The following is a 72,089-nucleotide window of genomic DNA, read 5'->3' on the forward strand; positions in this document are numbered from 1 at the left end:
AAACGATCACATCATCATTGTTAATGTCTTTTATTTCATATTTGAGTTCAAATTATACTAATTATACATGGATAAAAGACCTAAACCCAGAAACTTATGAACGTATATGTAAATTTCAGATCTAATACAATTAATCAATTTATAATGCAATTAAGTGTTATCATCACACTCGTAACTTTAAGCACAATGTTATCTGATCATTATACAAACCAAACACTGGATTATTCTTATAAATTCAACTTATGCGTGAAACTGTCACTGTTCATTTTCAGATCTGGAAGCAACTTCTCACCTTAATGATCTAGAATGGTGTGCGAATCACTAAAACATATATCAACAAAGTAATTTTATGAATTGCGAGAAAGATTCAAGAAGAGAGAATTTGAACAAACAAACGTATAAGAGTAAACATATGCAACGTATAACCTCATATATATACCCTTGACATATGCGGTGTATAAGTGTGAGACTTATACGGCGCATAACTTATGCGGAGTATGTCTCAATACTTATACATTGCATAAATATGTCCTTGAAACAATCTGACGTTTTGTCTAATTCACACCAATGTAATGTCACAAGTGCAACTTAATGTCCTTGCACATTAGAAGAATAACTTAAATAAGCTTAGTTGGAAAAATCTCTCTTTTACCAAGTCCAAATTAATGACCTTGAATAAAACGGATAAACGTTTTGCTTTGATAAAAACTTGGCAAGATCTATTGTCCAATGAAAAATCCTAGAGAAATAGTTCACCCGTACATCAAGAGTTGAAAACTAAATTAGAAAGAAAATCTTTTTAGTTTTTCAATAGAGACAAATATCAAAATGATTCTTACCAAAGAAAAACTAGAAATCAATACTAAATACACATGTTTTTGTGAGTTTGAGCAGAGAATCATATTGACCAAATTCCCCTTCCACCATAGTTTTATTTTCAGTGTTTATTATGACTGGTGCTAAGTCAGTCGTTAGTATTGTTGTCCACCTAAACCTTTTAAACAAATGATTTAGGAATTTCTGTGATATGTTTAATTGGTTCAATTAGTCTCAAAATATCAGGAACTATCAGTTCTAATTTTGATTCTGGCGTAATTTGATTTTTACTTAGTCACCCCAACTTGATTTAAACCTTAGAATAAGAAGATAAAAACACTTTCATTTTAAGCATATCAGCAAATAACCCCCACTACAAGATATACCCCCGTTATCAAGCAATGCACTAATGTCCTTTACCATGGATGAGTATGCACGATTTCATCTGTCGGCTTGCACACGTTGTGTCCCTTGTGGTCCGTTTCTTAATGGTAATAAGACACGAGCAAGGGGACAACATGTGTCTAACAGCGGATTTTGATCAAGTTAGTAATGAGTTTAGTACAAAAGTACTTGTGCGATCAAGTTTAATGACTTATAAAGCAGCTTAGTCTGTGGGTTTGCTTTTTAAAGCTTGTTATAAATATTCGCCGACTTGAATACCCAGATGATAAACCGCATAAGGACCCGATGGATCCAGGAACCTTAAAGCATCCCATCAATACAAGATTTAAGGCCATAAAACCATACATCGTTGAAGCGTTAACCACTTACTGAAAGCTATATTTTAACAAATTTAAACAATCATTCTGATTAAATGGCTTGAGTATGACCAGCTATTACATTTCTGCCATCGTTATCAAGACTTTTGTTTATAAACTAACACCCCGTCAATTTGGCAATTTTAAGTTTTTATCACTTACTTTCCCTTACTTGTTTGTGTTACAGGCCTACCAATGCACCAATATAGTTAAGCACACAGCCTTTTATACCTACTTTTTACTGGATTTTGGAACCAAATGATCAATGTACTATCATCTTCCATTTTTGCTTCAAAAACTCATTTTCCGAGGAGCAACAATTTTTAATGTTTTTGACATTTTTGAATTTTATAATCTTTCTGGATTTTTCAAAATTTTCAAACTTTTTGGATTTTCTTAAAATTTCTCACCCTAAAATCAAAAACTGTATGAAAAGCTATTTACAAAAGAAAATTTTGACTCTGAAGTTCAGGATCACAAGGTATCCAACACACCTGTAATCTCGGTAACCCCCTTTTCAACACCGCCTAAAACTTTTAAACCATTAAGTTTTAATAAGTATTGGAATCGTGACTTATCAAAAACTTTGGTGAAAAGATCTGCTTTTTGTTTATCGGTGTGAATTTTGTCTACGGTAATCAACTTCTTTTCGTAGCAATCACGAATGAAGTGATACTGTATCTCAATATGTTTAGTTTTAGAGTGGTTTACCGGATTCTTTGTTATTGATATAGCTGCATTATTATCTACGAAGATGGGGGTAGTAAGAAAATTCAAACCGTAGTCCTGCATATGTTGATGTATCCAAAGAACCTGAGAGCAGCAACCGGAAGCAGCTACATACTCAGCTTCACAAGTAGACAAGGAAACCGTGGTTTGTTTCTTGCATTGCCAGGTGACAAGTCGCTTGCTAAAGAACTAACACCCTGCCATTGTAGATTTGGCATTCAGCTTACAGCTTCCATAATCTGAATCAGAATAAGCCCTTAACATAAACTCATCGTCTTTTGGATACCAGAGACCGACCCTCGGACATCCCTTGAGATAGCGTAGAATTCTTTCGACGATCATGAGATGTGAAACCTTCGGATTTGACAGATATCGGGCACACAAACAGGTAACATACATGATGTCTGGCCGAGAAGCAGTCATGTAAGGCCCCGAACCCCGGGAACCTTATAGTTGGTATTCATACAAAACACTTGTAAAAATATTTAAACTTGAAAATAGTTCATTCCAATAAAACAACTAATTCAGAGTAAAATTCAGCGGAAAACGTAAATAATAAAATAAATTCCCAAAACCTGGGAATTTTGCCCAAAACCAACTTAATTATCTTTAATAAAAATTTTTAAAAGGAAATGTTTAATAATAAAGTTTTCAAATCCCGTATGCCCTTCACCGTCCAAGTAGCTTCGTGCACGTCCAAGCGATAAGGCATCCTCTTCCTAACCTGAAACTCACACTAACATGCACACAAAGTCAGCTTGAGCTGAGTGAGTTCAAGTTTTAAATAAATATTATCAGTAATGGAAATTATGATAATCATACCAAAAGTCTTTAAAGTAAAAATAAGAGAGTACATCCATTAAGTCATCATTTACCGAAGACTAGACTTTCTCATACATATGTAAACATCCTTTAAATATATTCATATATGTATAACAACATATATATATATACAACATTCACGTATAACATTCAGGGTCGAGCAAACGTACAACCCAAACACGTAACATTCAGCGCATGCAAACACAAAGTAGGTATGCACAACATTCAGTAGTCGAAACGACTACAACATTCGCCAAATAGAGGCCAAACAATAATTTATATATATGTATATATGTTAACATTCCAAGGCCTACCATATTTTAGCAAGCCTATATAAAATCGTTTAAAATATTTCATCCAGTAGGAAAACACTTAGGTGTGCATGCTAGCCCAAAAGTTAAAATAGTAAAAAGGGCGTCATGAACTCACTTGAAATCAATCGAACACCTGCAACGAGCTAGGAATCCCTAAGTGCACAATCACAAGCAAGGGCCTGTAAATTATACACAACACGTTACTAAACTAGACCGTAAGAACACTCTTTCCTAATGGGCCGTTCAAGCCCAACACTTTGGCCCAAGGCCCAACAACTTGGCCCAAGGTCCAAGGGTAATCAAATCGGGTCGAATGCGCGTGTAATAAACCTTAAAACCATTTGTTAAACGAATCAACCCCAGATGGACCAAATTCCATTTTAAATCTTTTTATTCATCAAGATTATGTCACCCGAGTTGATAGGGTTGACGGTTCCTTTTTACAACTCTTACTTTAACATTTAAACGAAAATTCGCGCACCGCCGACTCGATTGACGAAGCACTAACCACAACAGCCCCGAGCATCAAAAAAAATAATTTTTCCACAGCCCTTAAATCCCCCTAGGGCTGTACAAACTGATTTGGTCGGTCACCCGATCAATTAACGCATCAAACTCAACAATTTGCAAATCTACACCCGATAAACCCTAGTTTTCGAACTAAAATCGATTTACCGACCTAAACACCTCCAATGACCACGAAATTTTACTATGATGTAAATGCCATACCTGGGGATCTTTCTACACCGGAAACTCTAATTTTTGTCCATGGGAAGTGGGTCAATTACACTTGGCCGAAAATCTGTCCAACGAAAAGTTTCGGCAAAATTGAGCATCAAAACGATTAGGGGTGAACAAAAAGAGTGTTGGGGATTGTAGTACATACCTTTAAATACTTCTAGGAGCTTGGAATCGATCAAAAAGTCAAAGCAAGGAAGGGAGGGGTGGCTGGAACCTGCCGATCGCTACTGCTGGAAGACTAGGGTTTAGGTTTTTTTTTTTTGTTATATCTTAAAACTTTTTCATTCTAGCCCCCGGAAAATAATAATAATGCAACTTGGGAGAAATGTTAAGCGATGAGACGTACCGGGATGACGTAAAGGATTCTGAGGAACGTCGGATAAATCCCGAGAATTATACATACTATACAATCCTTAATTCCTGAAACCGGAATTAACGGGCGTTACAAGTCAAATACATTAATGAGCCTATCATGGATCGGTATAAAGTTTGGTCAACCTTTTCCCCGTTGGGATCAAGACCGATACCATGATTCAATGGTAGAGGAGTACTGATTGCTAATGCATACGCCATGTTGAACTTTGTCAATACGTCATTGACATATTTTGCCTGATGTATGAAGATACCATCTGACATTTGTTCTACTTGAAGTCCAAGAAAGAATTTCATCTCCCCCATTGCACTCATCTCAAACTTATTTTTCATTACTTCTTCAAACTGCCTGCACAGAACCTCGTTTGTCGATCCAAATATTATATCATCGACATATATCTGCACGATCAGTAGATGTCCATCAACAGATTTGGTGAAAAGTGTACAATCGACTATTCCTCTTATAAACCCGTTGTCCAAAAGATGCTGGGACAACGTCTCATACCAAGCTCTTGGGGCTTGATGGAGACCGTAAAGGGCTTTATCAAGGAGAAACACTTTTGTCTTTTTGGATCGGATCGACAAACCCCGGTGGCTGTCCCACGTAGACTTCTTCACTAATCTTCCCGTTAAGGAATGCTGACTTCACATCCAACTGATAAACTTTAAAACCTTTCCAAGAAGCAAATGATAGAAATTTCCGAATAGCCTCTAACCTTGCAACTGGTGCATAAACCTCGTTGTAGTCGATACCTTCCCTCTGATTAAATCCCAGCACAACAAGTCTTGCCTTGTTTCTAACAATGATTCCATTATCATCCCATTTGCATTTGAATACCCACTTGGTGTTAATCTGTTCCTTGTCTTCAGGTAAGTCAACCAATTTCCAGACCCCGAGATTCTCAAACTGCATAATTTCCTCTTGCATGGCATTGACCCAGCTTTCTTCAGTTATGGCCTATTTATACGTTTTCGGTTCAACCTAAGAAATAAAACATTTAAATGAGAATTGGTTTTGTAAAGGAGAAACATTAGAGTAGAAACACTGGAAATTCCGATCGATTTGAAGTCTTGTTTGCACCCCAGCATTCAAATCTTCTATTATATTATCCTTGGGATGGTAGGATAACGTTCTTGGCACCAACTCGGTAGGTATTGACACTTTAGGTAGGAGACTATTCTCACACACTTCAGTAGCAACAGCGGATGGAGAAACAGCTTCAATAATCTCCTCAACAGATTCACCATCATCATCAAAAACAGGATTAGATTCTAGAACATTGTCAGGTATGTCTTGAGGAACAGACGCAGGTTCTTCAGGCATAGTCGCTTGATTTTCTGACAATTGTTGATTGTAAATCATCATCAAAGTTTCTTCGGAAAAATCTTCCTCAGGAAGTTTGAAACTCTCCTAAAGACTATCATAATCAAATAGCCTAGAATCCCCTGGTCGTTGAACGGTAGGAGTGCATTTTTGACAATCAACATTTTGAACTTGAACAATCTTGTGGTGACTAGGAATGTAGACTCGTCTGAGTGGACTAGCATACCCTACGAAGAAACCTTCAAGAGATTTGGGACCAAATTTCCCACTTGGATCAAGAACAGTACACGTTGATCCAAACCGTTCAAGCCACTTCAGATTAGGTTTTCGTTGATTAAGTAGCTCAAAACACGTCTTGCCGAATTTCTTGATTGTAAGCACCCGGTTCAATGTGTAACAAGCTGCAGCTACTGCTTCCGACCAAAACTTTACTGGTAACTTTGAATCAGAAAGCAAAGTTTGAGCCGTTTCAATCAAGGTTAGATTCTTTCATTCGGCAACCCCATTTTGTTGTGGTGTGTACGGTGCACCGAATTCATGAAGAATCCCCCGGTCATTACAGTACTCAAGAATTTTTGTTGTTCTTGAATTCCGTCCCATTATCACTTCTTATTCGACCGATCGGTAAAGTATACAAATCTTCCAGTTTCTTGGATAAGATCATTAGGGAATCATATGTCTCATCCTTTGATTCCAAAAACATCACCCCACGAAAATCTCGAGTAATCATCAATAACCAGAAGACAATAAAGCTCTCCTGTAATACTTTTGACATTCACTGGACCAAATAGATCCATATGAAGACGTTCGAAGGGTAAGTTGATGGAGTTGACAATTTTCCTTGGATGAGGTTTCTTTGTCTGTTTTCCCTTTTTACAGTCCAAACACTCTTTGCTTAATTGAAAATTTCTTAAATTTACTCCCTCTACCAAGTTTTTGTGAACCAGATGGTTCATCTTCCTCAAACTTATATGTCCCATCCTTTCGATGCCATAAGACAGATTCCTGTTTAGATGCTCTTGATATGAGACATTGAACAGACCCTGAAGATGTTTATGCGGTGCTCATATTCATGACATAAAGGTTATTCTCTCATGGAGCACGCATAAAAATCCACTCTTCTGGAATTTTGGATCCCGGTTTCAAAATCAAACACTCTCGATCAGTGAAATGAGTAGAGAAGTGTTTATCACAAATCTATGATATGCTGAGCAAATTATTCTCCAATTATGAAATGTAGTTGACGTTCTCGAAAGTTACTTTCCCATTTGTTAATGTGCCCTCACCGACTATCTGTCCTCCTTGGTTTCCAGTAAAACCGACATACCCTCCTCTTATTGATTTGACATCATTCAGCAAGTAGAGAGTACCTGTCATGTGCCTAGAGGCTCCACTATCCACTATCCAACGAGAGTCGTGGGATCTTGGAAGCCCCTTCACATACAATTAATAGTTCAGTGAAACAATGAAACCCAAGCCTTCTTGGTCTTAGGTTGTTTGAAGTTTTTGTATAACAACCTAACATCATCATAATCTAAATCACCAGTTATTGAATCTTTACTAGTCACTTGTGACTCACATTCAGTTGTTACTTTCTCAACAACCACTGGTGGTTTAACAATAGTTTTTACCACCCAGTTTTGACCTGCGGCTTGTCTTTTGTTATAAAAAGATGTTTGAATTGATTTTGAAAATTTGAATTGGAACATCAGTTGTAACCATTTCAACATCAATTTTAACTGACTCATTTCTTTTAATATTTTAACATTTTTAGGAACACTCATTAGTTTCTTCTCACACAAATAACCTAGGCCAGGTTTCTTGCTAACAGTCTGTTGAGGTGGTAATAATGATAAGATGAGGATTTAGGGTTTTAAGTTATTTATATAGGCTAGGCCCAAGCTTAGGCCCATAATCCCTCTTAAGCCCGATAACCACCCTAATCTTATCCTTTCCTCATATTATTATTTAATTAGATTAAATATGTTACACGACACACGATTAAAATAAACTTATATTACTTTATTTAAATAAAATCCAAAACGAGGACGTTACAATTTCTGAGATTGAGGGGTATTGACTGATCAATTTGACTTAAACCCGTTCAAGGGCATATTGGTCAACAAGTTTGACTAATCAATTTCTCATGCTTATGGTCGGAACCGCCTTTCGGTCCAGAAGACTTTTATTTTTATCTCGAGATTTTAAGGCTACTGACAATTTGACTTTTATTTTACTGTTTTCATAAGTTTTGGGGATATATGCGTACTAGTACTAATATCTAATTCATATTTTTATACTACATACTTACACAAAACTAGCAAACGAATGATTGTGTGTATTTCGATCAAATGATATTTGTTACTTGATTATGTGCTTACATTCTATCATATTCGGAGTGGTCCATTAGAAGTCTAGCATGTCATTATGATCATACGCAGACATAGTAGCCATAGCCCGTGTTCGTGAGGCATGGTTAATTGACACATTTTTTGTTTATGGTTTGATTTTTCATTACCGCATTTATTTCGTTTTGCTTATACTATTGTAACTTGAAAACTAGTGATAATCTCACTCAACCTCGTGTTGACAAATTCTATTCTATTTTCTACGCATATGCGGGTTACCATTTGACTTGAAGTTTAAGGTGAAGCATGCTTAGAAGGACCTTAGGAAATCAATGAAGACTATTTATAATCCTTTCATGTTTGGAATATTTTAATTGTTTTGGATTATTTGTTTATGTTTTGAATGTTTGTGCACTCGAGTTTGAAATAATTAATTTAATAAATATTGTCATATTTTATTTTATGATAGTAATTTTGAGCTGTGAACAATCAGCTCACGCCCCAGAATTTTCGCCTTAGGTTGGGGTGTGACACTTATTGCCTTACCATTTTAATTTTCAGCCATCCGATATTGATTCAGTTATAGTTAGATCATCTGTTTCTTAATTATAATCAAGCAGTTCTCTTTCCATTAAGGTACATTTGTTATCTTAATAAAGTGATCGTCGGCATTTTTACTCTTTGTGTTCTTATTTTAATAACAGGTTTCTAATATTGGTGATAATGAAACTCCAAGTGCTAATGTGGATGTTGAGGATGAAAGCAAGAATAACAAAGAATCTACTACGTCATCTGATGATAAATTGAAGAGGAAAATTTTGATAGTTTTGAGGTTGATGTGTTGGCAGTGAGTGTTTAAGACAAGAAAAATGTGTCAAGGTTATAATAATGACAATGTTGATTTTAATGAACAACAAATGTATTTAGATGTCAAAGTTTGACTTATGAATTATGTTGTATGTATTTAGATTTCAAAGTTTGACTTTGACCCATGTTGACTTTAATGAACAACAAATGTATTTAGATTTCAAAGTTTGACTTATGACTTATGTTGTATGTATTTAGATTTCAAAGTTTGACTTTGACCCATGTTGACTTTAATGAACAACAAATGTATTTAGATTTCAAAGTTTGACTTATGTTGACTTTAATTAAGAACAAGCCAAGATATGTTGAAACATAAAAGCCAACAATTTAATGATTAGAGGGCATTTTAAAGTCTTCTTAACCTCAGATTTAGATTATAACCCTAAAAGTATTGCATCAAATCACAATCTTTTTAGGTAAAAATAAAGGAAAAAAAATGGAAGAATATTGAAAACATAACGTTGTGTATGTGTATTTTGAAATTACCATTATCCTGTTTATAAATCGATGAAGTAGTTGTGGTGGAATTACAGAATATAAAATCTCGACAAGAAGTGTTTCCCGTACCAAACTTACCTGTTTTCATTGTTATATTTATGCATAAAATCTCCTGAGTATATTATTTAAATGTTTTTTCATCATTAATAAAATATTATCAATTGATAATCATCAATATCATATATATCAAATTAATGATGTATAAAAGAAGTTAAATATTTAGACAAACGTTAAAACAAAACTCTGTTACAAAATAAAACTCCTTTAAAGGCAAAAGTTAAAAATATAATGCATGTTATAAACTAATACATACGTATATTAAATCAAAACAAAACTCTGAAATAAAATACCAAAACGATTATATATTTCCTAAACTTCACTTGTTTAATTGACTTGACTATATATGTATTAAACTGATCATTTACAATCTAAATATTCAATGCCAATTTATATGTTTTCTAAAGAAATATAACAACAAACTCATCAATAATAATATTTTTTTTATTTAAATAATTATCTATATTTTATAAGTAGTGAGCAATCATAATATGAAGAATGTATAATTGTGTTTAAAAAAATCATCCATAATTATAAAGGCCCGTTATCACTTATTAAATAACTAACTTATTTATTAACGACTCTTCATTATTATTAATTTGTTCTTCAAAATTATTTTCTCCAACCTTCAAAACTCATTTCTGTTATCTCCAAGATTGAGAATGTAAGTAAACATCCAGATTATTGTTTTGTTTATGCTTCATGAAATAGTTACTGTGTCCATTATTGTTCCTTAATAACCCTAATGATAAGTTATTGATGGCTGTTTTTAAGTAAAATCGATAATGTATAATCATAAGTTTAAGTTATTGATGGCCGATTTTAACTAAAATAAATAATATAGTAGTTGATGGTTTATAGTATCTTAAATCAAGGTTTTTAATCTAAAATGCTATTATTTTTTATTATTCCTATTTATTAACCATGAGAACTCTGGTTTTAGGATGTCTATTATAGTTTAATAAGCTGTTAATATGTTATTGGTTTGGTATAGATTATGAAAATAGTATTATTAAATTTCCATGTATTTATTTATTTTATAATTTATTCTGATTTTTTTAGTTTATGATTCAACCTAATTTTCTTATCAAAATAGTTCTAAATATTACCCAATAACAGATGGATTTACCAGCCGTTTGCATTTTCTATGAGTCTGCTAAACCACAATCGGTATGTATAAAATCATTTTATTTGAAATAAATATATATTATTGTGAGGCATTTCTATCAGAATCCTTTTAATTGTATTGTTGTTTTCATTTTAGGTACTTCCAAACCATTTTTGTCAGCAAATCTTTGAAACAGGTGCAGTTATGCACCCAGTTGTGTTTACCACTCAAACAGGGACTTGTATGTGCAAATTCAGTTTGTTAACCAAAAATACGTTTTTGGAAATGGGTGGCTACAATTTTTAGAAGACAATGGCTGTGTATTTGGTGATATTTTGGTTTTCTCTCTCACTAATGTACATGAGTGGACATTTATTTACATTAGAGATCAACCAATCTATGATGACATGGTTCTTGATGAGATTGTTTATTATCCGACTCTAAAATATCTTGTAAGAAGTTGTAATTGTATTTACATTAGTATTTCTTGAATGCATTTTTTAAACAATTTGTATATTTTTTATTAATGTCTAATATTTTCAATGTATGTTAGCCACTGAGGGATGATCATATTGCGTCCATCTGTGGGCCAACGCTTGGAAACAATGAAAATATTTTTGGTTGAGGCTGTTGACAGGATTACATGGATGCTTTATATGTGGATGGTTAAACATACTTCTCCTAAATTTGGTTTGGTTGGGCCGTGGGAAGAGGTAGCCAAGCATGTAAACCTATCGGTCAATGACTATGTCGTCTTTCAACGTGTTCATGGCTCGACATTCAGAGTGTATGTTTTTGATAAACGTGGTATTGAACGTATATCTTTTCATGATGATTTGATATATGCCAGTCCTACAAACAATCCTGAAGTTGGTTATGTTCTAATACTTATAGAATTAGATGGTGATGAAGGATCTGAAGGTTTGCATTTTTTTTCTTTATCTTTTTTCTAACTCAGTTGGTTATAATTTATATATTTGAAGGCTTTAATAATTTAATTTTATTTATAGAAGATGATGAGATTCTACAAGTTTCAGATGTGCCTGTTTTAGAAATTGGTGAAGAACATTTTGAGCAGGGCAATATTCTTCAAGTTGTTATTCACAATAGGTTGGTAAGTATCATTTAGTAACACAAATTTTAATATAATAGTATTAATATTTTTTTTGTATCATTTTATACACTTAACAAACAAATTAAGTTTAACAAATTTATTTTTTCTAGCGTTTGCCTGTTGAATTCTCACGCAAGAATGGATTGGACAAGAACACAGATTTAGTGTTACTAAATCCAAATGGTATTGACGTATCCACTGAAATACGTATTGAATTAAATGGTCTTCATGAGAGATATAGGGTTCATCATTGTCAGATTTTGTTCGTGCGAATGGGCTTCAGCTTGGATCTCAGTGTATTTTCGAGTATGACTCCAACTCACATGCTTTATACTTGCAGATGTGATTGATTAGTTTTGAACTATGATATATTTGACAATGATAATATATTTTGAAATCACTATGATATTATAATAAGGTTTTCTTAGCAATGTTTATGGTTTTGTAAGTATACATAATTTTGTTAATCGGTTTTCCACCTCATTAATATATAACTTCTTTTTTGTTATAGTTTTTCATACTAGAAATTAATGAGATTTTATTATTTATGTTAATATTGTCAAGAATTTATAGTTAAAAAAATATATAATATAAAGATTATATTATGCCATGATTCTTGTAATATTTAGTAAGATTTAGGATATTTGACCATAACAAAATTCGGTTAACATTTTCTATACATAGATTTGTAACTTAAATAACCAATACATAAATTCCAATGTAATTTATTCTCTTTATATATACTCATCATAATTTTAGGTTTTGTTTATACACACACACATCAGCCTCATTCATAACTCATTATAATTTGTATTGATGGTAATTAACAATTGTTTAACTCATAGTATTGGCTACATTTTTATTTAAAATGTTTTTATCTTAAATTTGTGTCCATTACATTATGTTCTTAAAACATATTTCCATGAGATTGTTAAGGCAATCTTAAACCTTTTTTACTAAGGATATTGGATTCACAGAAAAAATTAAAATTATTTCGTGATTGTTGCGACAATCTTGTATATGTGTTTTTGAAAATATGCATGTAATACAAATTGTTGTGTATGGATTTATAGAGATGTGATACAATCTTAAATCCTATACCATGATACAAGATGAATCATTTATGATTCAATCGTTCGATTTAAGACGATTTTTCAATCGTTATTTTTTCTAACTTGCGTGTTAGACCGGGTTTATTGGTGTAAACCTATGTTCTTTGTGAACGTTAAATTCTCGAGCGTGCATGTTAGAACGGATGTTTTGTATAAACAATACATTTTGTAAATGTTTCATTTCCTAGCATGCGTGCTAGAGATTCTTACAAGTTATAAATATTATGGTTTAGAACGTTTGTCCAAATGTCTCGTTTCTTAAATCGAGTGTGAGAAGTAGTTTATTTTATATAAACTAATATGCCTCATAATGATTTTTGTAATCATTTAATTCTTAATAAACGTGCTAGATTTGGTTTATTTTATATAAACCCATAAGTTTTACAACGGTTTATATAATCGTTTACTTCTAACGAGTGTGTTAGAAAATAGTGTACGGAGACATCCATTGAGTGCATTTTAGTGAAATGCAAACATAGACTTTCATGTTTGGGTTATAGTGTACATATGAGACTTTCATGTGTGTCTATTAAGATTCCTCTCATTAGTCACCAATAATCATAGCTTTAATTAAGTGTTAATGGAAGCCTTAACTAAGTCTTAATGAAAGTTTTAACTATTGTTAATGAAGTGACTCTTGGGCTAATAAGGTTTTATAAACTAAATGTTTTACACTATTATATGGAAAAAACAAATAGTTTAAACAGGTTTTGTCTCAATATTTAATTTTTTTTCTAATAAGTGTATTAGAAAGAGTTATTTTATAATTTTAAACAATACTTGTCTAAATATTTTAATAGTCTAGTGTGCGTGTTAGATACGATTTATTATGTGAAACCAACGGTTTTAAACCTTTTCAAAAGAAACAAATTGTTTTATAGAATAAACGATAAAATAAAAACTTGGTGTTCTTATGAACATAAGTTATGTTAAAATTTACAACGTGCTTTTAGTTAACACCTTGTTGTTGTTTTGGACAAATTTTGATTGTTTAAGTATACAGTTTAATGATGAAATGAGGATCGTATCCTTATGAGTTCATAGAGAACTATTGAGGGAGTACCTCAAGTCATGGCATAAAAGGATATCATTGCGATAACTTCGATCGAACAATGAAGGTGTTGAAGATTATAACACTTTGAGATTTATTATCTAAATGCCGTCTTTTTATCCGTTTGTATTATTTTCAAAAAGTGTTTTACACTTTATTTTGTATGTTCGGTTGTATTGTTATTTTGTGTTCAATATCTTCGGATAACACATGCAATTATACAACGAAATAAATCAGCATTTTAAAATAAAATGGATTATTTTAAACGGATAGTGCAAGAAGAAACAACTTGTGAGTTATTGCATTGACTAAAGTCTAAGATGACACATCAAATGTATAACTACATTATGAGAGGGTCATGGAAGAACATGGTGAGTGTATTAAAATGAAATACACAAGAATATTATATTTAAATCATTGAAATTCACTAAGTGTGAATTATAACATATATATGAACTAATTTATGTTAATGAGAAATTAAACTTCATGGAAATTCACTAAGTGTGAATTGTAATATATAAACTAATATATGTTCATAAGAAATTAAACTTCTTGGAAGTTAAATAAGTATGAATTATAATATATGAATTAATATATCCTGATGAGATATTTAAATTCTTAAAGATTCATGAAAGATTATATCTTTGGAAATTCACAGAGTGTGAATCATAAACGCGTTGATCATATATAAAGAAATTATATGTTACTATTGTAAATGAATATAAAAAAAATCTTAAGAGATCCATTATAATATACTTACAATATAAATGGATATGTATATTTTTCTACCACCATCCATGCTGTTTAACTATGTGAGAGTGTTGTCTTTTTTATTGGGAGAGTATCTCAAAAATGGTTTTAAGAAGAAATTGTGAATTCCAAGAGTTTAAGTGTCAATCCAATTGACTTTATCTCAACATTATAGTGATTGTAGACAAGTAGCATTCATCTTGTTGGTGATTAATGTATTCACCAGAATTATTTGGATTAACACTTGTGTTTAACGTTCATATAAGTCCATGGTGAAGTCTTGAAGATCAAAGGCAAAAGAGTTATTTTCCTTAAATGAATGATGAAGTTATTTATGTATACACTAACTTTCGAGAATTTCCAAAATACTAACGTTTTGGGATTGTGAACAACTCTCATAACTTTGTCTAAGTTACGGAGTGAATGTTTCAAAGTGATATTGTAATAATATTATGGCTGTGAAGAATCAGAATGATGCATCTTTTATTCACATGCTAAAGTATTGTAGTCTAAAGCATGCTAGACTAGTACTTGTTAATTATGGTGCTTTGCAAAGATTAGTTAACATGAAACATTCAAAAGATACACAAACATGTGAATGAATTTCTGTATAGACAAATTTGAAGTGGGTTTTCATTCAATATAAGGAAATTATGTAACTTTTGAGGATCTTAAAAAGACCTTAACTTTCTAGTTTGCCTTAGAGGGTGATTTAGAATCTTTCTAAGCTGGTGATGTTTGAAAATAAACTTATGAAAAGTGTTACTTTATTAGTAAGCATTAATTAACTCATTGATACAAAGACATAGTCTTATTCAAATCACGAGTTTCGAGTTGTCTTCATGAGTAAAGTTAAGCAAACTATATCAAAATGCAAGAAATGTGGGGGGGGACGCCATTTTAGAAACTACTCTTTAGAAGTATACAGAAATGGTAATTGATATGATTTATCAAACTTATGTAAAAAGGAAGAACCTTTCTTTACCTCATTCAAAAGTTGGATGATGTTATCCAATAGCACTTAAATGTGGAGTTTTCTTGCATTTAAACTTGGAAGGTTTAGCAATGAGGATTATGAAGATGTGTTTGCGTTAATGATAAGTGTATTTACAAAGACACATATTATAACCAGATTCAGGTGGCCACTGAGGTTATACTCTTAGATTGTTGACATTAGGCAAAATTAACTTATAAGTTAAGAACACATCATGACAACTGATCTCAACTACACAAGTTATCTGCAGTGACTAGACAAAGTCAAAGATAATGTTATGGATCCAACAACCTAAGGGTTTAGTAGAGAACAAGTTGTGGAATGATACTAAAGCCCATGAAAAATGGTATGTAAAGGAAAACCTAACTTAGTTGACTGGAGATCCCAATATCTAAGTTCAATAGGACAACCTAATTATATATCTAAGGGTGGTCACTGTGGGGGCATAACTTATGTATAATTTGACACATAAGCTAATATCTATATCCTCCTAAAGTAAAAAGGGAGTCTAATTACTTCCTAGTCCATTCCTATAACAATAGTGACATGTTGTGAGGCTAAGCATAATATATGGTTAATGATTGGTGTAAATCATTATAACCTTAATGCCTTCAATGATTTATGGATAATCACCTATGTGAAAGAGAAGTGGGGTCACTTTGAATGAAATTGTGGGGTGCGCAATTCCTAGAGCTTTCACAGAACCAGGCTAGTGTTCCAGGACCATAATGGACACACCAATGAGGGGATGTGCCCGGCTAGGGAGAGTATTGTGTGAAGTTTATTGTCGTCTAAACAAAAGGGAGTTTGTTCAAGGACATCGTGTCTACTAACCGCTAGGAGACTAAGTATACTTCACAAAGGAAGGTTCAAACTAACACCTACCTATCCTGTAATACTCAACTGTCGAGGTTATATTGGATATTTTGTGTGTTTTGATTAATCTCCATTCATGTGGGGGATTGTTGGAAATTAGTACATAATGAATGGAAATTAATTTTATGAAATTATTATTATTAAACTTTTCATATGGTGAAACTCTTAAGTAGAGTTACTTAATGAACTTAATTAATTTTATTAGAGTTTATGACTCTAATTAATTTCTAATTAAGAGAGATTTTTCATCATCCATGACTCTTGCATATATGATAGGCTATGAGCCTCATTTGATGGAGTTAGAAAAATTACAAGGTAGAAAATTCAAGAAAAAATGCATGCATGCATGCATGAAGAGTTATGGGTGAAAAGCTTTGAAGACTATATGTTGGGAACCCATAGAGATGAGTTTATCTACTTGATTCCTCTACCTTTTTTATTCTATTTTTTCCAAAAGTTCTAACACTACAATTACCCTATGTAACCTCAGGCGCGTGGACATCTCTGGCAGTACCAACAGCTTCGGCTGTTGTATCCTAGGAGACAGACGCGTTGTCTTATTCAGAGGCGCGAAATCAGTTTTAAGGGAGACATGTTGAACAAGTGCCTCAGCCTCAAATGTCAAATTTAGTTTTTTTATTTTTGCAGTCAAGAGACTACTAGAAGACCTTGTTGTGGCTAAAGTTGAGCAATCTATCTTTTTGTAAGTTCTTGTCAAGGAGATTACAAGAAGATGTTGCTGAAGAATAAGCTGAAGACTTTATCATTTGAAGAGCTTGGTTAGAATCATTTAACATAATTGTTATATTCTTTCATTATTCATTTTAGTTTATATTGTTGTATGTTTACTACTTACTTTTTCATGTCAATAACGAGCGTATCGTTATTATTTGTATTAACTTTAATATAAAATGTGTCCCATATTCCTACAATATTTGCATATACTAATAAAGTTTATCATTTTTCTGCAAATTTTATTTCAACACAAATTCAATATTTGCTTAATATTAATTTTTTTTATGTTTCTTTCTTAAATCACAAGAAAAAACGAAACACTGGTTTCTTTATCAAACATATAATAGGCTTCTTTGTTAAACCCTAGAAACTATATCATACAACAAACTAAACACATATTAGAAACAAATGCAAATAACTTCTTCAGCATGTATATATATGAACCTTTTGATACAGCATTTGGATGATTGAGAGCATCAACAGCTGGTTTTCACAACCTTAATTAACATCATTAAAACTACCCCGATTGCACCCGAATACCACCTTCTACAACTTTGTTGTCCACTAGTGTAATCAATGTTTTCTCTCATCCACAACTATATGTTACGCTATCAAGAGTTACAAGCGGCAAAGAAGATTGAAAGTTTCTTAAAATATACAAACCAGAAATAATAATAAAGTTGCAGCCATAATCTGAACACAACTAACCACTTAGATCTAAAACTAATAATAATGTTCATATTATAATCATTCAAAATATATAATCAATGCAATAAATGTTGGGTCGGATTTTTGATAAGGAAGATTGGAATCTTCTCAACCTCCTTAGGAAACGGCTAAGTATGGACTTCAAGCAAGCTTAGACTATCGAGCATGGTTTACTACTTCGAGCAAGGTCTTCAGAACTATTTGTGGATGATTCTTCTAAGTGTTAAGGCTTCGATCTAGCTACACTTCAACAAGCAAGAGTATTCTTATATCGAGCATCGATTGCCAATCGAGCAAACAGCTTGATCATACAAGTTTTAACCAAGTGTTACGAGCACAGGATGTTCGAGCACATGGGGACAAGCATGGATGCAATAAGAAGATGTCATATGTTCAAAGCAAGGACTTCGAGCATGGTTCAGTTCCCCGAGCAAGGTTTACATCCGAGCATGCTAAAGATTGTTCAATAAGTCTTTAGACAAGACTGAAGACATCAAGAAGAATGAGCTTGCTCGATGGACTAGTTCGAGCAAAGCATGGATTAGTCAAGAGGAATGAAGCTTGGTAGAGTAGAATATCTTCACTAAAGATATTCTAAGTAAAGTATGCTCGAAGACACTATCGAGCATACCTAGCATAGTGAGTCCGCTCGAGCAAGATACTAATCATGCTCGAATACTCTTACACTTGTATTTGTTTTGTCTTTCATTATGTAATAAGTAGGGATTCTAGAAGGAATGTCAGGGTCTATAAATAGGATCCTAGGTTTCCACTTAGGGCACGGATAACGAGACGGATGTATACACAGAATACGAGAAACATTCCAAAGAATATTCTCCTTGCTTTCTGGTACCACCGCCGCAGTCACGAAACCCTAGACATTCCATTTACTGTTTCATTGAATGATGCATTTATTACAGTAAATCTTTGTCTTTTTATTTGCTTGCACTGAATATTTATTGTCGTTTCATTTGTTATTATATCACACATTCGTTCCCATTCATTGGATATCCTGATTTCGTTGGGATATTCAATAGGCCTTTGGGTTATTAAGTCTGTGTGTTCTTGTCAACCTTTCTAAGGTATCACCTGAGTTACGGCCCTGACAAGTGGTATCAGAGCTTTGGAAGCTTGCTGAAGGCCACGGGACCGAAGGTTTGTGAAAAATCTTGAAGCTTTACTTTGTTTGTCTGCATCAAAGTTCAGATCTGTTGAAATGGAAGACCAGGAAGTTTCGACGAATAAGATTCCAAGACTTCTTGGACTAGAGAACTATATTAAATGGAAGGTGCTTTTTGAAGCAGCTGTGAACTATAACGACCCAGAACTTTAGACGTCTATCATAGGAGGAAATTATGTTCCTTCAACCGCTGCGAACAACAATGCCACTATTGAGCTGAAAATGAAGAAAAGGGATTATAAGGCACTGTCTATGCTGAAGCTAGGTCTATCTTGGGAAATACTGGCAACTGTCAATCATCACAAGACTGTTAAAGACATGTATGATGCAGTTATTGATATGTTTGAGGGCAATACAGAACTGAGAGACATTAAGAAGGATATACTGAAGCAACAGTTGGATAGATTCAAGTTTAAAGATGGTGAAAGATTAAAATCAGTTTTGCAAAGGTTCATGGTAATTGTGAATGATATAAGAACAACTGACCTGCAAATCTCTGATTTTGAGCTAAACAAGAAGCTTCTGTCATCTTTGTCTGGTGAATGGTATACTGCCAGCAAATTCATCAAGGAAAAGGTCAATTTTTCCAACTTTAAGTTGGATGATGTGATAGCTTTCCTCAAAGCTACAGAACATGAAATGATTGAGAATCACATGATTAGAGAGGATAAGCCCGGTTTTCCAATGAACAATGCTCTTGTAGCACCGATGGGAAATCTCTCTGTCAAGAATCAGCAACCTGTAAGTCCCGTGGAGGATCTTTCAATATGATATCAACTAATCTTAATGTTGGTGCGGAAATCCAATACAAGATGATACAAGAATAAGTATAAAGACCTCAAAAGATTGCTTCATAACACACGTTATGATTAACGTCGGCTGCTTAAGCACAATGTTTACAATACTCGTCTAATGTATCTATGATACTAGACGGCCAAAATCACACACGTCAACAACACCTCAAGATATCTATAAATAGGGTAGCCAACATTCCAGCCCAATAAAAGCCCAAAGCCCACCAAGAACCATAAGGTTCTAGGCTTACATACAAAACATGAAACCGGAATTAACTAAGTGCAAACCATCAAGTATAGACCCAACACAACCAATTATTGAAGAGCCTTCTGAGACAAGTTCAGCATGTGGTGGACAGCCAAGATTCAATGTCCAGTTGATAGAAGATGATGTTGCTTCAACAGCAAGTGGACAGTCTACATTTGTGCAAAACAATACAAACCAAGGAACTGATTACCAAGCATTGTTCTCAATGTTCACTGATTCATATCATGCATTTGTGGCCAAGAACCTGATCAACATAAGCATTGTGCAGGAAGACCTTGAGCATATTGATGCTGATGACTTGGAAGATATGGACATTAAATGGCAGACTGCCATGTTAGCTGTGAGAAGCAAAAGGCTGTACAACAAAATAGGAAGATCAAGCTTCAATGGACCAAATGAAAGAATAGGTTTTGACAAATCAAAAGCCATCTGCTACAACTGTCAACAACCTGGACACTTCGCCAGAGAATGCAATATGCCCAAGCAAGTGGGAAATCAAGTGAATAAAAATCAGTTTTACCATAATCAGAACCAAAACTTCCAGAATCAGAGAAATCAGATCACCAATCAAAACCCCTATCATAACCAAAATAGAACCCATCAACAATCCTTTCAGCCTCAAAGAAACAACCAACTGCAGATTCAGAACAACCAGAACAGAGTCAATCAAAACGCAATGAATCCAGTTAGAGACCAAGGGAATGTTGCAGTCACAAGGGTACCTCAAGATGGGGAGCTTGACTGGAGTAACCACGCAGCAGAGATGGAGAAGGCAAACGTTGCTTTTTCATGACCAAGGTGCAGGACAAAGCAGAATCTTCAAATTCTCAGGTACATTCTCATATCTCCATTTCTGATCTTCTTATTACAATTGATGAACTCAATCAGGAAATTGGGAAGTGGAAGTCAGAGTGTGGAAGAAAAGAAGTATTTCTGAATATGTATGAGACTAGTGAAGCAACCTATGAAAACCAAATTAAGTGCCTAGAAGAAGATTGTATGCAAGTATACAGAACTCAATCAAGAACGACAGTTGAGATTGAGGGATTGAAAAAGATGTATGCAGATGAAAAGCTTAAGAATGCTAAACTATTGATCCAAATGGAATTCCTGAAAAACCTGGTGTCTACAGGAAACATAATTGGATTTGTAGACAAAATGACAGATGAAGAGAAATACAAGAAGGTGCCACCACCGTTTTGTGATAGTTATCCACTAAAAGTAGAAAAGGTGTCACACCCCGTTGAGTGATTTGCGGAAGCGTAAAACGGAAATGTAACAGATACCTCTGGTATCAACCACATTGTTTATAAAGAACAATACAAACTAGTTTACAATATTTTACATCGATCTAACTTTGTTTATAACTAGGTGATACAAACTAAATCCAGCCCGTTAATTGACTTTACTTCTTACTAGCACACTTGCATCAATTCACCCAGCATTGATCGCAAATCAAACACGTAGCACATTGACTTTCTAATCCAATCCAATATACCTAAAAAAACATGTTAAAACGGGTCAACTACAAATAGCTGGTGAGTTTCATGAGTTTTAAGAAATCATTGTGCGTACAACAATCATAGTTTGTAAATACGCAAGTATGTATGTATGTACGTTTGCAAATACGTTTGTTTGTATGTTTATGATGTAATTATACTAAGCTACAGTGAAGCCTTGACTGTCTGTGCTACGTGCATCCATTTCCCACGCCCAATCAACCATTGTGGCTCCCCTTCCGCCCACAACATGCCCCGGTAGCTATGTTTAACACTACATAGCCTGTTTGTATAAGTATGGTCATGTGCAAATGGCGCTATGTGACACGAAAACCAGGCCGATTCCGTTTGGGTTTGTCAAACCAATAGTACAATTCACAAGCCACCAGCTCGAAGTTAATCACTGTGTTCGTGGGGACTTTCGTGTGTTAGCACTTAGATAATTCCCATCATCAAACAATTTAGAGTATACAGATATGTATCAACATGTTTTTCACCCCGAAAGTTCGCAAAAACAGTTTAAAAGTGGGGTCATGAAACTCACGGTTTAGAAGACAATCAGCACAGCGGTACAGTGTAAGTTCGCAGTTGTTTTGACTCGTTCACTAGTCTCTATAATGAATATTATAATAATATTAATATTTTAATATTATTATAAACTCAATACTAAACTGGGCCGTATATCTAATCTAGGTATAGCTGGTACACCCAGAAAGTGTCAATAGGCTTAGATTGTGATGTTGTTCAATGTCTAATACTTAAAATCGAACTTGGCTCAGTTTCCCCAATTTCCCAGCTGGGCCAAGTTGTTCGTTTATGTGTTCAGAAAACAGTTATGGGGAAGTAAGCTTGGGTAAATGTATTGGTCGATAAAATGATTAAGTTATAAAGAAAGATCACACATTGGGGTTCTGGATTCGCTACGGGGCCCGTTTCCGTTTATTCAGTTTGATTTGAAGAGAAACACACACAATCTATCCAGATTGTCCATGTTTCTCATAAAAAGGTTTTTTTTACATAATTAATCCAAAAATATGATTTTTGATCACTCTTGGTGTTCTGATATTCCCGTAGGTTCGTTAATCAAGAACTTGCCGGTTTTTATCATAATTGAATTTGTTTAATTTTCAAATTAGCATAATTAATTAACCGTTAATCATTCAATTATGAAAATTTAGCCAATTATCAAATAAACTATGTAGATTTTTATAAAAATATATCTGGAATTATTTATTGGTTTATTAATTTATAAAAAATCATTTTATCTACTATATTTAGCCCGAAAATCATCCGTTTATACCAAACGATTTTTGAAAATTCCACAAAACTTCCAGGATGCTCAAATTATATCCCGACCATCTATATCAATTCCAGAATGTAACAACCTTGTTCAATATTCTTTTCGGACCAAAAATAACTATAAAAACTCATATGAACGCATATGAATAAAGCCTACTTAGGATTTTCTAAATGCTCCCAAATTTCATGTGTGATCAAAATATACCAAATCTGAGTTCCCCAAAAAGATTCATAATTTTTCAAGCATTTTAACTATTATTCCCAAATAAACGTCTCAATTCGGTAATAAATTCGCTAAATATTTTCGGATGGTCGAAAAATTACCAAATTTGAACAGGGACTCAATGATATGGTACCTGATGTCCCTACAAAATTTCATGACCTAACAATATGCACATCACAACCTTAACCTAAACAGCCCGTAATCGAGTGTTTCAGTATTACCTTAGCGGTTTTGGTTTGTTTTTGCCCTTCTAATCAAGTTTTCGGGTTCTTGTGCTTCTATGAAAGCTAGATACAAGTCCTATATCACAAACTAAGCAAGTTTCATCATCACAGCAGCCTCTTAACTTAGGGTTTCGGCTAGGTTGTAAAACCGAACTTTTGAACCATAAAAACGCCGTTTAAACCCTCTAATCCGTGTTTATGGCCAACAAAAACTATCAAATCAGGTTCCTAACCATGTGTATGATCAAAACTTGTTTTTGAACCATTTTTAGGATTTTTGCATGCTTATGAATGATTTTTGATAATCAAACTATGCTTATATAGGATTAAACATAATTAACAAGTTAAAAAACTTGATTAAAATGAATATTTACCAATGATTTGAGCTTGGATGAAGAAATTAGCTGAAAATATCCAGAACTTTGTTAAATAATGTTCTTAAAATATCTAGGCTATCTTAAATAGGAAGTAACAAAGTAATAATAATATTATGGGGGGTGGTAGCGGCCGCAAGTTTATTTGGGCCCCCACTTGGCCCAATTTAGGCCCATTACTTGTTTTGCATGCCCGGATGTGAAACTTCGAGTCCAAATTTATTTTGGGTTCGGTTTTTGGCGCGAAAAATATATCGGGTACGACAAACAGCGTGAAAACGAATGTTTTTCGGCTATTTTTATGTAATTTTATAAAAGCATGCTATACATTTATAAAAATCGAAAATATTTTCACGAATTGCTTAAAACATTTCAAATAAGTGTCTGGAAAGTAGTTTTCGGCTTAACGGATGATAAAATGTTTGGTTTGTAACTATCTTTCGCGTTTAAATCTATAGCGGTAGTTAAACGAGCATGTTTTCGTTTAACTTGTTTGCTATAGAACTAAAGCCATAAAAATAATATTTTAGCTTATATTAATCGTATATTTCTTATAGATGGCCCCCGGGATATCTGGGTCATAGCCAGACCTGTTTGGCTAATCGTTTGTTCGATACGCAATAAGCGGTTAATCGTTTATTCGGTTTGTAAACAATAAGGTGTATCCGGTTTTGTCACGAATGTCACACAAGGAGAGTAGGAATGAGTATTTGAAACAGTTTAAGAACGTATTTGAAGACAAAACTGAGTTTGTAAAGAGGTATGAAGATGTAATTGTTGATGATAAGGGAGAGTTTGTGATAAAGCAGATTGTGAAACCAAAAGAGAATGAGGTTGAAAAGAATGAAGATCAGAAAAAGAAATGGAGTGAATACTCCAGTGATGGAAGTACTTACAGTTGTGGGAGTACCAAGTCATCAAAAGGCAAAAAGAAAGGAAGGGATCAAACAAGAAGAAAGATGAAAAGATTCATCTATTGCCAAAGATGACTCCCAAGATAAAGAAACATTATGATCAAATGAGAAGGGAGCATGTGGTATTTGACATTTGTGCCAGACCTCAATCAGAAGTCAAGCACAGGAATAATGTACCTCAGAAATCTTCATATGATCAAACGCACCCACCAATTTATCCAGTTTTCTCTAATCATGAACTGTTTGATATTGGGGATGTGGATTATGTGCCAATGAGGAAATATTCAAATGAACCAGAAGGGAGCTCTTCAAGATCATCATCTAAAATAAATCCAATTGTGTTTGTCAAAGAGAAATATCATCTGGTGCCTGATTTTAACAGGCCAATTAAAATGGATTTCAATAACTATTTATGCCCAAAGACTGCCCTAGGCTTTGACTTCCCCAAGCCAAGTGACAAAATTAAAGACAAGCAATTGCTTGAGGATATGGGAAGTTATGCTAAGGTATGGTGTAAAAAGTGTGATGCTTATGGTCATCATACTGATTCTTGTTGGTTTAAAGAAGAGGAGTTTGTTGTGCCAGATGTGGTTTGTGGTTTTAAAAGAAAGGATACAAGCAGATGTATCAAAGGTATCTGAATGAAGAGAAGAACAATTCAAGTAATGAAGAGAAAATATCAGTTTTGGAGAAGAGACTGCAACAAGTTCTAAAGATCAACGATGATACAAAAGGATCAAGCAAACCAGTAAAGAACAAAAGGTCAAATGACAAAGGAAAAGCCAAATAGAGACCTGGAGTTCTTAATGGGGATGAAAAGTTCTTGATGAAGCAAGGGTTTGAAACAAGAGGGTTTCAGTGGAAGACAAAGAAGGAGTTAAATGAATGGAAAGACTTTGTGATTGATCAAGTTGAAAACCGTATCAAATCACCAGTTGTGAAAGTTGGGTCAGACTCAGACTCAGAAGAAGACTGTGAAATTGTCTATGAAGATCCAGTTCCACTTCCAGTCCCAATTCCTGATGAATCTTCAATTGAATCTGAATTACAAATTGATGCAGTTTGTGACTCAGAATCTCACTGATTCTCTTTTGTGTATATGTGCAAGAACAGCCCATGAAAATCAATGACTTATGGTATATGGACAGTGGATGTTCCAGGCACATGACCTGTGACAAAGAAGCTCTTGTTAATTATGAAAGAGAGAATGAAGGTCCAGTTGCTTTTGGGAGTGATGAAAATGGAGGGAAAATTGTAGGAAAAGGCACTCTTACCAATGGCAAAGTATCCTTTGAGAATGTGCTGCATGTTGAAGGATTACAATACAATCTACTTAGCATTTCTCAAGTTTGTGACAAAGGATACAAAGTGGCCTTTAATGATGAACACTGTCTAATCCTAAAGCCTGAATTTGTGATTCTAACTGATATGATCATGATGATGGCTCCAAGGAATGGCAACCTCTATGAGCTTAGAATGAACACAGCTACATCTAGAGGAGGTTCATGCTTTGTTTCCAAGGCCACTGAAAATGAGACTAAATTGTGGCATAGGAAGATGTGTCATGTCAACTTGAAGAATATGAACAAGCTAGTGAAAGGTGAACATGTTGTTGGCCTTCCTACAAGAGAATTCAAGCTTGAAGAAAAGTGTACATCTTGCCTTAAAGAGAAACAACACAAATCCTCTCATAAAAGAAAATTGATAAATACTATTGATGAGGTCTTAGAACTACTCCACATGGATCTTTTTGGTCCAGTGAGTGTTCCAAGTGTTGGAAAGAAAAGATACTGCCTGGTAATCACAGATGATTACTCAAGATTTACTTGGGTTTACTTCATGGTTAGCAAGGATGAGACCCCAAAGCTGATCAAAACCTATGTGCTGAAAATGGAAAATCAACTTGAAAGGAAAGTGAAGGTCATTAGAAGTGATAATGGGATAGAATTCAATGATGGATTAATAGAAGAATTCTGCACTTCTAAGGGGATCTTTCAGAAATATAGTGCACCTAGAACTCCTGAGCAAAATGGTGTTACAGAAAGAAGAAATAGAACACTAATTGAAGCTGCAAGGACCATGATTGCTGATGCAAATCTGCAAGTCACTTTCTGGGCAAAAGCAATCAATACTTCCTGCTATGTGTAGAACAGGGTTTTACTAATCAAGGCTCAAAATAAGACTCCATATGAGGTTATCTTCAAAAGAAAACCTTATGTGAAGTTCTTAAAGCCTTTTGGATGTAGATGCTCGCTGTTGAATACAAAGGACTATCTTAACAAGTTCCAATCAAAATCATTGGAATGTTTCTTTGTTGGATACTCATCTCATTCAAAAGCTTACAGAGTCTATGTGAAGGAGCACATGGTAGTCATTGAGTCTTCAGACATTATATTCAATGAAAACCATTTCAATAATGTTTAAGGCCCAAATTGGCTCTTTGACTTAGAAAAAATGATTAAATCCTTCAAGATTTATAATGCAGACATGGATGACAGCATGTACAGAACAAGTTTTGAAGACAAAGGAAAATGATAGCAGCTTGATCTAGACAAACTATGGTCATCAGTTGCTCCTGAAACAAATGGATTTACCTTTGGAAGAAGTAATCAAGGAGCATATGAAATGGATGTTACTGGTCAAGAAGCAGCCATTGAAGTATCAAATGAAGGACCAAGTGATATGGAGAGTGAACCAGTTCCAAGTCAACAATAGGCTCAACCTGAAGTGACAAATCAATTTGAAGACAGATTCCAATCTTTGTTTGACTCTCTCCAAATTGGGTCAAATGAAGCATCGTCTTCTGAAATTGATCAAACTCAAGAAACTGCTGAAAATCAAGAAGGAATTGAAAGTGAAGCTGCTGAGATAAATATGACAAATCTTGAAACAGAAGTTTCAGCACAACAAGTTGTGCAGATTGCTTAAGTTGAGAGAAATCATCCTGCAGAGAACATAATTGGGAACTTGCATGAGAGAGTGACCAGAAGTTCCTTTGAAAGAGCAAACATTTGTCTTTATGCTGGCTTTCTATCCCAAGTTGAACCAAAGAACATTAATCAAGCTTTGAAAGACAACAGCTAGGTAGAAGCTATGCAGGAAGAGTTAGCTCAATTCAATGACTTACATGTCTAGGACTTGGTAGACAAACCCAGAGGCAAGTATGCAATTGGAACAAAATGGGTGTTCAGAAACAAGAAAGATGAAAGAGGCATTGTGATCAAGAACAAGGCAAGGTTGGTGGCTCTAGGATGCTTACAGGAAGGAGTGGATTTTGAAGAAGTGTTTGCTCCAGTTGCAAGACTATAAACCATCAGGATCTTTCTAGCATATGTAGCATCCATGAACATAAAAGTCTATCAACTGGATGTGAAATCTGCATTCTTGAATGGAAAGATTGATGAGGAGGTGTATGTGACTCAACCTCCTGTATTTGAAGATCCAATCCATCCTGACAAGGTGTACAAACTCAGCTAAGCTTTGTATGGACTACATCAAGCTCCTAGAGCTTGGTATGATGAGCTATCAAACCACCTGTTGTACAATGGTTTTTGCAGATGAGCTATTTGATAAAACTCTATTCTACAAAAGATGGAACAAGGATCTGCTGCTGGTGCAAGTCTATGTAGACGACATCATTTTTGGCTCTACTAATGAACAGATGTACAGAGAATTTGAGCAAGTAATGAAGTCTAAATACAAAATGAGTTCAATGGGAGAAATGAACTTCTTCCTTGGACTTCAAGTGCAGCAAAAAGTAGATAGGATTTTCATCAATCAATCAAAGTATGTACAAGAGGTTCTTAACAAGTTCAAGTTCCAGGATTTCAAGACAGTGTCTACACCAATGGACACACATGAGAAGATGGTACCTGATGAGAAGGGGGAGCCAGTGGACCAGTGTGAGTATAGGGCCAAGATAGGATCACTTATGTATCTAACAGCATCAAGGCCGGATATTATGTTTGTTGTGTGTGTCTGTGCAAGATTCCAAGCCAACCCCAAAGTCTCACACATGCTAGCAGTAAAAAATATTTTCAAATATCTCAAAGGAAAACTAGATTTGGGGATTTGGTATCCAAAGAACTCTTCTTTTGACTTGATGGCCTACACAGATAGTGACTACGATGGTTGCAACATGAGTAGAAAATCAACTTCAGGAGGTTGCCAGTTTCTAGGGAACAGGCTGGTGTCTTGGCAATGCAAAACGCAGACAACAGTGTCCATCTCAACTGCTGAGGCTGAATATATTGCTGCATCTGGCTGCTGTGCACAGGTTCTATGGATTCAGAAACAACTGCTGGATTATGGTCTGAATTTCTTACTTACTCCAATTTTAATTGATAATACTGCTGCCATGTTCATTGTTAAGAATCCAATTCAACATTCTAAGACTAAGCACATTGAATTAGACATCATTTTATTAGGGATTGTCATGAAAAAGGCTTAATAGAAATGAAACGGGTAGATACATTTGATAATCTGGCTAATTTATTCACCAAACCTTTAGATAAAACTAGGTTTCACTTTCTATTAAAATGTCTAGGTATGATAAATGCTGATGAAGTTTAATTGATTATGTGTGCTTATGTGAGGTGCTTATTGATTATTTATGTTTCTCACTATGAATGTGTGCATGATTCATTGCATTGCTTGACTGATTATTCTGATTGCAAGAATATTGTTTGTGACTGTCTCTGTCTAATTGTTTGTTATGAACTTAATTTTTGCTTATATCTGTGCATACATGATATATTTTTAAGGTCTAAGTATTTCGAGCATGAATCTGTGCTTGATAATGTGTTTGTTGCTCCTCGAGCATAGACAATGCTACTTGAAGACTTTCTAACTACTTCGAGCACATATAACATGTCTCAGCTGCTCGAGCATAGAAAAATGCTTTGGAAACCTTTCCAAGTATTTCGAGCATAATTCCATGTCTGATGGTATGTTTGTTGCTCTTCGAGCACAAGCAAACCACACTTGAGAACTTCCAAGTATTTCGAACATGATTCCATGTCTGATGATATGTTTGTTGCTCTTCGAGCACAAGCAAACCACACTTGCGAACTTTCAAGTAAATCGAGCACAAAGGAAATATTTTGCTATTCGAGCATGGACATGTCCTGGAAAGCTTTCTAAGTATTTCTAGCAGAAGTCTACTGCTCGAGCACAGTATCAATGTCATGAACTTTCATGAAGTCTCTCGAGCACAGACTCTGTAATGATAGATCTTAAGGTTGCTCGATAGACTTCCGAGCATCTCGATGGATTTCTGAGCATGCTTGACAGACTTATGAGCTTATCTGAATGATTTATGCTGTCTGAATGAATGTGTTTGATATTGTTGAAGTGTGTGCTTATCAAATGTGCTTAAATGACAACACTGTTTTCAGAATCATTGCTTAAAATAAACTTTCAAATGAAGTGGTTTTGAAACTGTAAAATGTTTTTGACTAAGGAACATTGTTTTTGGGTGATCTCATAAGATATATGATAAGATTAATTCAGTTATAAGCTTTATAGAAGCTTAAAGGTTTTTGGATAGAAATTGTATCCAACCTTATGGGAAATGATAGTATATTGTTTAAATTTCTAACCCATGGAATATAGGCTTAAAGGATCTCTGTTTAGTAAATTGACATTTTGCTTTGAGTATCTTTTCATGAGTGTAGTGACATACGTGATACAAATATAATGAAAATGTTAAGTCTGATGTGGTGACTCATTTGAAGACCAAGGTATGTTTCCTTGCATATCTCTCCGAATGATGGCAGAAAAGCAATTATCCAATCATACACGAGCCTGTTGGTGTTTTGGTCACACAAAAAATATATTTACAATGTATCTGAGCAGATATAAAAGTATGGCTACACAAAAGCTTATTAAAAAAAAAGGAAAATAAAGAAAAAGGAAAAATATAGAAAAAGAAAATTACTTCAAAATAGTATATCAAATAATAATATATATCATGACTTAAGGGGCACTAAGGGAACTACAGGGGTGGGGCATCCAAATAAGTCCTAAACACTCTGAATTTAAGGCATGTAAGTCCGGATGGCATGTAAGTCCAACGTTCAACCTTATAGTCTGATATCTATATATATATTCAAATAAACTGCTCAAAAAACAAATTTTGACCAAGGCATCAGGGGGTTGAAGTCAAATTGGAGTGATTGGAGAAAGCTGAATAAGCTTTGAGAAGAGATTAGGAACAACCTGAAGTCCAAAATGTAACCATTTTCACTTAAGCTTTAATTGAACTTTTAGTATATCACAAATGTTATGATAATCATGCTAAGTACTATTACCTAATGTCAACCTGACTTAAATCGCAATAAGGCTTACTATGAAATGGTGTGAAAGGTTTTAAACAATCTGATCCCATGTTGAGATCTTTCTATGAAAATATTTTTAAAGAAAAATTCGACTGAAATTTGATCTCTTATTTCACCTTAAACTAATTGTTTCGGTCAGCTCAAATGTTCCAAATGATTTATGCAAAATAGCAATTTGAGCAAAGGTTGTGTCTGAAAATGTCCAGACTGATTGGCATAGGATGTGTTGATTTCACAATCTGAACTGCGAAACATTAAGTGTCTCGAGCAAAGAAACTTTGCTTGTTTATGTGATTACACTGTTTCGAGTATGTTATTTGAACTGTGAGATTCATCTAAGTAATTTCGAGCATACATGTTACTTCATGCATCTTGCTTTCGAGCACCTGCTATGTCATAAAAATTGATGTTATATGTTTCGAGCATGATTGCATGTTAAGCACAAAGAACTGAATGATCGGAGACATTAAGTGTTTCGAGCAAGGTTGTGTGCTAGACGCTTTGGTCTGTGAGTTCGAACTTAGGAACTAGATGGACAAAATTGCTAAGTGATTCGAGCAAACTAGTGTACTAGACTCTTAAGTTTGAGTATTCGAGTACAGGCATAGGAAGAGTTACATCTGCTAAGGCTTTCGAGCATGTAGGTACTTCGAGCACATTGAGTTGTAGTAATCTAAGTCAATTTAGCAAAGGTTACAACACTACAAAGAGGAGTTGCATCTCGAGCATATGTTTTGTCATGATAGATTTCTAAGTAATGTCGAGCATGATGCATAGTCGAGTAAAGGTCAGAAATGAGTGTGTCTAAGTGTAACGCCCGCTAATTCCGGTTTCAAGAATTAAAGCTTGTAGAGTATGTATAATTCTCTGGATTTAATCAACGTTTCTCGGGATCCTTCTCGTCACCCCGGTACGTTATAATCACTTAACTTTCTCCCCAAGTTTCTACACACTTCATACTGGAGGGACTAGGGTGTAATATATTTTATATCATAATATATAAAAAACTTCAATTCAAGATCGGTTTTATGATTCCCCGTGTCTTTTACACCTTAATTGATCATATTAACGCGCTTATTGGCAGTTAAGGTCGAGTTTTGATGATAAGAGTTTGCTGACAGATTCGTATACGTTTATTGTAGGGTCTGTAACATGATTATAATCCATTGTTTTTTATCGATTCTTGATTCCATGATGTTCTACTTTGAGTGTAGTTTCCAGAAAGGTATAATACGTAATTTTTGGATGAGATTTGAATGGTTTTTATGAATTTATGAAATCGAGTGTCAAAGCTGATGCGGGATGACGGATTCTGGTCTATCTTCCCGACGTCATAACCTTTTTTCGACAGGTCCAAATTGGTTGGTTCCCCTTCTGGAAGTTATTATTTTGAGTTAGGAACCAAACCCAATTGGAATCGTTTAATTTGGTTTCGGTAATGAATTTTATGAAAATAAAACCATTTTGTTGCTCACTGAAATAGCTGCACGTACCTTGCTGTGTTGGAGGAATTTTTATAATTTTTGTGTCCAATAGAAAAATATAATAAAAATATTTTTATAAACCTAAGACATTTATTAAAGTCTGGTAAAAATTTAATAATTTATTTCAAAGGTTATCCTATGTAATTAAATGCATCTTCGCATGCTAAAATCTACATGTTTTACTCGTTATTGATCGATAAATTCGTTTTAGGCTTAACCGGTGGATGTTCAATTGTGTTCTTTTCGGGGCTGTTTGAAGTGAGTTTTTGTACCGCAATCTTCCTAGGTATGTCCCGTATATCATACTTAAAGATCATGTTCATAGGTGTTCGTTAAGTTGATCAACTAGTTGTAGTTTGATTGTTATGTTCGGTTGTCTAGAATTGTAGTTTGGCGCGTTTAACGCGAGGGTTGAAGTGATTAACGACCAATTCAGCTCGGGGACACTTGGTTTGATGTACGGGCTGTTCAAAATTCATTTTTATAAGTTATGGGGCTGAATTGGTTGTCGGTTACTCCAACGGGTCGGTACAACGCGCAATTGTGTTTATTGAATAGTTGGTGCGTTGTACTTGCGGGTTACCGACCCATTTGACTCGTGTGGCGTCGTATGGACTTGTTGGTTGTGATTTTATCATATCCACACGGGGCTGAGTTGGATGTTAACGGCCTAAACGACTCCTAAACGCGCGTGTTAGTGTCACCTAGTGCTCCCGGGGGCAAATTGGGAATTCTTTATTCCCGGGAGTACCTAAAGGTCTTTTTGGTGAATGTGAGACCTCGGGGGCTGTTGTGATTAAGTTTGATGAGGTCGAGGATTTAGGTAACTCGAACCATGTTAGAATGTCTCGTAGGATAAACGAGTCATCTTGATGTCATTAGTATTGATTGAATGTAAACCGACAGGTGTTTGAGTTTTGGGATTTCTTAGGGATTCTCTAGCTCGTGGTGAATCCGCGTCTTGTGTCAGGTGAGTTCTTGATGCCCCGTTTAACTCTTTTTAAGTTTTGGGCTAGCATCACACCTAAACGATTTTTCTTGATGAAATGTTTTAAACTATTTTGCATAGGCTTGCTAGTATTGGTAGGCCTTGGAATGTTATAGAATGTGTGTATGTATATATATATATTTTAGAATGGCCAATATTTGGCGAATGTTGTAGTCGTCTCGACTACTGAATGTTGCGTATACCTACTTTGTGTTTGCATGCGCTGAATGTTACGTGTTTGGGTTGTACGTTTTCTCAGCCCTGAATGTTATTATTGAATGTGTGTGTATATATATATAGGAATGTACGTATAGAGATGTTCATACGTAAGGATGATTATTTATTGAATGTGATGACCTAACTGATGTAATTCCGTTTACAGTTTTAAAACTGTTGGAATGATTATTAAGACTTTTGTTACTTATTTAAAACTTGAACTCACTCAGCTTAAGCTGACTTTGTGTGCATGTTAGTGTGAGGTTCAGGTTAAGAAGAGGATGCCTTATCGCTTGGACGTGCACGAAGCTACTTGGACGGTGAAGGGCATACGGGATTTGAAGATTTTATTATTAAACATTTATTTTTAAAATTTTTTTTATTAAAGATAATTATGTTGGTTTTGGGCAAAATTCCCGGGTTTTGGGAACTTATTTTGTTATTTACGTTTTCCGCCGAATTATACTCTGTGATGCTTATTTTAATGAAAAGAATTGTTTTTAAGTTTAATTATTTTTACGAGTGTTTTGAATGATTACCAACTGTGGGGTTCCCGGGGTTCGGGGCCTTACACTAAGTGAATTTTACTAAGTTTGTCGAGTACAGTTCATATCGAGCATGATCCTATACTCGAGTAGGTTTAGTGACTTCAATTTACATTTTGGCTAAGACATCGAGCACAAGTGTATTCGAGAAACCTATCTCGAGTATACTGGTTCTCGAGCATCTTAAATGAGCACAAGTACGTCGAGCAAGACTTGTACTATGTAAAGTACAGTGGGAGCCAGCTGTTATTTTGGCTATATGCTCGAGCAAGGGAGGTACTTTAAATTTGAAATTAAATGACAACTGTCTGCAATAGACAACAAAAACAGTACTATACTACTCAAACGTTAGGTATAAAAGGAGGACTTAGAAACTTTTTCACATATTTCTTTTTCCCTCTCTTAAACCTAATTACAAACATCTCTTGCTCGTGCATCCCCTGCTTACTTGAATACTCAATTCCTGCTCGAATATACTTGAAAACAGCCATTAGCTCTGTTTCGACTTCGGTAAGATATCGTTACTCGATTATCGTCTCGCCGATTTCGAAATTAGGGTTTCTGATTGAATTTCGTACTAATTGTTTACTTGCTTTTTTTGCAGGTATGCATATTACTACGGAACAGGTTACTGAAGACGCTACTATTCTCTAACTAACTTCGCAAATTGTTTCTGCAACTTTGTATATTGACTATTGTCTTATTTTGCAGAACTGATGGCCTTAAAATTCAAAAAACGGCACAATATGTGTGCCCAGTTGGAGCTGGACGATGACAACAGGGAATTGGAACTTATGATAAACTTCCTAAACAACTCCAACCTGAGGGTTGCCCTGACTGAGAGTCCTACAATCTACAGGAACCATATTTCAGATTTTTGGGCCTCGGTGACATACGTGGATGAGGTTAACGGGAAGAGGATTGAGGCCTCTGTCCGAAACCACGATATTGAAATTACAGAAGTGTAGATAAGAGCAACACTGAACCTGAATGATAATTTTGAAGTTCAACCTTCATACTCTGTCCCAAGACTTACAAGAGTATTTCAAGAAACCATGGGCTACAAGGGAGGTGTTAAAGAAGGACAATTTCAAAAAGGCAGTTTTCCATTGTTCTACAGATTCCTAATTCATCATGTCATCTGGTCCTTATCTCCTAGGAGAGGGACTTGGACCTTATTAAGCAAGGAACTTGCCACTCTCACGGTAGCCATTCTCTATCAGCAACCATTTAATGTGTCAAGACTCATCTTCAATGGTTTGGTATCAATGTTGAGAAAGCTGTGAATCAGAGGTTCCTGATGTATCCAAGGTTCCTGCAGATTCTGATATATAGGTCATTTCCGGACTTTCAACATACAGGTGAGTGTTGAAATTACAAGATCCAAACATATGTTAACGAATGAAAGATGCCCACAGCAAATTCATTGACAATGATGATTGGGATATTCTCCCATGGCTGCTTGTTCCAGATTTAGGTGCTATTGACGTACCACGTACTCCTGGTAATAGTGATGATGAGGATAATGAAGGTGTAAATGATGACAATGATGGTGATGATGATCAAGGTGATGGAGGTGATGGTGCTAGTAATGAGCCTGCAAATGAACAAATTTCTCATAAGGAAGAAGTGGTAGAGCAATTTGGTGGCAATGCTGAGGTGAATGACCCTGTGTTTGAACCTATTGGAAATGAGATATCTGTATTTACTGGTGCAGGATCTGATATTCAAACTACAAATCAAGAGGGATATCAAGGACCAGAGGTTGAGGTGACTGATCCCGTTGATAAATTGGTTTAGGGTCCTAGCAACATGGCTACTGAGCATATAGATGATGATGAATTCATAGCCACTGTCATATCAAATGTTGCTGACACCATACAGAAAATTACTCCACCAGATTCACCAACTCCTGAAGAATACCATGATGACACTGACTCTATTGACCTTGATGGTGCTGATGATAACATCCCTTCTTCCCCAGCTACTACTGAACCTGCATTATCTGACACTAAGCAACCTCATGATATACACATTCCTTCACCACATCCATCCCCAATACATGAACCAATTATTTCCTCACCACCTGTTTCTCCACCGGCCCAAACTACAACCCCACCAACCTCACCTCCACAACAATCACTACCCACTGTCACCACTTAACCTTCCCAACCCATTCCTACATAACCTAAACCATATAGAATACCCTCCCCAAAAACCTCTTCATCTGAACCACTATCTGAACCAGCTTTTAAACCAACTCAAGAAACACCACCATCCAGCCCAAACATGTATGATCTTATCAATGAGAACATGAGCCTGGAATTTGAGAACATACTGTTAAAGGAGAAAAATGCAGTCCTCGAAATCATAAACAAGGCTCTTGAGACTGCCCTGCAACAGGCGTTATTGAAGATTCAAACCCTGGAGCACTCTGAGGTTGAGAAGACCTCAGATGCACCAAAACAAGGGGAGAATATTGAAGATGCAGGAGGCTTGAAAGTAATTGAAGATTTATATGCCAGTTCTGATAAGGAAATTACAGAAGCTGGACCCTCGAATGCTCTAAACATGATTAATCAAGAGTATGAGGAAGATGCTGAAGAAAAGGGGGAGTCTAAGAATGAAGCAGAAGAGCCCCATGAGCAAATTGAAAGAAGAAAATTAAAGGGAAAAGCGGTGGCTCAGACTGAAGAAGACTTGCATCCTAAAGCCACTCCAAGGATAACTTCGGGAGATAAGATACTTCATAAAGAGGATATAGTTAACCCAGATGTTGCAGAAGTTCAATCAGTTCAAAAGTGATAGAATTGATAAATCAAGAAAAAGACAGAGTCTTGGTTGAAGAAGAGGATGATGAAATTGATCAAGAAGTGCTTGAGGCACTCATGGAGATGAGGAAGAAGGAGGCAGAAGAAGAGAGGTTAAGGAGAGAAGTTGATGAAGCAATTAAGGTAACTTTGAAGTCATTAAAAGCAACACAAATTGATAAGCAAACTCCAACAGCACAAAAAGATTATGAACAAGAGCCCACACAAACTGAACCTGCCCTGCAAATCCAGAAATTGAAACACATAGAGAACAAGAGCTCGGTTTGGGTCTAGTAAATCAAACAGAAGAAGAGGATGAAACGATTGAAATATCTGCAAGCTCAATGGTAAAGCTAGTAATAATGAAAGATCTTATAGATATCTTGAACAAACCAGAAGAGCATCATCCTAAAATTGTAGAAGCTGCTAAAAAGGCACAGAAAGATTTTATCAACCTAAGCAGAAATTTAGAACCGGTGGTTGAAGAGCCAGATGAAACTACTGAACCTGTCGTTCATGAAGTCACTGAAGAAAAGGAAGATACTCCTGTTAAAGAACCAACTGTTGAAGAGATATTTGATAAAGAACATGTAACACAAACAAATGAACCTGTAATCACAGAAACTGTTGGCGATGAAGTGCAAAAGACTTTGAACGAAGAACCAATTATCATTGAGCCAATAGAACCTGAATCTGAAGCTGAAAGGGGAGTAAAAAGGAAGGAGACATCTGAAGTTGAACCTCCCAAGGACAAACGACAAAAATCTGTGAAAGCAAAGGTGTATAAGAGAAGGGAGGGGAAGTTTACTCAATTTGGAAATGATGAAGATGCTCAACCAGTGGATGTTGAAGAGCAAATGATTGGAGCCCTTCACAATCTTGATGAACCGATTGAGCTTGACGATGAAGAAGAGAGAGGCTCAAAAGATGATGAAAGGGAGGATGAAGATAGAGCCTATTTGATAATCCCTAAGTATGACTTGAAATATCTTCAAAGGCTAACAAAAGAGTCTATTGCAAATGAGGCTGAAGGCTGGAGAAAAAGAAAATCAAAGCGGGAATTTTTGATGAAAGCAGGACACAAACCTGCCTTTCTGAACCTACAACCATTTGACACTATTGACAAACTCTACAAGAATGCTCTCGTAGACGACATAGCTAACTTTGTTGAAAAGGTGAACAAAAAGAAGAAGGTAAGTGATGATGCAAAATATGAGTCTGTCAAAGCTAAACATAAAGAGATCCAGTTCCTACAAGTACATGGTTTTGAATATGATTCCTTAACCAAGCTTTCTCTAGATGATTTGAAAAGAAAAGTGCAAATGATTAAAGACTCTCACAAAACTCAAAAGACCACTGCTGACCTTGAAAGAGAAAAGAAGTCAAAGTTGGAGATAGAGAAAGAGAAGGAAGAGTCTGCAAAGAAAGAAAAAGAGGTTAGGATGTGGTTTAAGGACCCTCAAAGAGTGGAGACTTTAAAGAAGATTGTAATGGAAAAAGGTATGACTGAGTAGGAGTTTGACAGAATGCCTCATGATCAACTCCTGGACATCTACAAAAGAGAGCAGAGAATGTATCTTGAGATTCAAAGGAAATTGGAGGAAGACAAAAGAAAAATGGATGAGGTGGTTAGAGCAGAAATGATGAGTGATTTGCACAAAAGGGGTGCCAAAATGGGAAGACTTATAGTACAATCTGATGATACAATAAAGAGATGGTTTGAAGAATCCGATCTTGAAGAGGCTAAAAGGAAGAAACAAGTTAGCACAAGCAGAACCCCAATGTCAGAGATTGTAAGGCCTAATCCACCAAGAAACTTAAATTTGCCTACAAATCTCTACTATGACAAAAGATCCAAAACCTTGAGGGTGATCACTGAGGACGGGGAAGAGACTCTGATTATCTTCAGGGATTATCAGAAGAGCAATTGAAGAAGATGGCTACATTGGACTTGTATGATAATCAAAACAGAACCAAAAGTCCGGACAACAAAGAAATGACCTCTCCAGGTTCATTAAAGAACAATCAGAAAGGAGATTCCCATTTCTGAAGCAGAAAAAAAGAGAGACACACAGCCAGGCTGAGAGGGAGAGAAGAAACAAAAGAATTAATGAAGTGCATACCTTAGAACTCTCCCTCTTTGAAACCAAGAAAAGAAAAACTCAAGCTAGCAGCTCACATGGGAAAAGAAAGACTTTAAGGGAGTGCTTAGCAATGAGGCAAGAGATGCTGGAGCCCAATTCCATTGTACAAAAAAATGGAAGAATTGCTTATATCTCTTACAACAAACATAATGACTTAGTATCCTTAATAAATGCGTCAGGAGGAACAATCGCAGTAGTAAGACATGATGAAGATCTCCAATTCATACATCCTCAAGATCTTCAAGACATTGTAGATGCAGAATTTCCTATTGATTCCTTTGATGCAGTGGAACTCGATAAGATAAAGCAAAAGGCTGCCTACGTCAAACTAAAGAAAGAAAGAGCACTGGACAGGAGCCAAAGGAGGAGATAGAAGGAGATGGAGCTTAGTGACTATTTATTTATCTTGTTCTATCTTTGTATTTTGTTTTTGTTTTTGTTTTTTGTTTTTTGTTTTTTTTTTGTTTTTTTTTTTTTTTTGACATGTAAAAATTTAATATGTAATGTCCAAGAGGCATAATTCCTTTTTATGTAATAAAATGACATGTTCTTAAATGGTTTATCTTTGATATCTGATACATGTGTAACTCTATGCAGGTGTGTTTTAGTGCATCTGAGCTTGTTCCAATCTAGGGAGAGATTGTTGGGTCGGATTTTTGATAAGGAAGATTGGAATCTTCTCAACCTCCTCAAGAAACGGCTAAGTATAGACTTCGAGCAAGCTTAGACTATCGAGCATGGTTTTACTACTTCGAGCAAGGTCTTCAGAACCATTTGTGGTTGATTCTTCTAAGTGTTAAGGCTTCGATCAAGCCACACTTCAACGAGCAAGAGTATTCTTCTATTGAGCATGGATTGCCAATCGAGCAAACAGCTTGATCATACAAGTTTTAACCAAGTGTTACAAGCATAGGATGTTCGAGCACATGGTGACAAGCATGGATGCAATAAGAAGATGTCATATGTTCAAAGCAAGGACTTCGAGCATGGTTCAGTTCCCCGAGCAAGATTTACATCCGAGCATGCTAAAGATGTTCAATAAGTCTTTAGACAAGACTGAACACATCAAGAAAAATGAGCTTGCTCGATGGACTAGTTCGAGCAAAGCATGGATTAGTCAAGAGGAATGAAGCTTGCTAGAGAAGAATATCTTCACTGAAGATATTCTAAGTAAAGTATGCTCGAAGACACTCATCGAGCATACCTAGTATAGTGAGTCTACTCGAGCAAGATACTAATCATGCTCGAAGATTCTTACACTTGTATTTGTTTTGTCTTTCATTATGTAATAAGTTGGGATTCTAGAAGGAATTTCAGAGTCTATAAATAGGATCCTACGTTTCCATTTAGGGCATGGATAACGAGACGGCTGTATACAAGAATACGAGAAATATTCCAAAGAATATTCTCCTTGTTTTCTGGTACCGCCGCCGCCGTCACGAAACCCTAGACATTCCATTTACTGTTTCATTGAATGATGCATTTATTACAGTAAATCTTTGTCTTTGTATTTGCTTGCACTGAATATTTATTGTCGTTTCGTTTGTTATTATATCACACATTCGTTCCCATGCATTGGATATCCTGATTCCGCCGGGATATTCAATAGGCCTTTGTGTTATTGAGTCTGTGTGTTCTTGTCAACCTTTCTAAGGTATCACCTGACTCAAGGTCCTAACAATAAAAAACAATATGAATAAGCAACATAAACAATATAAACTAACTTCAAATAGCTTAAAAAGTTTAAAGTTAGAATATTCACATAGGAAAATGTTTAATAGAAGTCATATTTTGCATTAGTTTTTACATAATATTACCAAAACATAAAACCAAAAAACATCTTCTTCAACGTTAGACTATATCCACTTCATAATCTGTAAAAAAACAAACAAATACACTAAATATGTTAAAAACACAATAGACACTTAGATTATGTAAATAGTTATCAAACTTAAGCTAAGTGATTTAACACTTCATGAGTAATGATCTAACAAACCTAATAGCTCTTCCTAACAACACAAGTTGTATTACAAATTTATAAACAAAAATATAAACTGTATTACAAATTTCAAAAACAAAAGTTTTGTAATATTATTAAATTTATAACAATATACAAAAAATAACTTATTAATAACAAAAAAAAACTATTTATTAAGAATATATTAAATTAATATGTTACCTTAATCTTCATCATCAAACACAACATTATCAGAATAGTAAAAGCATAAATACACTTAGATTATGTAAATACTTTTCAAACTTGAACCAAGTGATTTAACACTTCCTTAATAATGATCTAACAAACCTAATAGCTCTTCCTAACAACAAACCGTATTACAAAGTTCATAACAAAAACATAAACTATATTACAAATTTCAAAAACAAAACTGTTGTAATATTATAAAACTTACAATAATATACATAAAATAACTGATTAATAATAAAAAACTATTTATTAAGAATATATTACCTTAACATGTTACGGTAATCTACATCATCAGACACCACATTATCATAATAGTAAAAGCATAATAGAAACATAGATTATGTAAAATACTTATCAAACTTGAGCTAAGTGATTTAACACTTCATGTGTAACACCCCGGCTAAAGCAGAAACGCTCGAGTGTGACGTACAGATTGCTCAAAACACATGTGACACTATTAAATGACAATACTATCATTAATTAATTTGTAAGTCAGATACACAAGTTTGAAACAAGAAGTACAAGGAAAATAGATACAACTAAGCAGTTTGATAATTGGTTTAAATAACCTAAGTCTAGTATCTTCTCTGTGTGTCATCTTCTACTAACGGTACCTGTAGCACATATATATATATATATATAATACGGTCAACTAATTGAATAGTTGGTGAGATCACACAAGTTTTATATAAGTACATAAAAATCATGCAATTCCATGAAACTAATTATAACTACTTCGCATGCAATGCCCTTTCTAGTCGGTAACAACCAACGTACTCGGATCGGGAGTCCATTTTCCACTCGAAACAATGGTCCTAAGTTCAAAGGGGGCGTATGATCATACTTATTGAGTCAACCACTTGAAATTGAAATCAACACACGTAAGCAGATAAGCAAGTAAACACACAAGTCCATGATATGAATCGCAGTTTTGTAAAAGACTCGATAAACCATTAAATAGATAAGATATATATGTTACCCCCAAAAGAAATAAAAGCGTTAAAAGGAGGGTGTGAGAAACTCACCTCGAAATCAAAGATAAAACTTCAAATATAAACCGAAAGTGCGTTAAAGAACCCGAAATGATTGAACTTCATGAACTATAAATAAAATAATACGTATATTTAACGACTAATTAACGGAATTATAAACGTTAAACAATTTGACTAAGCATTATGTGAATGCGTTTTATTAGCATTTTATGGCATTCATATAATAATAATATATTTAAGTTTTTATCGAAATTTTAATAATGTTTATTATTTAATATTATAACTTATTACTAATACGAAAGTTACGATAAATACAAGACACGGATTTTAAATGGGAAAATTTTAACTTAAATTATGTTAACGAAGAATAATTATAATATTGACGTTTATATTATTTAAATATTATTTCAACTAATATGAGAATTTCAGCGTTAATGGAGCGTCAGTTGTGACGGTTAAACTTTGTACGAAATCAATATCGTTAGTGTATTATAAAGATTAACAAGGTGGAATTCATAGTTAACGAATTAAAGTTTACGATTTAAAAGTTAACGAATTTAAATTAACGGAACTAACATTAACGGGTTTAAGGTTAACGAACTAATAAATTTAAATAACGGAAGCATAAATTAGTTTTTATGTGGGAGTTGGGTTTTAGTTGAAAATGATGAATTAAAATTTATAAAAATTTTATATAGGTTAAGGATAATTATACTTTATTTATTTTGATTTTTAAATAATTTAATTGATTTATTATAATAATTAGGATAATTAAAGAAACAAAACCAAAAAAAAATGAGGCAGACCCGGTTTGAACCCGACTATGTCGTCCCACACTCACATGAAAAACCATCTATGCCAGCAGCTTATTTGGTTAGAAAATTAGAAACAATATTATATAAACAAGATATTAAGTTCATCTTAAATCTACTAAATCCTATATAGCTAATCTGATGATTCGTTCATTGATTGATGAAATTGAGCTGGGGGTTTTGTTAATCATAGAATAAAGATTATAGTGCATGTAAAATTTACCTGCTAATGTTTTAGATTGACGGTGGACGAGTTTGCCGGAAAAACGAACTTTGGAGATTGATTCTGAGATAAAGAGAGTATTTTATGTTATTTTGATGATAGGGACAAGTTTAGATGAGTGTTCGAGTCCATTTTATAGTGTCAATTGATCCGTTGGACGTTTAATTCCCGTTATTGCGTTTTAATAAAATCCGGCCTTTAGAGGTAGATTAAATCGGCATTATAAGTTGTTATTGTATATTATTAGTGATGATTAAGGTTAGCCATTAACGGAGAAAAGGGTTTTATCATTAAATTGGTTAAAAACGCATTTTTGCAGGTCTTTAATGGTCGCCGGAAAGCCGACCTGTCGCCGGATTCTCGCCGCGAAAACGATGGTCAGGAGAGAGGGGGGGGGGGAGGAGAATTTTATATATTATTATTATATTTTAAACTAAATTACACTTTAACCCCCTTCTAGTTTCAATCTAGTTTAACAATAGAATTAAAATGTAATTTCCAAATCAAACCTTGAACTTTCCAATGTTATACAAACTTGTTACAAGTTAATATATCCTTATTATTTTCGTATTATACCCGATAGTTTGGAAATCGTTTAACTTTAATAAACTTTAAGCCTCGGCATTTCGTTATTTGAAGAAAATTAAAGAATGATAATTGTAACTCATCGTGATCTTTATATAAATATTATTACTAACAATTGAATGCAAAATCAAAATCTAGAAACACAAATTTATGTAAATATTGTTTACACACAAGATATAACTTAAAACAAATTAATTTTTTAGCTCCGCCAACAATAAACGTGTTAGTTTATTGTTGTCGGTATGACGGTCTCTAACCCAGGTAAAGGATGAGAGTTCATATAAAAGAAAAGTTTTTGAAAAATCCTTCAACTTGGTTGCTAGCTTGAGGCCTCCTACAACCTTAGGCCGTCACTGGACAGTTATATCTTTATATGCACAATAACTTGATTTGTACTCCCTTCTTAATTGAATTAGTTTATTTTTAATATTTTAAATTAGATATTTTAATTCAAACCGTAAGTTCTAAATTAAATTTTTATATTATATTTTATTTAGTTTTTAAAAGTTATTAAATGATTATATTTTATTTAGCTTATCTATAGCTATATAATTTTATCATATGTGAAAGATTCGAAAAAAAGTAAATGTAATCAGGGTTTAAAAGTAAAAAAAAAAAGAGTTATAAATGCAATTCTTTGATTGAAAAGGTTTATTCCATCACTCCTGTAACTTTTGAAACTGACCCACTAAAATATTGAATGCTTATGTAACTTTTGAAACTGACCCACTAAAACGTGAATCAAAATTTAGTTTAATTATCTTTGCTTTTATTCGATGCGACCTAATCTGACCCAAACTGAACCGAAATAAATTATTATATAGTGGATAGAAAACGATCCTTAAAAATTTCCAACCCCATGAAAAAATTTTCTAGGTCCGCCCCTTATTAAAGCTCACCGAACAATGGGAACAAGGACAACACCACCGGTAGTTATGACAATTATATAACTACCAACCATAAAGCCCCTATACTAGAATTATTTCCAGTCTGATTTTGAACCGAATTACGCACTTCGAATTCACATAAAAGAAATTCTGGTATTTTTAGAAAGTTTTGGTCTTATCCGATTATTGATTTCGCAATCCATGGTATACTTCAGTTTGAAAACCAATTGTTAGTGATTCAAGAAGATATTCAGTCACCTATAAAATCTAAAAACACCATAGGGGCGCTTGCCACGTAACAAAACTCACATAATTAAATAGTACCAACTAAAGAATCCAAATGTTGTGCATCTCATAATTACATAATGCAACAGCATCTACATGTGCCGAATTCACACAATTTGAATCCAAATTAAAATTACTATATTGACTATAATAATAATAATCACAGTTCTTAATATCATGTTTGTAAAGATCACGCTTCTCAATAATAACACACTTTAGCTAGGCGTACATAAACTTACTATCACTCAACACAGGTAACAAAATTAGCCACTATGTATACAACAGAAACATTATCAAGTTTATTATTCAAATCTTCAAATATAAGCTTTAATGTATACCTTATTTTTTAAAAACTCTATTGTCATCTAGTACACACTTATTTCCAAATTTCCTGTACAACCCAAAGCCAAATCACAAATTTTTCATATGAAAGAGTCTGTCACTGTGGCGGCAGTGGCTGCTGCTTCATAGCCGCCGCCCACGTCATCAGATAAGCTGCTTCAATGAAAAAATTAATAAAATATTATTATGTCTTGTCTACTTATGTCTGTTTCATTAGTTAGAGTTGCCTGATTATGGATGTAGGTCCCAACCATACAAGTTTTTGTGCCCATGGTACTTGTAGCAATACATGGTAGCACTGAGCGCGATATCAATAAATCGTAGAAACGTCTTGTATATAATAATTTGCATCATAATACATATTTCAAAACGATGTGTATATACTAATAGGCTAAAGCTGCATGCACTTTCTTAAGGGTAAAATTGGCATTTAGCTATCATTCGTCACGTTAATTATCTTTTTCTAAAATGTTGTGTTTTGATCCCACTCCACGCTTCCGATGGACCCACGCTCTCAACGGTAATATTACTGTTTTATAACCGTTTAAAAATATTTCTTATTGTAACTTTGAAATTACATTTTTCTTATTTGAATAATTACTTGGAAAATAGTTTTAAGGATAGGAAAGAAAGGATGTGCATTTCCATGGTTTAGGGATGTGATGGAAAAATTGTCAATGTTATGTTACATTTAAAGCATAATAATTCTTCTATTATGAGAAAAATAAATCACATACATTAAGCTAAGCCTTTTGTTTGACGGAATGGAATGTGATATAATGATGAGCTCAAAATCAACTTGTCCAATTTAGTGACATAATTTTCTACAAAATCTAAGAACTAGTATTGTATTTGTATACACTCATATCTGTAATAAAATTTCATCGAGATAGAAATAGAACAGGTACCTGTGTCTTATTTTATTGTGGGCTCAGTAGTTTTTTTTTTCAAATTGGCCCGAGGCAGAATTGGATTGGTCTCATGGAACTTGATGTTAACTTTTTTCTAGCAAAAAATGAAAGGAAAACAAAATAAAGAATTTAATCCATCTTGATACTAACATGCCACGGTACGAAAGATCATTGTCAAAATTCTCATATGAAACGCAAACAGGCTAGAGAGATTATGATCAAATTGACCATTGTTTAAATAATTGCCATCGAAAGCAAAGAAAATTTGATTAGAATAGTTATAACACACATCTTCATAAAATGTAATCCTGACACATATAGCACAATGAGCTTTCTAATTATCAAAAATAAACAACCATTAAATTACACAGATACATGAATGGTTTAAGCAAAACAGCCAACAGAAATTAGAGATTATGGGAATAGGCTTGTAAATAAACCGAATGAACACAAACAGGGCATGTTCGTGTTCGTTCGTTTAACTTTAACAGAACAAATGATCAAACACGAACAACTAAACAAACGGGGTTTTCTTGTTCGTGTTCGTTCGTTTAGAGGATAAACGAAAGGTTCACAAATGTAAACGAACATAAATGAACGAGCCAAAACTAGTAAGAATTAATGTGAAGAACAATGTGTTTGGTCTAAAAAGTTATTAAAACTATACTAAGCTGTAATGAGCCAAAAAAAATCTTGAATGAACGTTTATGAACATCAATGAATGAACTAGGCGTGTTCATGTTCATTCGTTTAACTAAATGAACACAAAAATTTGTTCATGTCCATTCATTTATTATATAAACGAACTTCCTACCGGTTCATTTGCAGGCCTAGAGATCAAAGACACCAGAGGAGGAACAAACCTGAGATCAAAGAAGATATAGGAGTGTTCATCTATGATCCATGAGTTCAAATCTAAATGGGACTTATGGATTCAACTTGTTAAGCCGATCAGCCACCCATTTCCCAAGCCTCTTATGTCTATAACGACGACATGCATCGGAAACCCTAATCAACATCGATGCGGTCGGGTCAAAAGGCATATTCTTAACAAAATTCTCAAGTTCACCAACATACCCATATCTAGCATATAATACTATCATCAACTCATAATGCTCCAAACACGGTATAACACAATGTATTTAACCATTACATCAAAATACTCCCGACCCAACTCAACCCGACCCTCAGAGACACAAGCCAACAAGACCCCTTGAAATGTGGTATAATCCGGTTTCAACCCTTCACTTTTCAACATCTCAAAAAGATCAATCGCCACATCACCCTTTAAGTTATGACAGCATCCCAATATCATAGAGTTATAAAGAACCACATCATGCGGAGTGGTTTCTTTAAAAACCCTGAGCGCGTACACGATACGCCGGCATTTGGAGTAACAATCAACCAATGCTCCTTTCATGACAACGTCTATTTCATAACCATTTCTAACCAAAAACGCGTGAATTTGTTTACTTACGTCAAGTGCAAAGATATTTGCACACGCGGCTAATATTGTCGCAAGTGTGTGCTTATGTGGCAGGGCCTCTTCTAGCATTTTTCTAATAACCATCATTACTTCTTCACTTCTTTTGTGACAAGCGTGACTCGTTAATATCGAATTCCAAGAAACAACGTTTCGTTCGTGACTCATTTGATAAAACCATGCTCACTTCTCAAGTCTCCACATTTTCCATACATGTTAAGAAGACCACTACCGACAGATAAATTATCGTTAAAACGATGTCTGTATACATAACCATGAACTTGTTTTCCCAAATTAACATCTAAAAGACCAGCACATATGGTCAAAGTTAACCCGACTGTAACATGGTCAATGCAGATATTTGCTTTGGAAACAAGATGGATCATTTCCAAACCGTCTATGTATTCTTTATTATTTGTGTAGCCCGCCAGCATGGCGTTATATGACACAATGTTTCTTTCAGGCATTTTGTCAAACAGTTCCCATGCCTCTTTGGTTCTTCCATTTGTTGCATATGCGGTCACAATTGAAGTCCAGTTGATCAAATCCTTAGCATTCGGTTGATTAAACACACTACGCGCACTTTGTAAATCACCACATTTCGCATACATATCAATCAGAGACCCCGAAACCACCAAAGTGTCCACAAGATTCATCTTAATAGCAAAACCGTGAATTTGCATCCCCTCATTAAAGGCGGAAATCCTTGTACAGGCACAAAGGGTATTCGACACCGTAAAGGTCAACGGCATAACCACATTCCGCCTAACCATTTCAAAAAACAAAGCGATCGCCTCCGCCTCTTGGCCCATGTCATAGCACCTCCTAATAATCACATTCCAGGAAACCTCATTCGGGTGAGGAATCTCATCAAACATCCTCCTGGCATCGTTCAAAAGCCCGCCTTTCCCATAAACATCCACCAGCGAGCTCGCGATGATCACATTGGTGCAATAGCCGTACTTTATAAGCACCCCATGTACAGCCATTGCAAAAACAGGGCCACAGCATTTCAAGACACAAGCAAAGCTAACCTCATTCCAGAAAAAGCCATCTCTCTTCATCCCCAAAAAGGCCGCCAGCGCTTGTTGGGAAGAGCCGTTAAGCGCGTAAGCGGAGATCAAAGCGTTCCAAGAGCCGCCGTCTCGGTGGGGCATTTCGTCGAACAGGCCGCGTGCGTCGTCCAAAGAGGCGCATTTGCCGTAGCACTCGATGGCCCGGTTGAGGAGGAAGAGTGGTGGGGTCGGGTCGAAGGTGATGAGGTGAGACTCGAGCTTGCGGGTTTCGACGAGGGGGCGTCTGGCGGCACAGAGTTGGAATAAGGAGGCGTACAAGGAGGTGTGGACGGGAAACGGGGAATCGAATAAGGTGGAGACAGCTTTGGAGAGGCTGTTGAGATTAAGGATTTTGGTGGTTACGCTTTTCACATTGGCTCCCATGGGAGGGTGGGTTTTAACTTTTGTTGGGTAATGGGTTTTTCATCATATCATATCCCGGTGGAGGAGGCTCAATCTCGGTTTAGATTTTAGAAAGAAAACAGGGTGGCTTCACTTGAGGGTTGAAACCCCTACACTCTCTTGATAAACCTCCAACTTAGTTAAAACCCTCTAACTTAACACACACATGATAAACCTTATTTATAAATAAAGTCATAATTGTTCTTCAAATTTATATAAATAAATAGTTATAATATAACTTAAAATTGAATAAGAGGTTTCATTTGTTGGTTAAGATTTCATGAACCACCATGGTTCCTTCCAACAAAATGAAAATATCGAAAATCAAATAAAATTGAGTTGTGAGGGGTGTTGAGATAGATGGTTGAAGTACTTCGGGAACCACCCCGTATTTGTGTACTTCACCCAACTATTCAACTAAAACACAATACGGAAAACTGAGTTTAGCCACGTATCACCGTGAATTCGGTTATAAATTAAGGATGCGATCGTCATGTGACCACGATTGATACAATGAGGGTAGTAGATTGGTGAACGTTTGGTGTGATACGCTTTAGCCTAACAAGTTTCACACTCACACCTCACCCTCCAGGAAGGCAACCAGGTCTCACGACTGATTGAGATTTATGCGCATTGCACTTCCTTAGGCTCGCAAGCCTTGGTGTCAAGGGACCGATGTACAGGTGTGTCCCCCTTACAGTTACTATGTATCCGTTACACGAATCATCCTCAAAGGAGAGGGGAAGTAAAAGGTGGGAATTCTTAAGGAATTTCCCGATTTAAAAATCGTCCTAAAATTTTGAAAAATGATTTTTGAGGCATAGCCTCGGAATAAGTGTGTGCTTTCGTGCACAGTTGTATATGATAAACAATTTAAATAAATTAAGCTATGTACAAAAATTTTAAACAAGCAGGGTGCACGTATAGGAACACGTATAGGGACCCTAAGCATGCTACAAGGCCGTTACGTATAACCACCTATCTTATAGCCTTCGTCTCTGATACCTATCTATCACACCCCAACCTAAGGAGGAATATGTCAGGGCACGACATAATTGTATCATAGCTCAAAAGATACTAAATACACATGTAAATATCTAAATTATTTATTTAATATATTAAGTACGCAAAGCACAAACATTGTCTCAAAAGAAATAAACATTACTGTAAGTGCAAGGATTTGGTGTCCGCAGCTGTTCGAATAGGATAGGGGTAGTTGAGTCTTTGTAATTAATGTATAAAGGCTCATTCGCTAAGCATGTTTAGCGAATGAGGCCTCATTCGTTAAAACTATGCTATTCGTTAATGTAAGATTCGTTTAGGTATACCCATTCGCTAAGTTATACTAACGAATAAGTCTTTCCATAGCCCATTCGCTAAACACCCTTAGCGAATGGGTATACCTTAACGAATCTTACATTAACAAATAGCCTAGTCTTAACGAATGAGGCCTCATTCGCTAAACATGCTTAGCGAATGAGCCTTTATACATTAAGTGTAAAGACTAAACTACCCCTATCCTATTCGAACAGCTGCGGACACCAAATCCGTGCACTTACAGACTCCCCCTCGTCTCGAGCTCTTTATTCTTTATTTCTGGAACATCTTTGTCTTCCAGTCATTGCAACTGTGTATCTTGAATGCATAACAGACACGAACAACCCGCTGAAACTGCATTGCAAGATCGTAGTCACTTACGTTAGCAAATCTGATCTGACTATGAAATAACGCGTCGTTATTAGACTCAGATAAGTTAACAAGCCACATTGGATCGATCACATGGATAACCCTCGTGTTAGATTTAGTGCCCAATACAATAACCGCTTCACCCGTCTTGTTATCATAATACCATCTGTTGAACGTGGTGAACAGACTCTGAGGGAATATCTTCATCGGTGCCCTCTTCATAGTCTCCGGCGGCTTAACCTGCAGAATCATTTTCCTCCAGCCCGTGCGAGGATCGATCTCATCGATATATTTGTGTGTCGGCACTTGCGGCTTGAAGAATTTGAAACCATAACGGGTTTCATGAAGTGGATGAGCATAGAACCACTCAGCCCATTTATCTTTTCCCCGATTCACAAACAGTCTATTGGCTAGTGTTCTCACATCCCATCTTGGCATAGAGATAATATATCGTGTGGGCATTTGAAATAATAAATACCATGTTCCCACTTCATGAAATATACCTTAAGTTCTGCATCAAACTGCCAGGCAACCAAATCACCTTTCACATCTTTTACGGTCTTGTACTTCTTCATTTGGTATGCAGATGCTCGAACCTTTGCTAATCTGACTTCCTCCTGTTCATGATAACGAAAGGCCTCGATCATCTTATTCATATGTTTCACATCATGCTCAAACATACCATCCAAAGCATGTTTACGTTTCTTCTCTTTTGCAGATACGTGACTGGTTTCGCCTTCTTTATTCCATCTCTCTCTTTCTTCACGAACACGTTGTTCTGCTGATTCAAAGTGTTCAATAGTAAAGAATGGAATACCTGAATCATTATTGTGATCATAATAGAACTCAGGATACTCCTCAGTAGTCACATCTTCCACCTCAACTTCTTTATACTCAGGCACATTCCCACGCGGAATGCCTGGATTCATACTTTTCTCAAAATCAATCTCTACCTCAACGGTCTTTCCCAGTTCCTCAACCTCGTCTTCATTCAGATCCAGAAGCAGGGCAATTTATTTTTTGGTCAGCGAGTGATCAACAAACTCACCCTCTTCGATCTCATCAGCATTCACCATACTATAAACAATCCCGTCCATACCCACAAATAAGAGTGTATTCGCCGGTATGACATCAATTGGTTTAGCTCGAGTATAGTCCTTGTATGGCACAATCTGTAAATTACTTCCCTCACTACCACCACCGGTACTCGTTCCACCAGCCTGATCACCTGCCGACAGTGCACTACCGCCCGGTTGCTAGTCACCAACACCCCCTTCATCCGGATCCTCTTCATCATTCCTTAACCTTTTCAATTCATTATCTTTGAACGTAAGTTGGAGGATGATCTCATCTCGTTTATCTAGTCTCTCCCCCAGAGCAGCAACTAGGGCTTTCAATTCCCTATTTTCTCTCTGAATAAAGTTCGGATGGATAGGTTGGATAGGCCTGAGGACGATTAAAAGCCATAAATGAGTGCTCAGGTCGTTGCAACGTAGTAGGAGTGACTGGAGTAGCAGGAGTAGTCGGTTGTGGACTAGGTATACGTGCCAATACAGTCTGCAACACATCTCCAAAGTATGGATCCGACACAGATGTTGTCATCAGAGTCATAGTCGGAGGTACTGGAGAAATAGGCATGTGAACTAGAGTCGGAGATCGAGTAATAACAGAAGGAGATCTCGGAATACTCTGAGGAATAGGAGAAGTAGGAATAGTAGCTGGAATAGATACAGGTGGAGACGATCTTTCAAACGGTTGACTCGGTATCTCAATACCCGAACCTCGTCTCACCCTTTACTTCTTAGGTTTCTCCCTCTTTTCCACCATTGGCTCTTTCCCTTTACGTTTACGCTTCTGTTCATACGTTAATTCAGCTCGTGGCCCTTGACCACCATCACCACCATTACCACCATCACCACCCTCACGCTCAGAATCTGAATTATCATGAGCCCAACGATTATTGGATGGCTCTTGATAGTCAATATTGGCAAGATGGCCAATCAAACGTTTATACCTCGGCCGATCTTGAATACTTTGACCACGATAAGATTGTAACCGTCTCATAGTCTCGGCATTCATATGCTCCAGCTTCAATAAGTCATCTGGATCTTTAACCAAAGTAGGCTAAAGATCATTAATCATCATCTGCAAGAATCTCGGATACATTAAGAACTTGTGACGGCTTGTGAAATTCTCCTTCAAGTGATAAAAAAACCAATTCAGGGAAATTGAATGGTTTGTTTAACACTAAGGCATCAAAAGCGGATTGCAGCATGACTCGGTACTCATCAAATCCTCCCTTTCGTCCACCGAGACAATGTATCAGTACATGCAGCAAATACTTGTACTGCTCACACAAATTCGCCTTGTTATACATAGACTTTTCCAAGTCTCCATTATATCTAACCCTTCTGAACAATCCATGTATCAGACTCTTATCGAACCCTCATCTGTCATCCATAGTATCAACAAAACCCAATACATCTCTAATAACCCCCACATCGATCACCACACGTATATCTTGAATGTGCTTCTATCTGGTTCTCGGCTTAATTAAACCTACCAGTATCCCAAAAGGCCCGTATAATGCTTTGGTAAACCAAAGTCTATGTCGAGATAGCCTTGTAGATCCTGGAACGTATCAAGAAGTTAATCAATCCTATGAAAATAGGTGAATCTTCAAAATTATCACTTAAAAAGGCACATATATTGTGACTTTTATTCCACGATAACAGAACAGGAGCTTGCTCGGGTTCATCAACTTGTTGCGGAGCTTGAACCTCTGGTTGTTGTTCGGGTATAATCTCTGGTTGTTGCTCGGGATCAGGGTTTTGAATGATCTCGTCAGCCATTCTGTTTAATCAAGAATAAAAATCAGTAAAATATTTAAAAATATTCTACTGGCTAACGAATAAGTATCTCATTCGTTATAACAAAATATACGAATGTCACATTCATCTACTTTATGTATAACGAATCAATCATATTCGTTAGTGATCACGAATCAACTTATTCGTTAAGTATTCATTACGTTAAACCCTTCTTGAAGATTTACGTTAGTCTACTTCTTGAAGATTTACGTTAGGCAACGAACTTGAAGAACTTGCACTTGAACCATAATTGGCACCAGATGCCATGAAGCATACATTAGGGGAATTATGACCATTAGCCGACTCTTCTGGCGATGTCTGTGTGAAGAATGCGGTGATTGGGACTGAGCTTGAAGAATTATTAACAGGTAATGAACCATCATAAAGAGAAGGAATTTGATTATGATTAACCTTCAAAGAAGTTTGGCATTTCAAGTCAAATTCTCTTTCTTCTATCTTGTTAATGAATTGCTCAGCAGTGAGTTGATCATTTCTAAAATAACCATTTTCCTTTAACACCGGTAAGAAAGTAGAATACGAAGGCGGTAAAGCATTCTTCAAGGTGTCAATCTTGTCCACCTAAGTCGGTTCAAGATTCACAGTAGTCATTTCCACAACAAGATGACAAAACCGACTTATCATCTCTTCCACAGTCTCATTTTTCAGCAAATTAAAATTTCAAAACTGAAATTTCACTACAGTCTTTTTACTCTCGAGTGTGTTTCCCAAGCTTTTAATCTTCAAACTTGCAAATTGAGACGCACAGGTCTTTATTATGCTATACTGATGAAAGATTTACTCAGGCAATGCCATCGTGAGAGTAGATTGTCCATTGTCAACATCTGTTGCATTAACGCATTTTGCGAGGCTAATGCATAATACTTGGCATTTTGAGAAGCCATGTTATCATAGATTGAAAAATCAGGGGACTAAACTTGTCAAAGAATAAAACTTAGACTTACTGTTCACAACTGAACACTGTTTTAGCAAATGAGTCACAACAATTGTATAACGAATGTGAATGATAGAGAATAAGTAACGAATGGTAACAAGTGTATAACGAATGGTGAAAGTTAATGGGTGAGAAGTTTTGGTAACGAATGTGTTGGATAACGAATGTGTTAAGTGACCGAATAAGGTACAAGCGAATGAGGTTGTAACGAATGTTCTGTTAACGAATGATCAATTAACGAAAGATCAGTTAAACACCGTAACGAATCAGTATTTAAACTGATAATGAATCAGCCTTCATATGAGTAACGAATTAGTGTTCAAACTGATAACGAATTAGTCTTCATATATTCAAACTGTATTGAACACCGATTCTAAGTCCAACTAAGTCCACCTTCGTCCGAAATTCATAAAACCTATATCAATCTATTCAGAATCCAAATCGGAACATCAATACAATTGTTCGTTTTCTCAAATTGTTCCAATCCAGACTCAATTAGAACTCAATCAAACTTTTACGTTAAGTACGGTAATAGCTCAATTAAGTCTCAATTCAGCCTAATTACCACTCAATTCGCACTCAATCCTCCATACCATTTCCAATTACCTTAAGAACACACCTAATTCCACTTATATCAGTTCAATTACTGTTAATAAGAAACCCATGTTTCACCAAAACATTTCACTCAACAATTCATATCACTAATACATTAATCGATCAAATCCTTGATGAATTTAAGCAATTAATCAATGAAACAACACGAAGATCAGATCTAGTGGCTCTGATACCACTTGAGAGAGCTCGTATGGATCTAGATCTACGATGACATCGTGTTATTCATTGATAGATTGATACGATTAGACGGAATACTGTTAGTGTGTGAACTGTGTGTGTTGAGAGAGAAATCGGACAGAGTAAATAAGGATCTAGATCTACAATGACATTGAGTTATTCATTGATTAGTGATACGATTAGACGGAATACTGTTAGTATGTGAACTGTGTGTGTTGAGAGAGAAATCAGAAAGATTAACGGGGCTATTGCGTGATAAAATAAGAACTTGCTACATTACTGATAATGTTTACAGTATATATAGACGAAGACATATTCATTAACTTAACCTTAACGAATGTGTCATTCGTTACATTAAACCTAACGAATGAACATCCTCATTCGTTTACATTAACGACTAACATATGCCCTTTCATTCGTTGTCACATTCGTTAAGTAGGGTTAACGAATGTGGCTTACAACCTTAACGAATGTAGCTTATTCGTTATGGGGTAACGAATAGCTTTACATTAGAGCGAATGGGCATATTTACCAAAATAGCGCTTACACTATCAAGTAATTATACTAATAAACTAATCAAGACCGAGACGTCCAAAACGTGTATCAACAAAATCCCCCTTGTCTCGAGATCTTTATTCTTTATTTCTGGAACATCTTTGTCTTCCAGTCATTGCAACTGTGTAACTTGAATGCATAACAGACACGAACAACCCGCTGAAACTGCATTGAAAGATCGTTGTCGCTTACGTTAGCAAATCTGACCTGACTATGAAATAACGCGTCGTTTTCAGACTTAAGTGTAATTGAACTAACATAACTGTGATTAGGCTTGTGATTAAGGTTTGTTAATTGAGTCTGGATTTTAACAAATTGTGAAAACGGACAAGTGTAGTGAGGTTCGGATTTGGTTTTCGATCAGTTTGATATAGGTTTGGTTGATTATGGACTAAGTTGAACAAGTCTGGATTTAGAATTGAATGGTTGAAGATATGAAGACTGATTCGTTAACTTGTTTGAAGATTGATTCGTTAGTCAAATTCGCTCAATTCTAACTGATCATTCGTTTAGCCACATTCGCTTCACCCCACCTCATTCGTCGTCACAATCTTTATCACATTCGTTAATCACCTTTATATTATCCTCATTCGTTATCCAATTCCACTTTCTATCAACCACATTCATTCCATTACTCATCCGTTAACTCATACGTTACAGATCTTTATTCGCATTAACAGCATCACATTTGTATTCTCATTCGTTGTCACATAATCTGGTCTCTTTCGTTAACCAGACTGTCTCCATTCGTGTGAACAATATCTCAATTGTTGACCTTTCTGATATGGTCTAAATTATATATACTTTTATATAAATATTTCCTACACTTTTAAGTACTTTTGAGCCAGGTTTTTATTGAATATTATTGTTAATTGGTTCATATGTGGGTTTTAAGGTTTATGGAGATAATGAGTTAATATGCAACGTTTATATTAAACTTATAACAAACGAATATAATAATAATAATAATAATAATAATAATAATAATAAAATAAGATGTTAGTATAATAATTAAAAAGAAAATAAAGAAAGTAAAAGATGGCCCAGCTGATGTGGATGGAGGGTCAGTTGGGAAGAGTTAGTATAAAAATAAAAAAATAAAAAAATAAAAAGAAAAACCCTACAAGCCCATGATAATTAATTTGATTATTAAAATAAAATAATAATCTAGAAGTTGCCATTTTAAGATTGGTTTTCTCGTGAGACTTGGAGCAAAAATCAAAGGGGCTGACATTGTTATTGTTATTATTAATATAGTTGTTTCGGTGGAAAAGGGGGAGTTTACACAGAAGGCGGAGCAACCGTGAGCAAAAAGGAAACGCAAGAAGAAAAGAAAGAGAAAAAAAAGAAAGCAAGCCTTTGGCCAACCAGATAGCGTCTGGGTTCAACACCTACTCATCCAAACATCGTTATTATTCGGTACGAATTTATTGTTTTCGTTATGAACTCATTATTTGAATTTATTTATTTTGGTTTGTTCTTGAGTATGGTTGTTGGCTAAACCCTCAAACTGCATAGGTTATGATGAACTTTTGTTGACGTTGGATTTTAGTTTGGATTTTGTTTTTGTTATGGTTTATGATTAAGTAAAATGTTTATTGTTATTCATTCGATGCATATGTGTGCTTAGAATTGTTTGGGGAATTTTATTGTTTCACAGTTTCCTTGGTGATTATTTCATATAATAGGATTCTGTTAGGTCATCTACTGTGTATTTTTGACTAGTTTATGGTTGATATGCATTAAAACCATAGGAACAATATTAATAAATCAAATAGACTTAAGTGTGCTGCTAATCTAAATAACTGTAAGGTGATAGATTATGTGATAGGTCTTGGTTGATAAATTGCTAGATTTAGTTCTCTGTAAGGAGTCCGTCTAGGTTTGGTTTATTTGCCTTGTCTATCTAGTCGAGCGAATTCTTTAAATTACTTTGATTTCCGCGCTGTAAGGTAGGATTTCGTATAGAGGTACTTGTCATAAAATAATTAGCGACCGTCAGCGAGTCTAATTAAGCTGGTGTTTTTAAGAACTTAATAGAAATCCATAGGTGTCTTCTTGAGGAGGGTCAGGGGTCCAGTTCGGGTTTTCTTTAAGTGACTATTTTATGATACCGGTTCCATAACTTGGCATTTTCCTACTATTTGATAATTGATACATTAGGGATTCTAGCCTAAGTGGTTGCTTGTCATCATTTGAATTAAGTCTAGGTTTAAGTCGTCTTTAAGTTTTAGTGATTAATTTAATATTAGTTTAATATTAGTTTTTAGTGAAACCCCCAATAATAATATATAAATAGTCGTGTCTGTGGCTAAGTCTAAATTTAGCTAGTTACGTAATTTAAAGAGTCTTGTGGGTTCGATATCCGGACTTACTTAGCTGTACTAGAGTCGATCGGTTCACTTGCCGGTTAGCAGTTTAGTTAAGTTTAAAAGTCTAGAATTTTATACTTAGTGTCTAGATTAGCGTGTTTTTATATAACTACTTTTAGCACATCACTTTCATTTTCTCATTCGTTACATTATACATTCGTTAATTTGTATTTGTAACACCTCTCAGTTGACAAGTCTAGTCCCCTGACTTTGCAAATTTGTGATAACATGGCTTCTCAAAATGCCACGTATTATGCATTAGCCTCGCAAAATGCGTTAATGCAACAGATATTGACAATGGACAACGAAATCGGTTCACACAACAAATGTCCAAAACTTCTGAAACTATCTGAGTTTGCTCGTTGGGAATCAAGGTTTCGAGCACATCTTGGTTTAGTACATCCGAGCAGTGTAAGATTTCTGGATGTAGTCTACAAGGCACCTCTTGTAGGGAGTGACACGCTTGGTTGGACTGCAAAAGATCATGAGCATTATGAAGCTCAGGAGATTAAAGATTATGAAAGTGAGACCAAAGCCTACTCTACTCTCACGATGGCATTGCCCGAGCAAATCTTTCATCAGTATAGCACAATAAAGACCTGTGCATCTCGATTTGCAACTTTGAAGACTAGAAGCTTGGGAAACACACTCGAGAATAAAAAGACTCTAGTGAAATTTAAGTTTCGAAATTTTACTTTGCTTAAAAACGAGACTGTGTAAAAGATGATAAGTCGGTTTTGTCATCTTTTTGTGGAAATGACTACTGTGAATATTGAACCGACTGAGGTGGATAAGATTGAAACTTTGAAGAACGCATTACCACCTTCGTATTCTACTTTCTTACGGGTGTTAAAGGAAAATGGTTATTTTAGAAATGATCAACTCACTGCTGAGCAATTCATTAACAAGATAGAAGAAAGAGAATTTGACTTGAAGTGCCAAACTTCTTTGAAGGATAATCAGAATCAAAATCCTTCTCTTTATGGTGGTTCATTACCTGCTAATAATTCTTCAAGCTCAGTCCCAATCACTGCATTCTTCACACAGAAATCGCCAGAAGAGTCTGCTAATGGTAATAGTTCCCCTAATGTATGCTTCATGACATCTGGTGCCAATTCTAGTTCAAGTGCAAGTTCTTTAAGTTCGTTGCCTAACGTAAATCTTCAAGAAGCAGAGCAGTAATTTACGTTTGTTTGTGCGTTTATGACATCTTACGAACAACTTGTTGGGAGTAAGATTGCTACCAGTGAATTGACTAATGAAGATTATGACCAGATTGACCCCGATGATCTTGAGTGATGGATCTTAAGTGGAACATGGTGATGATTGTCAGGAAAGTGAAAAGATTCATGCAACGGATGGGAAAGATCTACCAAATCTAAACAAGAGATTGGGTTTGATTAACTGTAGGTTAAACGTTATAATTGCAGAGATTTTGGTCATTTCGCAAAAGAATGTGATAAACCGAGGAAGGAATATTCGGGTCCACGCAATTCTGAGAGAACTTCGGGAAAAAATTCGTCTGGAACTGATCAGAGCAAGAAGAGTTGATCAGATGGTAACCATAATAAGCAGACCAACTCTCAAGATCTTGTTTTTAATGAAGGTTTGGACTGGTCTCAACAACTCCTAGGAAATCAAGCCAACCTTGCTTTGGTAGAACCAATTGAAAAGTTTGAAGATGCAAGTGGTGATAATCTACCAGAAGAAAGTGATACGTCTGATTCGGAAACTGATTCAGATCTTTCAGCACCTGAACAAACTGAATCCTTTGCTTGCATGGCAAAGATTGAAGAGGTATGCTCTAAATATTCAATTAATGTATATGTTAATGAATTAAAAGAGACAATAACTTCACAAGTTGTGACTGAGTGTGCTGAGTGTGTTGAACTCAAAGTTAAACTTAAGTCAGCCTTACAACAGAACTCTACTCTCACAAAAGAGTATTTCATGGTCAATGATTGCTACAGACAAAAATCCAAATTATTGGAACAATCGACACTGAAAATTAAAAATTTGCGTGTTAGCAATCATGACTTAAAAGCTGAAGTTAATTGTAAGATTGTGGTTGTTGAACAATATTTCAAGGATATTCTTAGACTCCGAACCTGCATTACCAAGTTGGAAAATGAAATTTTGGAATTAAAGAATAAACTTGGAAAATTTCGTGATTCCTCTTTTCTATTAAACGAGATTATTGAAGTCAATAGTAATCACAAGAAAAATGGTAAAGCAGGATTGGGTTATGTTGAGATTCCTCCTCTTTTCAAAGGAGATTACAGCAGCTTTCCAGTTGTGGAGCAATCTCCAAACTTAGAATTGCCTGTTGTTGACTCAGTCAACTCTGAAAATGTTTGAAACAACTAAAGCAACAAATCAAGAACCGATTCATATTAAGAGTAAATTAGTTTTTACTGAAAATGAATTGGACGGTTCAGTTGAGGAATTGACAAAACCAGAAGTGGTTGTCAAAAATAATAACATACCTTCTGACAATCACATTTTATGTGAACCCGAGGAGTTTGAACAAGCTGTATATGGTTCAAAGCCCTCGGGTGATTCATAGAAAAATCCTAAGGTATCTTCTAAAGTAAAGACATCAGACAACCCTTCAGTGTCTGATGAGGATTTGATGAAGTTTATCAAGCCTTAACCTGAATCTTTCAATGGGAAATTCTTTAACATAAAAGGATTATATAAAGTATTTTCGGATAAGGAAGTTCCATTGAATGTTTTGAACCCCGAAATGATTGAAAGGGTCTTTCAAGATGATACTTAGAAAGTTACTGAACTTGAACGAAAATTTAACAAATCAAAATTAAAGAATGTTCAAGTGAATTCTACTGCCAAAATGTTTAAACCTATAAAATTTGAGAAATCATCAGGAATGGAGGATTCATTGACTTCCACCATTCTTGAATTTTATAAAAATAAAAAGGGATTAAAACATGAAGTTTCAAAGATAGTAACTTTTCAAAAATCTAATGTTGATATTCCTCAACCTTTGCATAAAAACAAAACAAGTGTTTCATCACAAAAATCCTTAACACTCGTTTGTGTTTTAAATGTGGTGAACCTGGTTAAGTTTCGAAGAAGTGCAAAGCTAAGGTTGACGATATCAAGTCATCATCAACTCAAAAGACTGAAATGAATCATCAATTGAAAGAAACTCAAGTTGATGAATGTTTTATAATGTATTCAAATGTCAACCCGAGGAAATTGGTTCGGGTTGAAACACCTAATGTATTAAACAAATTTGTTGACCGTGTTCAACCGATTTGTAAACACACCGATTCGGGAATAATTCATGACGGCTACCTGAAGAAGAAAACCAAGAAACCCGTTACATATTCTCAAGTACCGAATGCAAGGGTTAATTTAAACCTATCTCCGAAAATCTCAAAAGGAGAGCCCAAGACTGAGGCTTGCTGCCTTTTTAAACTAATCATTTTACTTTTTATGCAGAGTTCATCCAGGTCTGTATCAAGTCACAAGTGGATATTGGACAGTGGATGTTCTCGGCATATCACCGGCAACCTTGATCTTCTTAATAAAATCAAAGATATTCAGGGAGGTTATATGGCATTTGCTGGTAATAACGGTGGGATAATTACTGAAGAAGGAGAAGTATCAAATGAGACAGTTACGTTTGAGAAAGTTAATTATTGTGAAAAAGTTGTATCAGAGCCAGTGGTTGCTCGTGATACGTTCATGTTGTGTTCTACGTGTTAACAGTAACTGTTTGATCAAATTGAGCATGAATTGGAGGATAATCGATGAATCTTATGATATATTCATGTTCCTGATCAAATTTCGAGCTCACTGATACATTCTGGTGGTTTATTATGATGACATGTTGAATCTGCCATTGATGAAGCTTTGACGGCCATGGCTACTGTTCAAATGAAATTGATGTTGATTCATGGAGTTTTTGCTGAAATTGACACTGAATCATGATCCGAATGAAAATCCGAATCTTCTGGATAACTTTGGGATGTTAATTTGAAGTTTAGATGAAGATTTGCATTTTCCGGCCATGGAAATCGTTTTTCCAATTAATGTAAGTGTATTTTCCGACGAGGGGGCTACAGTAACTGCTCCAACAGCTCTTTCGTTAATTTAACACTCATTTGTTATGTAAGATTAACGAATGAGCTCTTTCGTTAAAGGGTTAACGAATGTGAGAGATTCATTCGTTAAGGAGGTCATTCGTTCACTGTTCATGCGAATGAGAGATCAACAAATGAGACCCATTCGTTCAAGAGTAACGTATGTGGATGGATGCTGGACGAATGTGCTACTGTTGTAGCGCATGAAGACCAGGTAACGTATGAGGATCCTAAAAAAATTAAAAAAAAAGAGTATTTTTGGAAAATTTTCTTAAACGAAATTTTTCGGGGATATTTCAAATGTACGGGACACTCTTCTAGCAAATTTTGATGACATATTTTTCGGCCGACTTTTCACGCATATCGAGGGGCCGAGGGAGAGTAACCGATAAAGTTAAAAAGACGTTTATTGAAGATTTTAGTAGATTTGTTCAAGACCTTGCCGAATCTGTCAAGAAATGAGGGAGATAAAACTTTCAAAGAGTTTATTCAATTGGTATCTTCCTACGTTTGCATGGATTTCTTGAGAAATTACTGCAATTCGGGTGGTAATTCATGATTGCAAAGCTACGTTTGACTGAATCCAAGACTGAAATTGTTCTTCGATCGTGGATTGATTTGTTCGAGATTGAAACCTGACTATGTGGGATACGAGGGTCTGTCCGATTACTTCTTTCTGAGGGACTTTGATCCTGACAATGTTGGCTACGATTATTCAGCGGATTGCTTCTGTTGAAGGGGACAATTATTGAATGGCTTGATTTGATTGAGGAATATACGGGTCTTGTTATTGGATTGAAGAATCTGATCATTCGGGATTGATTAACGAAGGTTGGACCTCTGAATTATATGCCCAAAACAGAAGTGTATCCAAGCGTATTGGTTGCCGAAGAGCTTCAAAGAGGTATATTTTGGGATAGACGTTATCAAGAGAGTGAAGACTGGAGTGAAAGATATTAATTGATCGGGTTGTTCATGAAGATGTGTGACGAGGTTAAACGTAAAGACATTTTTACTTTACCAGTGGGACAGATAGCCGATGACTTGCTGCTAATTGATTCGTTTGATCGAACCATATCATATGCCAGTTGGATGATCGGAATGATCACCTGGAGATGCTTATTTGAGGGGGAGATCTGATACGAGGAGCTACAAGTTGGTGGTTTGCTTACAAAGAGTTATATTTTGTCTGTCTGCACAAGCCCAAGAATCATTAGCCAAGGGGGAGGTTGGTATTACGGCTGATGATATGCAGTTAAAGTACCCACGGTTAATGTATTCGCCTTTAACGTATTGGATGCTAAAGTATTGAAGACTAAAGTATCGGATGCTAAAGTATTGGAAAGCATTCGACAGCTACGGACAAGGGGCAGTCTGTAAGTGTACGGATTTGGTGTCCGCAGTTGTTCGAATAGGATAGGGGTAGTTTAGTCTTTACACTTAATGTATAAAGGCTCATTCGCTAAGCCTGTTTAGCGAGTGAGGCCTCATTCGTTAAGACTAGGCTATTCATTAATGTAAGATTCGTTAAGGTATACCGATTCGCTAAGGTTGTTTAGCGAATGGGTTATGGAAAGACTTATTCGTTAGTATAGTTAACGAATGAGATGTCACATTCGTTACTATTGAACGAATGGGACTTGCCTAAATAGGCGTTCCAGTGTAGAATTGCATAGAATTTTGTGCCATATTTATGTTTATGTAACGTTATGCTACCGAATTCTCTCCTCACCTAATGTATTCATATCCATGATCAATAAAGTATTCCATTAAAAGTATGAACACGAGTTAACATATCGATTTGCGACTAGATCTTGGCTCGTATAACGTATTTACAGTTACAACTAAAAATAATTGAAATAATTTCATCATTATTTATCATGCATCCTAAGGTCCAATCTACTCTTTAAATCTCTTCTTTCTTTATCCCAAAAAGCTACATGCGTAATGCATGAAAATACATAGTTTGTTAACATAAAGTTGAGCAAGTAATCACGGTTTTAGAATACATATAATATTAAAAATGAGAATTCCTTGCGATAAATATGAACTACTATAACTAGCATAACAATAAATATAAAAATTGTCTTTTCACTCGAATCACATAGATAACGAGCTACGCCGACGGCGTATAATCATACTGAGGATGAGGATGAGGATGAGATACCAACCACCAAAACTTAAAAATAAACACAGAGTCACATTTGCACGTATAACTTATTGAGCAAATCATATAACATAAACAATGGAATTGTAGTGTAAAATAAAATGATTGAGTTATGAACGCATAATGCCCCCAAAATATAAAACGGTAAAAAGGGGGATATGAATTACTTACCTTATAGGTGGATTAATGAGGATGAATTAATAATAAAAGTGCGGATGGACACGTTCAAGCCTTCGAGATACGTCAACAAAAATGTCCTAATTGTTAACGATAGTATTAAAAAATGAGGAAAAAGAATTAATAACGATTTGAGATTTGATGAGATATTATTAGTTTCAACGTCATTATTGTATTTTAATCAGTTTGAAATATTTGGGAGTCGTTTAGGGTTTAGATGCATAATTTATTGTTATTATAATTAAGATTATTATTACGAATATTATTATTATTATTAGATTATTATTATTATTATTATTATTATTATTATTATTATTATTATTATTATTATTATTATTATTATTATTGTTAGTGTTAATATTATTATTTGGTAAATAATATAAGCGATATATTTTATCAATATTTAGAATTTTCAAGTAAACGAATTTTACTAATAATTAACCGGCATTAAGTGTTAATAACATTATATATGTGTTAAATGAAACATTAATATTAGTTATATAAAAATAATATTCGTATGCCATGGGAGAATTTATCCATTCGGTTCTTTAAGCTAGATTGGTTTGGAAAAGTATAAATGAATGAATAAATAAATAAAATAATATTTGTTTTATGTGTATATAAGTGTATATAAAAAATATTATATATGTGTGTGTGTGTGTTTAAGTGTATATATGTATACATACTAATAGATAGGAACAATATGACGCGGAAGCCATGACCAAAATAATACTTCTTGGGTTCGGTTTCACTAAAATAATGTTTATTTTTATTATTATTATTATTATTATTATTATTATTATTAAAGTAAATTAAAAACAATAGAAAAAAAATAAACAAAACCGGGTCCAGGGAGGGTCGAACCCGCGCCCTGGGCCGGTTCAGTGTCTTAGCAAGAAGCGCACCAGCCATCAGGCTGGTGCTTCAGTTTGTGTTTGTTTATGTCCTTCAAAATATTTAAACAGATTTACCCAGAACCCATATCCAATTACAAACCCTAGGAATTCAAATCCGTTGATTGGTTCATTGTTTAGTTAAATTGAATTAGGGTTAATGTTATTTGCTTAGAGGCGATCTGAATGCATAATATAATTACCGTTTATAGATGCAGATTAAGGGTTAACGAACAAGGGTTGTTCGCGGCCTGAAATTGAACTCGTTAATGACCTGAACGACTGTGTTAATTGCAATTAGGTTAGGGTTTTGGCTCGTGGAGGTATAAGGAGTGTGTGTGCAAGTTTAATTGTAACGAGGCCGAGTATATATAGTGTTTTGGGGTTTGTCCTAGCCGCGGATTAGTTTTGGTCAATTAGCTGTCATTCGTTAAGCATTTTCCAACTTTAGGGTGTCGGTGGAATCGTATATTAATGGAGAATCATTTTCGTAAAGTCAACTTCGTGTTTTAGGAAGATTTACGCGAGTTACCATATGAGGGTAAGGGGATGTCGGCTGAGCTTGGTAAGGAAGAAGGAGGAGGAAGGAAATTTTGAATATTTATGCAATATGGTCCTTGAGATTTGGTGGTGGGTGCACAAAGGGGATTAAAGTTAGTTTAGGGGTTGTTTTTGCATATTCTTGATACTTAAAATATTATATATAAAAATAATAATAATCGAAACTAAGTCGGTGTCGTGAAATAAAATAAATGATCAATAATAAACTTATTAATCTGATTTAACAAAATAGAAAGAAAAATAATATTTTAAACGGATCGGGTTTTAGAGTCCGATTTTACGAATGTTACAAGTAGTGGGGGACATCATACGCAAATCAACTACCTCTTGACAAGATAGGAAGATCGAAATTGGTGGCAGGATTGCAAGGTTATACCATGGGAGACGGCAGCGGCTCAACACCATTTACTGGTGGCAGATATAACTTTTAGACAAAAACTGATTGAATGGGAGAGGAAATCTATACCTAGAATCCGATGGGGGAATTTAAAGGGTGAAAAAGTTGAAGAGTTCAAAGATAAGATCGTTTTAGTAACACCGACTCAACTAGGGGATGACGCAAACCAGATGTGGGAAGCTATGGCGACTACCATTACTCAAGTAGCGAAAGTGACCCTAGGGATTACGACTAGTAAGTCAAGCGGGCATAAGGAGTCCTGGTGGTGGAGTGAGGAGGTGCAGACTAAAATAAGGGATAAGCAACAGAGTTTTAGGCATCTCCTAAGTTGCACGGATGAGGAAGAGAGACCACGGTTGAGGGAGATATACAAAAAGGCCAAGCAAGAGGCAAAGAAGGCGGTGACGGAAGCAAAGAACACGGCCTATAAGCGAATGTATGAAAGTTTAGAAACAAAGGAGGGGGAACATGCTATGTTTAAGATTGCCAAAGCCAGGGAGCGTAGAAGACATGACCTAGGAATAATGAAGTTTATAAAAGGAGAGGACGAACGAGTTTTACACAAGGATATTGACATTAAGTTGAGATGGCAAACCTATTTCCATAATCTGTTCAACGGAGAGAGAACTTACCAACAGCGAAATATCAACAGCACTACTCAAAGGAGACAACGGAATAATTGTTACTATTGAAGTATCACATAGGGTGAAGTAAGGTTAGCTCTTAGGAAGATGGGAAGGGCTAAGGCAATGGGTATAGACAATGTACCGATTGAGGTGTGGAAATTTTTGGAAGATGAAGGAGTTCAATGGCTAACTACTCTGTTCAACCTTATCTCAAATCGGGAAAAATGCTATATCAATGGAGAAGTAGTTTCATAGTGCCAATATACAAGAACAAAGGAGACGCCCAATGTTGTGGAAATTATAGAGGGATTAAGTTGCTAAGTCATACTATGAAATTATAGGAAAGAGTAATCGAGGCAAGAATTAGAAGAGAAACCCAAGTTACGGTAAACCAATTTGGTTTCATGCCAAGGAAATCAACTACGGAAGCAATTCACATCTTAAGGAGATTGATGGAAAAGTATAAGGAGAAGAAGCGGGATCTACATATGGTCTTTATTGATCTTGAAAATGCATAGATAATGTGCCTCATAGACTGATCTGGGATAGTTTAGAGAGTAGAGGGGTTCCTGGGAGGTATATAGACTTAATTAGAGATATGTATGATCGGACAAAAACTACCGTTAGGGCGCTTGTAGGGGATACTGATTTCTTCCTTGTGGAAGTAGGACTCCACCAAGGGTTAGCCTTGAGCCCTTTTCTATTTACGATTGTCATGGATGAGTTGTCAAAGACGATTCAAGGGACGGTTCCGTGGTGTATGCTTTTTGCAGATGACATTGTGTTGGTGGCTGAAACTAAACATAACCTCAATGCAAGGTTAGAAGAATGGCGTGCGGCCTAGAGGACAAAGGACTAAGGATTAGTCGCTCGAAGACCGAGTATCTACATTGTGATTTAAGTGGGGCTGGAGACGTCAGGGACTCTCAGATCACCATTGGAGGTCAAGTGGTTCCACAAGCTATTAAGTTCAAATATTTAAGATCCTTTGTACAAAGAAATGGGGAGATAGATAGTGACGTAACACACCGTATTCAAGCGGGTTGGTGTAGGTGGAGAGCAGCTATTAGGGTTTTGTGTGATAGGAGGTTCCCAACTAAATTAAAAGGGAAATTTTATAGGATTGTTGTTAGACCTGCTCTATTATATGGAACAGATTGCTGGGCCATCAAGAAAACACAAGCACGTAATATGGAGGTGGCGGAGATGAGGATGCTAAGGTGGATGTGTGGGCACACAAGGTTGGATCGAATAAGAAATGAGGTTTTTAGGGAACGTTGGAAAATTGCTAGTATATGTGAAAAAAATAAAGGAGGGGAGATTGAGATGGTATGGACATGTGAAGAGAAGACAAGTAACATCGCCAGCTAGAGCAGTGGAAACCCTTAATGTAGAAGGAAGGAGGAGTAGAGGCAGACCCAAATTGACTTGGGAGGAGTGGATTAGGCAAGACTTGCTATAATTACACCTCTTTGAGGACATGGTCTATGATAGATGTTCATGGAGACGTAGGATTAAGGTTAAGGACTTTTAGAGAATGTTGTTTTTGTATCTTAGTTTAGCGTTAGGCTCTTCTACATTTTAGGCGGATTTTGCTTGTATTTGTTCTTTTGTTGGTATGCCTATTTGGATTCTATGATTTCATATGTGCTGGAATTTGATTGTGACACTTTATCACTATAAGTTTCGCTATTGGTACGTGCGTGTTTATATATTACATGCTTTGAAGCTGAAGGTCTCTTTGGAAGCATGGATAGAGGTAAGTTTTGCCTGTATTACACCCTGCCAATAGGTTTTGCTGGTTGTGGAATTTAGCGGGTACTTTTGATGTTGGTCCATTCAAAAAAGATATGTTAAAACTAGTAACCCTCCTCTTCGCCATCCATTCCATCGTTACTTACTTCCCTCCCTCCGTCTACGCACACTGTGCCTGACATCAGGTGGTTTTTAATTAATTCATTCCTTTTTACTCTCTTCTTCTTTTTGTAATTGTAATTAATTTACTGATTGATTGATTTATAGGGTTCACTTTTCTACTCTATTCTATTATTGCCTGCGTGTCTTTACACTCTGTTCCAAAGTTTATATTGTGGATGGAAAGGAAAGGAAAGGAAAGAAAAGGAGTGAGTTTATTTCATAAGAGAAAGAAAAAGGAACGGAAAAGAGAGAAAGAGAACATGGATCCTATTCCTTTTCCTTTCATATTGGAAAGAATTAGAAAGAAAGGAAAGGAAAGGAAAGGAAAGGGAAAAGATTTAACTAATTAGAATTACGATGTTGCCCTCACTATCTATATATCAGATTTCGTTCCCTTTTCTACGTTAACCTAATCTGCCGTTCATCTTCGCAATCCTCCTACTCACAGGCCGCACCTACTTCTGAACGCTTGTTCCAATCGTTCTTTCACTAGGTATTTTTTTAATTACATTCTAACTCTCAGTTTTGAGTTTACATCTTTATTAGGGTTTCAGTAATCAATTAAAGAATAATTAATATGGTTTCTTTTTTAGTACTTGAGTTAATTGATAAATTGTTAGTTTGAAATTCAAAGCTGACTTGAAGTTTGTAAAACTTCAAAAACAGAATGACAAGCTATGCATGTTCTTTCTTAGTTTATAACCTTCTGAATTTGATAAGAACTTAAAGTTCAAAGCTTCACAGTTCATAAAACACAAAGTTCTCTCAAATCTTGTTTTATGCAAAACCTCTCGGTTCAGAAAGTTACATAAACCTTCTTATAGAACTTGTCTGATCATATTTATATTGCGGCTTTTTTTACATTACCTGCATAATGTGGTATTGAGTGTATTTAGAAAATGCAGTTACATTTATACATGTTTGGTGTTTGGATAAACATGTTTTATGTTTCTTAAATTGGCTATAATAATAGTTTATTAATAATATATTTATTTTGTTGCTTTGATCGTGGCACGAAAGGATAAATCAACAATATAAACAAGTTGTATTTGACTGAAGCTTTATAGTTTAATAATTACAAACCAGCAAGTGGAACATCCTTTGCATGTCTAGACCAATAATTTTTAATAAAATAATTAAAATATACAACGAAATTAATAATGCAAATCAGTTAAAACTTTAGTAATAATAATACGAAGAACTTTATAACTGCAGATGATAAATGTTTTGAAACACAGCCTTCCATTCTTTTGGCATGTTGGAATGTTATAACATATTTTTTAGTTTGATTTTAGTTAAAGGGCATAATAGTAAAAATGTAACTTTCTTTTCCTTTCCTTCCAACTTGGGAACATACAAGTTGTTTAATTTCCCTTCCTTTCCATTGAACTTGGGAACATGAAATAAAATCATATATTTTCCTTTCCTTTCTTTTCTCTTCTAATTTCCTTTTCTTTCTTTTCTCTAGTTAAGTGAAACTCGGAACACAGTGTTAGTCACATTAGCAATCAATCAAAGAAAGATGCCGCAAGTGAGGATCATAGCCAAGAATTTCATCGACATGGTTGCCTCATTACCCGCCATCAAGCTCGACAGCCTTTACCAGAATCCCTTCATCTGTGAAGCCATCTTGCGATCTCTGCCCCCATTGGCTAAGAAGTATGTTCTCCAGATGCTGTATTCGGATGACGATGTTCCCGTCACTGCCACTTCATTGCAAGAATGGCTTCTTCCCGCCTCTTCTTCTTCTTCAAAGCATACAGTTGCTCTCGATAGACTCATTCAGTTGAGACTCTTTACTCAGTTCATCGACAGGTATTATCATTATTATTTTTAATTAATGGATTCTTAGATGCTCTTGCTAGATTATAATAACTCATCTGCAGGAAAAAGGAGACCACTTACTTGTTAAACCGGATGTTTCAAATGAACCTCCGCCAGCATATTATTCACGGGTAACATTTGCCTCTTTTCCCTTTACTTACAACAATTCATTGTTGTTATAAAACATCTTTGATTTGAGCAGCGGTGTCTTGCCAAGAGAACCCGTGGCTTCTAATATTACACTAAGACTCCCAAGTTTAGAGGACCTAGACTTGTATGCAGCTCAACAATGGGAGGTATGTTTATATAATAAAACCTAATTAAATATATACCTTTTTTTGACTTAACTAGTTATTAATATTATTATTATATCTAGTGTTCTTGCTGCATCTAATAAACTCTGCGGAAGCTGATGTTACTACAAAAAGCATCAGCCCTTCTATGATGAAAGTCTTCCAACGAGGCCTTTTAAGCCAAAGGTATTCTTTTTTTAATCATGTTGATATTATCGTTTCTGACGTGGTTGATCAACAGAGACAAAGAAGGTCCTAGGCTTACTGAAAGTGGTTTCCAGTTTCTGGTATGATTAATTTAATGCTATATATAATGTA

At 35.3% G+C, this 72,089-nt stretch overlaps 2 pseudogenes across 1 annotated transcript in view; one reads left to right on the plus strand and one right to left on the minus strand.

Annotated features, from left to right (window-relative positions):
• Positions 1-47,530: 47,530 nt before the first annotated feature.
• On the minus strand, positions 47,531-49,562 carry LOC143590503 (pentatricopeptide repeat-containing protein At3g26540 pseudogene; annotated as a pseudogene).
• A 21,608-nt stretch (positions 49,563-71,170) lies between these two features.
• The window catches only part of LOC143590504 (general transcription and DNA repair factor IIH subunit TFB2-like), a 7,851-nt pseudogene continuing 6,932 nt past the window's right edge, over positions 71,171-72,089 (plus strand). Inside the window, exons 1-5 of the transcript XR_013145480.1 lie at positions 71,171-71,469; positions 71,541-71,609; positions 71,681-71,778; positions 71,855-71,957; positions 72,013-72,058. The product of XR_013145480.1 is annotated as a general transcription and DNA repair factor IIH subunit TFB2-like (transcript). The remainder of the gene's footprint in view (positions 71,470-71,540; positions 71,610-71,680; positions 71,779-71,854; positions 71,958-72,012; positions 72,059-72,089) is intronic.

Source organism: Bidens hawaiensis, unplaced genomic scaffold (genome assembly GCF_021521415.1).
Source record: "Bidens hawaiensis isolate Kalapana, Puna unplaced genomic scaffold, B.hawaiensis_p1.1 tig00038619_1, whole genome shotgun sequence".
NCBI lineage: Eukaryota > Viridiplantae > Streptophyta > Magnoliopsida > Asterales > Asteraceae > Bidens > Bidens hawaiensis.